The 58,780-nt window shown below is 47.4% G+C and overlaps 1 pseudogene; it reads right to left on the bottom strand.

Moving 5' to 3' along the window:
* Positions 1-35,699: 35,699 nt before the first annotated feature.
* On the bottom strand, positions 35,700-42,937 carry LOC121965706 (annotated as a pseudogene).
* Positions 42,938-58,780: the final 15,843 nt, after the last annotated feature.

Below are 58,780 nucleotides of genomic sequence, written 5' to 3'. Positions count from 1 at the left end.
GAAGCACCTTCAGCAAGTCATGACAGTCACAATAATGCAGCATCAATAAAGACTGACGCTGCGACATAGCTCACACGTACAACACGTACTGATACTGTCACGTCAACATCGTCGTCAACATTAATACCACAAAAACACGATAAAAACTACAGACAAACACAGAGCCCACAGCTGCAGCTGGCCGCTGCCTGAGCACGCACCCTCGGGTTTAACTTAAGTTAAAATGACAAAGAATCAAAAGCAGAGCTCTCCAGGTTGACCCCTGTCTCTGGCCAGCTTGGCGCATGGTGGGTTTTTTTTTACCTTCACGGTAACAGATATACGAGCAAGAAGGTCAAAGTTCAGAGTGCACTGTTATGAAGAAGTAGTATGTGTCCCGATTACTGCATGCAACAGTAAATACTTTGTAAGGGCAGCTGCAATACGTACTAAAAGCCAAACAAGAAGAAGTATGCAAATTATAATGCACCCTAAGTGTTTGGCTGAAAATTTCCTGGATGTTGACCCCCAACCCCCCCAAAAAAACACGTGCCCCCCCCCCCACTAAATGTTGAAACAAAACCCACAGCCTCGGGACGGGAGCTGAACTTGTGAGGGGTACAAAAGGAATCAGTGAAATCGAGCTTATCTGTGAGCGTTTAGGCAGAGGCAGAGACGTGAAAAAACATCTATCAGCAGCACACACACACCAGCACTCTGTGTGTGTGTGTGTGTGTGTGTGTGTGTGTGTATGTGTGTGTGTGTGTGTGTGTGTGAGGAGAGTGCTGGGGGAGACCACCTACACTTCCACCTGCTCTGCCTTTTAGAGGGGGCCTCTTCAATCACAAGGCTGGGGTCATTATGGATGCGAGCTTGTAGCGCCGGGCATTGTTTAGCTATTTCTGTCCTCGCGCTTTACAGTGAAACATCGAGCAAAAGCCCCCATTAAAACCTGCGCTTCAAAACGCGAGCAGCCACGACAGGAAACATCAGGTCCCTGTGCATCAGACTCTCCCGCTCTCTCATGTGGAGAGTAAAAATCCTGCTTTCTGAGGCAGCAGCTGAACTTCTTTTAAGGTTGTTCCAAATGTACCGCATTATTTTTAGTCAAAAACAGAGGAGCAAATATCTGCAGCTCTGCAGAAACGCAGCGGCGTAACAAACTTTTCTTGATTGTGGAGGTAGATGTGATAAGAAACGAGGGACACCTCTGACTCTGCCCGGACCGACACGGTGATGAGGGATGACAAAGCAGCGAACTGTTTGACAGGCGCTGTGAAGATGACTAAGTCCAAACTTTCAGAGTGAGATATGAAGGGGGAACATGTTGTTTGTTCCTCACTTCAGGGAAAACTAATTCTGAAGAAGTACTCTGTGTGTTTTGGTGGCTTTGTGAAGCTTTAAATTGGAAATGTTGCACTGACATGAGAGAGTTATGATTAAGCTGAAAGGTAAAATAAATGTAATGATTGTAAACCTTTAGACCTCCACAGATCTCCGTGTTAAAATGTTTGACTTTACAGCAGAAATAAACACGTATTTACAGCCGGGTGCAACATTCAGGACAAATGTGGAGGAATCAATTTGTACGTAAGTCACTGTTTAAATGTTATTAAGGGTTAAAGTTAGCAAGTTTAACGGTGTGGCTGCTTTAAGCGACAGTCGGCGGACAGCGTCCTCTGGTTCTTCACAGCTCCAATCTCTCGTTCAAAGGTTAAAATGCTGAACTCACAGCCCAAAAACCAACATGTGACGTCACAGTAATTCGTTATTTTCACAATCTATGTCAATTCCCAACACTTTCTCACGCCCACGGTGATACCAACAGCGAAGGCATCTCTATTCAAATCAAATCATCCCTATAACAAGGACAAAAATGGTAACTGAGGAGGGATCTCCCTCTCCCAGGACGGACAGCTGTGCAATAGATGTCGTTAAAAAACAATTAAATTACAGCAGATGTTAAAATAATATAGAGAAAGAGAGAGAGGAAGAGAGAGGGTTAATTGCACAGCAACAATAATTGGAACAATAATATATGAGAGTCATAATAGAAATACAAATAATAAATGCAATTTATGATAGCATCTAATGTTCCATGCAAATATTGCAGTGTATGTAGGTGGCGATAACAGTCGTGTGTATACGACGCACCGCCGTCTCTTTGGTGAAACTCTGCAGTAACACGTGGTCAGATTTGTCAGATTTGTCTCAGGTTTAGGAAAGAAAACTAATCGTCCCAAACAGGTCTCTCTTCAAAACCAGACCCCATGTCTCAGTAAGATTTCATTTCTTTATACGCATGACCACAATGACATGATATGGAGCACAAACATATAATAACAACGATGCAAAGCTATAGCGCATGGCATGGTCAAAATACGGCAAATATTACTTAAACTAGTGCAGGATGTACTTCAAAAAAGCACCTCATTTACAGACTGTGTAAATATAGATTAGATAAAATACATTTTAAAAAAAACAGCTTTTTTGGTAAAAAAGTACAGAACATGGTTCAAGTATGTGACGGATGGATGTAACTTATTACATAATATGTCAAAACACCAATCGATTTTTGGTTTCACACAGGACACAAACAGCAGTCTGCTGGATGAAAGTCCGTGTTTGTTTGACGTGTTTCCACCTCCCGCCTAACCCATCCCAATTTCTAGTTTTGTATTTTGAATTTCTCACTCTTTACTAAGTCAGATGCTCTTTGCTTAAAATATTACAGTAGATGGGTTTACGCTAGAATTAGCTGACAGCCACGTGCATCTCAAGAAAAGACGCCAAAGGGTGACTTTAGTGTCATTAAACACAGGCTGAGCGGCATGACAAAGGTATCTGACGAGCTGGGAATTAAAAACTGGCTTCATATTTACAGCAAAGACACAAGGGTGGTACCAATCCTCTCATTTTACATTTTGGCAAAGAAGCAAATATGTGTGTTTTCCAAACCGTCAAACTATTTCTTTAAATTGTGCAAATTCTCCAGGTTGTGACTCAAACCCAGAGAGATATCTCCTATTTGAAGCAGTAGTAAACAACTGCACCAAGCAAACCATTAAAGAGCGATATTGTGACCAAACAAGACTCTTAAACGGCCCATCGGGAGTCTATATTTGGAGGCGAGCTTCCTAAAATGCACTACTTAAGGTAAACTACATTAAATGTGAGGTAATTAGTGAGCCGCACAGCAGACCACAAACTGCTAATTGTGCTGCCTGTGGTTGTCTCTGCCTGCCTCCACCCAACAGGACCTGCAGACTGCTCCTAATGCCAACCTCTGGCACGAATCCTGCACGAGATCATCGTCCGAGCCCAGAGCGCGCAAACAATAATCAGCTGAGGCGAGAAACAAAAACATGTCAGGCCGAGCAGAGCCGAGGGTTCACTCTGAGCCGTGCATGAGCTGGTGCACCAGCAAAAGTGCATTTCCATATGTGAGTAAGAGTGTGAGTGTAGCAGAGTGTGTGTGTGTGTGTGTGTGTGTGTGAGGAGGGGCGAGTGGATTAAAATATGTGGGTGTTTGAGGGGGAGTCGGATGATTTTTACAGGCACTGATTCACTCGAGGGCGTCCGTGTCCAGGCTTGTTTAAGACGTGCCGGGCGCTGGGAATGGCGCTCACTCAGTTACAGGATCACGCAAAGGCTCCCGAGGCTTAACAGGAGTTGCCGCGACGCAGACAAGTCAGAGAATCTGTGGTCTTTTGTGTTGACAGGAAAACTTGCATGTGAGTGTTTGCCCCCAGAAACTGCTGGCGTTGCACCTTTTGTCCTCTGAGCTAACCTGAGACGATCCCGGCGGATTTCTGTCACAGACTAACAGCACATGCGTTGTATGACTGATTGTGTTTGTTTAGATATTACTTAATGGGGTTCAAGGGCGTGTGTGTGTGACTTAAACTTACTCACTACGCTGTCATCGACTCTAACCCCTGCACCTCCTTGCCTTCGCCGACCAGTGACGTCATCCCCGTCAAGGTCGTGACCTTCCCAATCACTAATGTCTCCCCTGAAGGGATTCCCTGGTCTGTCCCAGTGTCTCGTGCTGCAAAGTTTCCGCTTTATTTATCTGGACTCTGACTCGGAGGGAAACCAGGAAGTGGACCCAGACACTGAGGATGAGACTCAACACAGACAAGAAACAACTGCTGACAGGCGAGGAGGAATTGGGGAGTTTTGCAGCGGGAGTTTTGGTGCCGTTATTCTGGTTGGAAAAACAAATCTTGGTAAAAAAAAAAACCCCATCTATTTTTCATGCCACTATGTTGGCAAGAAACTGTATCTGTTAAAAAACAGATGCTTTCTGTGGCACTGTCCCGGCAGGAAATGCAGCAGTAATGTCTTGGTTTAAAAAAAAATAAATAAATGTTCAAAGCACTGTCGCACTGGAAACATTATGATGTCATGTTAAATACAACCGTTTTTCATGGTACGCTCCTGGCAGGAAACGCAGTGCTGTCTTGGTAAAAAAAAAAAACCCTTTTTGTGGCACTATTCTCAGCGGGAAGACACCAGAGTCTGTTAAAAAGACTGTGGCTCGGTCCTGGTTGTCAGCAATGTCTTGGTAAGAAACAACCACTTTTTTGTGGTTCTATCCTGGTTAAAAACATAGTGGTGTTTTGGGAAAAAAAAATGAACAAAATTTGATAAGAATTTTCATAAAAGTCATTTGCAAAAATCAAAAATTTTGCTTTTGGGCAACATATTGCATTTCATGCCACTATCCTGGCTGGAAAAACAGCAACGTTTTGTTAAAAAAAGCAACTGCTTTTGTGGCACTATTCTTGGTGGGAAGACTCCAGTGGCTGTAAAAAAAAAACAACCGTATTTCGTGGCAGCACACCAGCAGGAAATGCAGTGATGTCTCTGTAAAAACAACAACCACTTTTCGTGCCGCTATCTCTGCAGGAAATGCAGCTATGTTTCCATAAATATCAACTGCATTTTGTGGCACTATCCCAGCAGGAAACGTAGCATCAGTAATCGGTAATTAACAATCACATTTCGTGCCGCCATCCAGGCTGGAAACACAGCTATGTTTTGATAAAAAAAAAAAAAAAGCTTTTGTGGCACTGTTCCCGCTGGGAAGACTCCAGCGTCTCAGTAAAAAACAATCACTTTGGGAGCACTATCCTCACTAAAAGAACGACCTCATTTCGTGGCTCCATACCGACAGGAAACGCAGTGATTTCTTGGTAAAAAGAGCATATGTGATTGCTCCACACACACACTTCTGATAAAGAAGATTTTATTGTTATTATCAAATAAACGTGTGTTGCAGTAAGAGCAGCAGCTGCTTTCAAATCCGTCTGTGTTGGCAAAAACCTCCAAAGTGGGGAAATAACTGCTCCAGCTGATGATTTATATTATTCTAAAAATCCCGCTGATCGTCAGCCCCACGGAGGCTGACATGGCAATACTCTGGAGGCATTTTGTTTTAATAAAAGCCAAAGCCATGTTTGGACCATGTGGCAGATAAAGAAGTAAAAGGAAACACACACACATACACACACATAACAAAAGCGGCTGTGTCTGTGTGACGGAGCCAAACCATAACTGAGAAGACCCACTCAAAGGGAAATGTCAGAGCAGCTGAGCAGACGGGGATCAAAACTGTGTGCCGAGTTTGGTGCAGGAGAGAAACTCATGCAGCGTTTTATTTGCCACTTCAAGACTGTGCGGATAAAATGTCTGATATCTCATATCCCTGGCTTCTCTTTGCCCTCCTCCCCCGAGACACACACACACACACACACACACACACACACACACACACTGTACACAGAGGACAGATCTGGAGCCAATTGTCCTCTCATGCCACAACACCCTCACCCCGCAGTCCCCTCTGTTACGCTAAATGTCCTCTTGTGCTGAAGGCGCCCTGAGAGGACAATTGGCTCCAGATCTGTCCTCTGTGTACAGTGTGTGTGTGTGTGTGTGTGTGTGTGTGTGTGTGTGTGTGTCTCGGGGGAGGAGGGCAAAGAGAAGCAGGGATATGAGATATCAGACATTTTATCCGCACAGTCTTGAAGTGGCAAATAAAACGCTGCATGAGTTCCTCTCCTGCACCAAACTCGGCACACAGTTTGATCCCCGTCTGCTCAGCTGCTCTGACATTTCCCTTTGAGTGGGTCTTCTCAGTTATGGTTTGGCTCCGTCACACAGACACAGCCGCTCTGTTATGTGTGTGTATGTGTGTGTGTTTCCTTTTACTTCTTTATCTGCCACATGGTCCAAACATGGCTTTGGCTTTTATTAAAACAAAATGCCTCCAGAGTATTGCCATGTCAGCCTCCGTGGGGCTGACGATCAGCGGGATTTTTAGAATAATATAAATCATCAGCTGGAGCAGTTATTTCCCCACTTTGGAGGTTTTTGCCAACACAGACGGATTTGAAAGCAGCTGCTGCTCTTACTGCAACCCACGTTTCTTTGATAATAACAATAAAATCTTCTTTATCAGAAGTGTGTGTGTGGAGCAATCACATATGCTCTTTTTACCAAGAAATCACTGCGTTTCCTGTCGGTATGGAGCCACGAAATGAGGTCGTTCTTTTAGTGAGGATAGTGCTCCCAAAAGTGATTGTTTTTTACTGAGACGCTGGAGTCTTCCCAGCGGGAACAGTGCCACAAAAGCTTTTTTTTTTTATCAAAACATAGCTGTGTTTCCAGCCTGGATGGCGGCACGAAATGTGATTGTTAATTACCGATTACTGATGCTACGTTTCCTGCTGGGATAGTGCCACAAAATGCAGTTGATATTTATGGAAACATAGCTGCATTTCCTGCAGAGATAGCGGCATGAAAAGTGGTTGTTGTTTTTACAGAGACATCACTGCATTTCCTGCTGGTGTGCTGCCACGAAATACGGTTGTTTTTTTTTTTACAGCCACTGGAGTCTTCCCACCAAGAATAGTGCCACAAAAGCAGTTGCTTTTTTAACAAAACGTTGCTGTTTTTCCAGCCAGGATAGTGGCATGAAATGCAATATGTTGCCCCAAAAGCAAAATTTTTGATTTTTGCAAATGACTTTTATGAAATTCTTATCAAATTTCGTTCATTTTTTTTCCCAAAACACCACTATGTTTTTAACCAGGATAGAAACACAAAAAGTGGTTGTTTCTTACCAAGACATTGCTGACAACCAGGACCGAGCCACAGTCTTTTTAACAGACTCTGGTGTCTTCCCGCTGAGAATAGTGCCACAAAAAGGGTTTTTTTTTTTTTTACCAAGACAGCACTGCGTTTCCTGCCAGGAGCGTACCATGAAAAACGGTTGTATTTAACATGACATCATAATGTTTCCAGTGCGACAGTGCTTTGAACATTTATTTATTTTTTTTAAACCAAGACATTACTGCATTTCCTGCCGGGACAGTGCCACAGAAAGCATCTGTTTTTTAACAGATACAGTTTCTTGCCAACATAGTGGCATGAAAAATAGATGGGGTTTTTTTTTTTACCAAGATTTGTTTTTCCAACCAGAATAACGGCACCAAAACTCCCGCTGCAAAACTCCCCAATTCCTCCTCGCCTGTCAGCAGTTGTTTCTTGTCTGTGTTGAGTCTCATCCTCAGTGTCTGGTCCACTTCCTGGTTTCCCTCCGAGTCAGAGTCCAGATAAATAAAGCGGAAACTTTGCAGCACGAGACACTGGGACAGACCAGGGAATCCCTTCAGGGGAGACATTAGTGATTGGGAAGGTCACGACCTTGACGGGGATGACGTCACTGGTCGGCGAAGGCAAGGAGGTGCAGGGTTAGAGTCGATGACAGCGTAGTGAGTAAGTTTAAGTCACACACACACGCCCTTGAACCCCATTAAGTAATATCTAAACAAACACAATCAGTCATACAACGCATGTGCTGTTAGTCTGTGACAGAAATCCGCCGGGATCGTCTCAGGTTAGCTCAGAGGACAAAAGGTGCAACGCCAGCAGTTTCTGGGGGCAAACACTCACATGCAAGTTTTCCTGTCAACACAAAAGACCACAGATTCTCTGACTTTGTCTGCGTCGGCAACTCCTGTTAAGCCTCGGGGAGCCTTTGCGTGATCCTGTAACTGAGCGCCATTCCCAGCGCCCGGCACGTCTTAAACAAGCCTGGACACGGACGCCCTCGAGTGAATCAGTGCCTGTAAAAATCATCCGACTCCCCCTCAAACACCCACATATTTTAATCCACTCGCCCCTCCACACACACACACACACACACACACACACACACACACACACTCTGCTACACTCACACTCTTACTCACACATATGGAAATGCACTTTTGCTGGTGCACCAGCTCATGCACGGCTCAGAGTGAACCCTCGGCTCTGCTCGGCCTGACATGTTTTTGTTTCTCGCCTCAGCTGATTATTGTTTGCGCACTCTGGGCTCGGACGATGATCTCGTGCAGGATTCGTGCCAGAGGGTTGGCATTAGGAGCAGTCTGCAGGTCCTGTTGGGTGGAGGCAGGCAGAGACAACCACAGGCAGCACAATTAGCAGTTTGTGGTCTGCTGTGCGGCTCACTAATTACCTCACATTTAATGTAGTTTACCTTAAGTAGTGCATTTAGGAAGCTCGCCTCCAAATATAGACTCCCGATGGGCCGTTTAAGAGTCTTGTTTGGTCACAAATCGCTCTTTAATAATGGTTTGCTTGGTGCAGTTGTTTACTACTGCTTCAAATAGGAGATATCTCTCTGGGTTTGAGTCACAACCTGGAGAATTTGCACAATTTAAAGAAATAGTTTGATGGTTTGGAAAACACACATATTTGCTTCTTTGCCAAAATGTAAAATGAGAGGATTGGTACCACCCTCGTGTCTTTGCTGTAAATATGAAGCCAGTTTTAATTCCCAGCTCGTCAGATACCTTTGTCATGCCGCTCAGCCTGTGTTAATGACACTAAAGTCACCCTTTGGCGTCTTTCTGAGATGCACGTGGCTGTCAGCTAATTCTAGCGTAAACCCATCTCTACTGTAATATTTTAAGCAAAGAGCATCTGACTTAGTAAAGAGTGAGAAATTCAAAATACAAAACTAGAATTTGGGATGGGTTAGGCGGGAGGTGGAAACACGTCAAAACAAACACGGACTTTCATCCAGCAGACTGCTGTTTGTGTCCTGTGTGAAACCAAAAATCGATGGTGTTTTGACATATTATTTAATAAGTTACATCCATCCGTCACATACTTGAACCATGTTCTGTACTTTTTTACCAACAAGCTGTTTTTTTAAAATGTATTTTATCTAATCTATATATTTACACAGTCTGTAAATGAGGTGCTTTTTTGAAGTACATCCTGCACTAGTTTAAGTAATATTTGCCGTATTTTGACCATGCCATGCGCTATAGCTTTGCATCGTTGTTATTATATGTTTTGTGCTCCGTATCATGTCATTGTGGTCATGCGTATAAAGAAAAGAAATGCAAATCTTACTGAGACATGGGGTCTGGTTTTGAAGAGAGACCTGTTTGGGACGATTAGTTTTCTTTCCTAAACCTGAGACAAATCTGACAAATCTGACCACGTGTTACTGCGAGTTTCACCAAAGAGACGGCGGTGCGTCGTATACACACGACTGTTATCGCCACCTACATACACTGCAATATTTGCATGGAACATTAGATGCTATCATAAATTGCATTTATTATTTGTATTTCTATTATGACTCTCATATATTATTGTTCCAATTATTGTTGCTGTGCAATTAACCCTCTCTCTTCCTCTCTCTCTTTCTCTATATTATTTTAACATCTGCTGTAATTTAATTGTTTTTTAACGACATCTATTGCACAGCTGTCCGTCCTGGGAGAGGGATCCCTCCTCAGTTTAACATTTTTGTCCTTGTTATAGGGATGATTTGATTTGAATAGAGATACCTTCGCTGTTGGTATCACCGTGGGCGTGAGAAAGTGTTGGGAATTGACATAGATTGTGAAAATAACGAATTACTGTGACGTCACATGTTGGTTTTTGGGCTGTGAGTTCAGCATTTTAACCTTTGAACAAGAGATTGGAGCTGTGAAGAACCAGAGGACGCTGTCCGCCGACTGTCGCTTAAAGCAGCCACACCGTTAAACTTGCTAACTTTAACCCTTAATAACATTTAAACAGTGACTTACGTACAAATTGATTCCTCCACATTTGTCCTGAATGTTGCACCCGGCTGTAAACGTGTTTATTTCTGCTGTAAAGTCAAACATTTTAACACGGAGATCTGTGGAGGTCTAAAGGTTTACAATCATTACATTTATTTTACCTTTCAGCTTAATCATAAACTCTCTCATGTCAGTGCAACATTTCCAATTTAAAGCTTCACAAAGCCACCAAAACACAGAGTACTTCTTCAGAATTAGTTTTCCCTGAAGTGAGGAACAAACAACATGTTCCCCCTTCATATCTCACTCTGAAAGTTTGGACTTAGTCATCTTCACAGCGCCTGTCAAACAGTTCGCTGCTTTGTCATCCCTCATCACCGTGTCGGTCCGGGCAGAGTCAGAGGTGTCCTCGTTTCTTATCACATCTACCTCCACAATCAAGAAAAGTTTGTTACGCCGCTGCGTTTCTGCAGAGCTGCAGATATTTGCTCCTCTGTTTTTGACTAAAAATAATGCGGTACATTTGGAACAACCTTAAAAGAAGTTCAGCTGCTGCCTCAGAAAGCAGGATTTTTACTCTCCACATGAGAGAGCGGGAGAGTCTGATGCACAGGACCTGATGTTTCCTGTCGTGGCTGCTCGCGTTTTGAAGCGCAGGTTTTAATGGGGGCTTTTGCTCGATGTTTCACTGTAAAGCGCGAGGACAGAAATAGCTAAACAATGCCCGGCGGCTACAAGCTCTCGCATCCATAATGACCCCAGCCTTGTGATTGAAGAGGCCCCCTCTAAAAGGCAGAGCAGGTGGAAGTGTAGGTGTCTCCCCCCAGCACTCTCTCTCACACACACACACACACACACACACACACACACACACACACACACACACACACACACAGAGTGCTGGTGTGTGTGCTGCTGATAGATGTTTTTCACGTCTCTGCCTCTCTAACGCTCACAGATACTCGATTTCACTGATTCCTTTTGTACCCTCACAAGTTTCAGCTCCCGTCCCGAGGCTGTGGGTTTTGTTTCAACATTGTGGGGGGGGGGGCACGTGTTTTTTTTGGGGGGGTTGGGGGTCAACATCCAGGAAATTTTCAGCCAAACACTTAGGGTGCATTATAATTTGCATACTTCTTCTTGTTTGGCTTTTAGTACGTATTGCAGCTGCCCCTTACAAAGTATTTACTGTTGCATGCAGTAATCGGGACACATACTACTTCTTCATAACAGTGCACTCTGAACTTTGACCTTCTTGCTGTATATCTGTTACCGTGAAGGTAAAAAAAAACCCACCATGCGCCAAGCTGGCCAGAGACAGGGGTCAACCTGGAGAGCTCTGCTTTTGATTCTTTGTCATTTTAACTTAAGTTAAACCCGAGGGTGCGTGCTCAGGCAGCGGCCAGCTGCAGCTGTGGGCTCTGTGTTTGTCTGTAGTTTTTATCGTGTTTTTGTGGTATTAATGTTGACGACGATGTTGACGTGACAGTATCAGTACGTGTTGTACGTGTGAGCTATGTCGCAGCGTCAGTCTTTATTGATGCTGCATTATTGTGACTGTCATGACTTGCTGAAGGTGCTTCGTACTGCAAAAGAGATTTTTACCATCATTTTAACGCTCGCTGAATTATTACGGGGCATATGGAGTTATGGTGGATACTTATTAATCTGCTCCTGTGGAGAGTGAATGAGCAAAGGTGCAAAGTTACCTTGTGTACAGATTAATGTCGACTGTTGCCCCTGGGACAAATAATTAATTTAATTTAATTTAATTTAATTTAATTTAATTTAATTTAATTTAAATTTAATTTAAAACACTATAGGACATTACACAATATATTCACAAAAGTAAAATTAACTTACATTTGCATTTCTTTTATTATTGAATTGTTATATTTCCTGTTGTTGTTGGTTATCAAGAATACATCTGGATGTCTCTGTGGCCTTTATTGTGTTTAAAATCCCCGTGGTCTCTTCCTGAAAGGTTGATGCTAATCACCAGCTTTAACTGCCTTTTTATGCTGTGATTTTGGGCAGCTGGGGCTCAGGAGGTAGAGCAGGTCGTCTGCTGACGGCATCTCGTCACAGCTTTGAGGAGTTGAAAGGTGCAACAGAAGTCCGTTTACCGTTTTATTCGACATTTTACAAACTTTCTTACATCTCAGTGTGACGATTTCCCCTCAAGCAGAGCAGCTGTACTGAGCCGTCCACTTTCTCCTCTGCTGAGTAATAACGAAAGTTGTACTCTCATCCCCACTGACATTGTGAGACAACGATGCGGTGCAAGTGACTGTTTGAGTGTATCTCCGTTCATCTTTTTGAAACGCTGCAACGCCCCGTGACTCTGAAGAGGAAAACGACTTTCAGTGTCAGATGTAAAAGAAACTTTAAAGTGCAAAACTTTGCCAGCATGTGCGCATCTCTTTATCCCACCACAAGCACTCCGCAACCGACTTCTCAGCTCAGCCTCTGCAGTTACTCACATAGAGGACTGATCCATCTGTGTGTGTGTGTGTGTGTGTGTGTGTGTGTGTGTGTGTCCGACTTTCATTTGATGTTATCTGGCTGTAACCCCTGCCAAGCCCATGAGCATTCAAAAATGTGTGACTCACAAACACTCTTGACATCTGATCCTGAATATATGGACATGTGTACGGCGGCTCAGAACTGAAATGAAAAAGTCTTTTTTTGGGTGTTTAATTGTGGTTATCGGGTGAGAGGATTGGTTTTCCTTGTGTGCGCTGAGAGATAAGCGCGGATGTTGTGTGTAGATGATTGCATGCAGGTGGATCCACACGCAGATGTTTCTCTCTGCTGAGCGGGTCAGAAACACACATCTCCTCCTCTGTTTCTCTCGCTGCAAAAACATACGTACACTCACTGTGTGCTGCAGGAATGTGAACAGTTGTTTCATCGACTAATCCTGAGTAATACTGAAAAAGTTGGAAAAAGTTCTGCAGAGGAGTTACTGAATTTCCAGTGTCGCCATGAAGATGAATGCATTGAGAGAATATAAGGAGAAAGACATGTCGACTGACTGAAACAGAAACAGGAAGTAATGGGACTACTTTAATCATAGGCGAACACACGCACACACACACACACACACACACACACACACACACACACACACACACACACACACACACACACACACACACACTCTGAGGGTCAAAGGGCAGAATAAAGGAGTGACATCATCACTGTGTGCAAGGTTATTGTTATAATTTGGGTTCATTTTTGCGCTATAGTCACACCAGCCTGTTCTCATTCTGAAGTTTTCAAATACAGCCGCTTTTGCGTTGATTTTGGCGTAAGATCTCGTCGCCAAAAGCCACCTTTCGCAGCTTTATTATTCGCCGTTGGTCGACATCAGCTGAAAATGCACAGAGGCGTCTGCGTCCCCACAGCCCGATCTCACTCCGAATTCTTCAAATATGTCAGTGCTTTCAGCGTCCAAGCGCGCCATGAATAAAATATAAATTTTCAATTTGGTGTTATGATAACTATAAATCCAGTTTAACTTATTTTTTCAAATAATTCAATAATTCTAATGATTTATTTGAATTTTCATGACATTTCTTAGTTTCTTATTGCCTTTTTCCCCCATGTTTTTGAAAGAAATCAAACCTCTGTGCTCAGAGTCCAAAGGTTTAAATACTTGAAACGCATCTGAGCACAGCACAAGAAAAGTGATGTCAATCCAGGTTTGAAAGGGTTAACCAGGTGTCTTAGCTGGTGTGTAGAAAGAGAGAATTTTTAAAACGCTGGCCTCCGTCTCTGCCGTCCTTTCTTATGTTTACTGTACTTGTTTTTCCTCTCCTCAATCCTCATTTCACTCTTAACTATCCTCCTTTACAACCTGCACCTGTGCTTCAACGCCCCCAAAATAAAAATAAAAAAACCCAGCCCACCATCCCCGGGATAACACAAACCACCTTCCCAATCGCCTTGATCAGAGGCACCATGTGCTCACAACCACATTTGCTCACAGCAGGAGCAGCGCTTCAGACTGATGCATGCGTGAGTGCAGCCACTTAAACGGGGCCTTTCAGAGCCATGTGGACCCAGCAGGTGCCTCCTCTATTTTCTGTATTTACAAAACCGCCTCTTTCTTTCTTTTTTACTCCACTTCTTCATCTTCCTCCCTCGCCCCACGCTTTAGCCATCCACCCACATCCGTGTATCAATTAGGAAGGATCAGAGAGCGGAGCATTGTCCCGGGGCAAATCATCTGCAGCATCAAAACAAATCCCATTAGACTCTCTTTCACAGAGGTTGCTGCACCCGTCAGCTGACTGTCTCGTGTGGGGATGAACGCTTATTTAACGCCTGTCAGACGCTTTTTCAGCCTGCAGCGAGAAGGAAGTTGTATTGAACCTAAAACATACATTGATTGCAAAATTTTATTTTATGTATTTTTTATTGGTGAAATGACATGACAAGATGGTGACATGCACGACAAACGAAGAAAAAAACAAAAGAGAAGAACAGGAAGTTAACATGAGTTACAGACCAAACACAATGTTTGCTGCAGTGAATCATCGTGGGATCAGTTTTATTGTTGACTGTAGGCAGGTGGTGGCAATACAGAGGGGAGGAGAAATGAAAATATGCAAATAAATAACTTACTACAACAAGAAAAAGGGAATAATATCGATGATATGAGGCAGAATGAAGAAAAAACAAACACTTTTAGGGAAGCGTTGTACACCAGCATTTAGACAGATCCATGCATACTCGCAAACATACGCTAACACACACACACACACACACCTATATATGTCTCCATAACATGAAATGTATACGTGTCATTTTTAATTCACCTCAGATCACCGTGTTTGTCCACATCATGTCCCCACTAACCTCTGTGTCCTTCCGCGCAGACGTGACTTCCTGCTTTGCTGCGGTTGTCGGGTTTTCACACAGGATGCTGAGGGGGCAGAGAGGATGTTCGAATTCTGATCGCATCCTGTGGTCGTGTGTGTGTGTTTAGTAGTTTCTGTTATTAAATTCACTGGAAGATGATAAATGGCAAACGTAAAGTCTGATGTGAGAACTGATTGTGCCTGTGATAGTGCGTTCGCCATCAGAGGATACACAGCTGTAGGCTACAGAATAATAACGTCTGATTTTCCACAGGTCAGCCGTTCCAACTCCTACCAGTTTAACACAACAGAGGTGTTGTATTTTGGTGGGTGTATGTTATATCTGACTTTTTTTTTTTTTTTTTTTCTGATGCAACGATTTGGATGTTTTCAACACTTATTTCACATTTTCTCAGAAAATGAGCATATTAGCTTCAGAAGTCTGGTGCTACAGCTGTGTGACTGCAGAAATGCTGAAGCTTGGAGACAAAATTTAAGATTAACTGGAAACTACAGAAAGTGGACAAATTACACATAAAGTTTGTTTCCACCCATGGGCAGATTATGATACAATGGGCCCCTGGTCACAAATATGCAAAGGGCCCCTCCACCTCCCGTAAATAGGAGTAAGACACACAGACTCTGTGGTAGTTTTGTGTCCTTTTGTGGTTGTTTTACCCATTTTGTAGTTCCTTTGTGTCTGTTTGAGGTAATTTTGAGTATTTTAGTTGTTTTGTGTCCCTTTGTAATAATTTTGTGTCTCCTTGTCATTGTTTTGTGTCTTTTTGTGGTTGTTTTACCCATTTTCGTAGTTATTTGGGATCTATATGCAGTTTCTTTGCATCTCTTTTGGTAATTCATCCATGTTTCCACCATCTTGCACAGATTTTTTCGTCTTTGACATATAGAAGAAGCATAAATCTTTCAACTGAGTAAGTACACTAGATAGACTCAAGACAGCCGACGCTCTTGCTGCCAAACGCCACTTTTTGCGGCTGTACGATACGTTGCCAGTCATGATGTTGCCAAAATGTACTCAGCTGATAACGCTGATGATGAATGAATGATTCGCAGCCAGACAGCCAGGATGGCACCAGCCGCAGCAGCATCAAACACTGCGACGGTATCAGGTTGAAATGCTGTCGGTAGCGACGTAATCTAGGGAGCACGAAGTGAACGGGTCCAACACCAGACTTTCATTGACTCGGGTGTTCACTTCCCATCTGAGTGTGATGTTTGTTTTTCTAGACCTTACACGTGTCCTTGTTGCCTAATCCTGACTATCATGTGCGTTTGTTGACGTCCCGGCGTTGGTTGCCATGTGCTTTTGTTGTCTAAACATAACCAAGTGCAGCGTAATCCCAACATGTGCTTGTGTTGACATCATGGTAGCAGTATCCCAGAACCTAAATAGCAGAAACAGCGTAATACCCAGAAGTCCACTGCAAAGCTCATCAATGCTAGTAGTGCTGTGTAGTGTCTCTGTAGTCGGTTTTCCATTAACCCTCAAACTGCGCAAATTGAAATTGCGACTATAGAATACACCTAATGGAAACACGACTGTTTGAAAAAACGTACATTTATCGCAAAAATGTTTTTACGCTTGCATGAGGTGGTATTTCACACAATTCAAAGAAGCCATATTTCGCAAAACTGCAATAGAAACTCTTTTTTTGGCTTTTCGAGGTCAGATGATGTTATGTAGATGTGCTTGTCAGTAGGAACTGGCTCCAATGATGCAGCAGGAGCTACAAGAGCTGTTATTGCATCACATAACTCTGAATAAATTGGGTGGATTATCTGGATGTTTTGAATCCACAATTCCTCTTTAAAATCGTGGACTATATGCTGTGACTACTTTATATTATCGCTCAATAACACGCCTACGTGGCCTCCGTCTGGAAATAATGACGGCCAGTGCGGCGGCTGCAATAGAAATAAAGCTGCTAATGTTTTGAACATCCATTGTCATGCTTCAGAACACCTCTCAGTGGAAATACGGTCATCTCGCCTCTGTGCAAGTGAGTTTTGAGTTTTGTGCAAATCTGTAATAGAAATCCACCTGGAGTTGAGCTACCGACGACTTTATGCATCCGGTGGATATTGTCAGTAAATCCAAGTTAAAAACAGACTTCAGTTATGTTGAGTGGATGTGCTGCACGAAACACAGACATGGTGCAGTCATTTCTAAATTACATGAGGTCCCCTGGTAATCCTGGTCTAGTGCAAATAGGGCTATAGATAGGTAGAGAGACATCACCATGACCATAGACAGAGAGGAGGAAGAAACAAACACAAAACCAGACAGACGGGCAGGGACAGCGGCAGACAGGCAGAGACCCAACGAGAGGAGTCTGACAGGAAAGACTCCACAATACCTCTCTGCCAGGCTGCCAGAGTAACGGAGAAACAGGAGGAACGGCATGAAAAGAAAGGAAGAACAGGAGCCACGGGGTCAGACAGTCCACAAACCTCAGACTGGAAGACTTCACAGTTTCCATCTCTTTTTCCATCCGTGCCATTGTTACTGAACGCAGCCTGAAACGCCAGGTCCCCAGCTCCACAGCCGGTCAAAACAGGACAAAGGTCACGGTTTCTCCTGACAAAGGGCCTCAGAGTCGGAGGTGATTGTGTGATGATACCAGAGGGCTTTCAGGAATGTCGGCAATGTTTTAATGTATCGCTGCCTGTTTGTGTGTGTTCTGTGTGTGTGTGTTTGTGTGTTGTATTGCTTGTGTGTGCCATCGGGGAAACATGTGTGGGTGTACTCTAAGCCCTAGGAATAGCATTTGCGTCGTAAATGCTCTGTTTAAAACAATCAATATCCACTCCGGTTTGCACACTGTAAAAGAGCATGAAGTGTGTGTTTTGATGTGTGTGTGTTTGTGTGCGGCTGTGCGGCTGTGCACTTGCGTGATGGGAGCCCTGATGCGGCGGGGTGAGTATGCGTGAGCGTGTGTGTGGGCTGCGGGGCCACCCTCTGATCGTCTCCTTGGCAGCCGCTGTGCTGAAGTGCTCTCTGGGTGCTGAAGAGGCCTCCCAGAACGAGAAGAAACGCACACACACTCCAAACTCTTTATCCGAGCCGACAGCCTCTTTTTCGTCTCCGCGCTCGGGCTGGAGCGGCGTAGCCTAGATGCATCTTTGCAAGTTTTTGTGCCATGTTGTGATGCACGCACACTCATGCGCACACATGAACCCAGCCCCCCCCTCGTTCGCCTCCCCTTGTGTTTGATGTGGTCTTTGGAGAACCATGTTTAAAGAAATTCTTGTGCGGCTTTGAAGTCGCTCTGTTTCCCCACTCTCTTTCTGCTATGTTTCCTCTTTTATCTTCTGACAGTTTGCGAGTTGGGAGGGAAACAGGCTGGTGCAGAACAAGATACTCGCCCCACATACGCTGCTTACCATGTGTTGTACCTGTGAACTTGAGAAGTTTCTCGAGTTGCAGCTATTGTTTCCAGTGAGATACGGGTATACCCCCCACCCCCTTGCCAAAACACTGCGGTCGCTTTCCACAAAGAGCTCCTCTTTAAACAAATGCCTCGGGAGCAAAGTTTTGATGTCATTCTTGGCATTTATCAAACACCATTTTTGGAGGAAAGTGGTGCTCAGCCACGTCTGGTATGCTTAGAGAAATATGCCGGCTTCTCACTGCACAAAGACACAATTACTTCAAAGCGTTCATGAGTAGCTGAAGACTCAGTGATACTCAACTTACGTCCTACGGCCAAATCTGACCCCGGATAGGCTGCCAATTTCTAATTCATCACGAAAATGAAGTGAGTCACATGGTGAATTGTTTATGTACTTTTAGTATACATACAGTGCCAGAGAGTATAAGACAACATCAAAATAGAGCTTGTTTGTCAAAAAGTGCCAGTGGAGGATCCTCTGCACCCCCTGACAGAAGTCCGAGCTAAGCCCCTAATGCCCTAAAGTCCTTAAAATATCCTAAAATCTTACAAACTTGCTAAAAAAAAATCCTAGGAATGTACTGAAATCCTAGAAATTTCCGTAAGTCCTCAAAATGTCCTAAAATCCTGGAAATGTCTTAAAAATTCTAGAAACATCCTAAAGTCTTAAAAACGTTCTAAAGTCCTTGAAACCTCCTACGATCCTGGAAACATCCTAAAATCCTAGAATTATCCCAGAATCAGAGACGCAACCTAAAATCCTGGAAACGTCCCGAATTCCTAGAAGCATCCTGAAGTCCTAAAGACATCCTAAAATCCAAGAAATGTCCTAAAATCCTAGAAACATCCTGAAGTCCTAGAAACCCTCTAAAATCCTGGAAACATCCCAAAACCCTGGACATGTCCTAAAGGATTAGAAACATCCTAAAAATTTCCTAAAATCAGAGAAACAACCTCAATGATCTCTGATTTTAAAGCTTCGCACACTCACAAATATATGAAAGTCAGTGAGGATGAAAACAGAGTGGAAAACTTTCTCTTCCAAAGTGCAAGAACAAACGATCCGCTGATGCTGACGTGCCCTTTTTTGTTCACAGATGAAAATTACAACACATGCTTTGCTTGGAAAGGTAAATGAAAAATTAAGTACATGAAGTGATGCAGATGTTGCAACACTTTGATGACTGCTTCCATAGAATTAGGTTGTTGTGCAAAAGCACAGCTGGTAAAAAGCAACACAGCTGCAATAGTGGAGTAACAGTTGAAGCTGACTGCAGGTTGAGAAATATTTTTATTCTTTCTTAACGAAGCGGAAAGTTTGAGGAAAGGCAAATTCTCATGGAGGAGATTTGAGGTCCGTGTGTAATTGAATGTAATAGGTATGTTTTCTTAGAGAATCATCACCTGAAAATAACTATCATTGTGTTTTCATTGCCTTTGAAGGAGCTGTTTATACCGACATAGGGAGCAGGTCCTCATCTACAGAGATTAGCAGCCTCTCTGTGACAACACTCGCCACTGAGCTATGCGAGGTCTGAACGCGTGCGGCGCGCGAGCTAGTAGAAGTCACCAGTAGCGTTATTATCACTCTCGACCGAGCTGACTACAATTCTCCGACACTTGCGCGGGACATTCCCACAACCGGCATATGCATCTCGCATCCACTTAGCTTGGGACACATCCGCGCTTATGTGAGACCTCCACCTAGCGAGAGTGACACACACGACAACTGAGTCTATCCAGTCTGTCGCGCCTGATGGAGCGTGCGTGCAGAAAAAGAAGCGTGCTCGTATCGTCTATGCTACGGATACACACGCACATCTATGCACCTCACTAACAGAACGTCAACAGGTCACTCCCTGGACATTAGCGGAGCATAACAGTACACCACCCGAGAGAGTCATGGCTTACTAGAGATATATCCTAATCACTCACAGCGAACACAACGATCGGCACTCAGTCTCTACTATACCATTTGATATGACACATCAGGACACCACTACAGGACCACACTCACACACACAGACACACAACAAGGTAGTAGTACGTATTTTATATGGACAGCACAGTACATATGTACATAATCATGAGAGAGATATCTCGGCACAGATGGACAGTCAATGGACATCGTCGGTACTTGAGAGCGAATCGATATCAGGAGAATCATAAGACATATCACGCGTAGCGCACGTTGCTAACTGTGAGTGTCACATAACTAAGAGCAAGAATACAGGTGGATGGAGTAGACAGTAGATGCAGTCAACTCAGGTGAGGGGAAATCTCAGTGAGACAACAACATTGTGGTATCTTATTAAGGTTGTCATTTCTCGGTGGAGATAACGTGAGTCTGATTATAATATGTATTGACCAGGAAGGTGTCTACTATGAAGATTGAGTAATAACATTAGTCTCACATAGAGTTACTCAGCATCAAGCACTATAGGAAACACATTACCAAAAGTCAAAGGCAATTTCGTGAGTAGGTATCCATTGATACTTTGGGCTCTTTCTCTGACGTAGTAATGAGATTATAATATATCTGACTTGACAACTGTGTGTATTTGATAGAGTTACATGAGCTTATGACATACAGTGCTATAAAACAATACGTGATTAATCACGACAACACTCATTGATTGTATACAGACCAGGAACGGTGCAAGACATTTAGGAATCTATTGGAGTAGGAGTTATTGACATACAGCATTACAAGCAATAACATAAGTAACATAGTGGTTACAGGTGGTATCAATTAGAACAACTATTCAAATGAGGTAATTTAGAGAGCTTGCGTAGACAAGCGACTGCAACACATTCATGTTTCTCAGATATTCACATTGACAGAGAGCATCAGGAGGAGCAACTGCTCTGGTTACTAGGTCACTCTTACAACGTATTCTATCAATCTAGTGTTGATGGCACCACAGGGCTGGTGAGACAGAGTGTATGAGAACAGTAGCAACGAGGGAGGGATGGTGGAGAGTGTGTGACTCATAGTTTGCGGACATCGTAGTGTATAGGGGGGCAGTGTAAGTAGGTGATGATTAGATGTGCTGAATATTAGATTTTATGTGGGAGGTGAGTGGGAGAGGGGATGATCATTAGTACATGGCACGTATTGGAGGTGGTTGGTGTCGTTCATAGCATTTACATATGTATGTGTGTGGCGATGGGATCTGTGTGGGAGATGATTATCTAATCAGTGTATACTGAGTTGGGGAGAAGGACAAGAGGGACAGGCGTGATATATATAAGTTTGACTGACATGGAGGGGGTTGAGAGGATGGGGTGAGATATGTGGTTAGCGATTACGTTGGGATGCTGTATGTGATCATGTGGGTGTATATTGTGATGTGTGATTATTTATATACTTGGGTTTAAAATAATTTGAGAAGTTTATGGTAGGAGGAGGTTTTTAGTTCTCAGGTGAGGTAGTGGTTATGTGCAAACTCTGGTTATTTCTGTCGTGGTGTTTGTGATTTGTACAGATTCTGACAGGTAACTGCGAGACATAGGTACTATTATGGGTGTTGTATGCGTTGTGACAGTAATGGTAGGGGGGGGGGCACAACTGAGTACAGACACATCTGTAGCGGAGCGCTACGGGGTGATCACACACTGAGAGTGCAACGAGATAGTCGGGAGTATCTGACACAAGCGAGCCTGACACAAACACGAGAGACATTCAGGTGCTCGGCGACAATCTGATTAGAGAGCCAGCAGACGTAATGCACGATGCGGTCGGTGTGATACACAACTTCGGCAGAATTGCACAGGACTTATTATCGGTGACTATTGCAGATGATCACACAGACTGCACATGCCTAGAACAAGGATGATTTAATAGTATATGTCTCTAGGGGGATCATGATTGGTAATAGCAGGCTGGGAGGTGGAGTAAAAGTTATATACAGGATAATGGCGTCGTGGTGTACATGTTCACTATACAGAGCGAGAGTAGAGTAACAGACTGAGCTATTATCACTGCGTCTATACACACTCCTTATGGTTATAGATTGCACAAGACTGTAGTGACACACAACATAGGGGCACAACTGTCAAAGATTGGTTTGATAATTTATATAAACAGAAGGATCGTGGGTGACGGTGGGAGTAGTGGTAACATAGTATACAGGAAGGAGACATACGTACACGTGTATTATTATAATGGGTGATCTAGGTGGGATGGTTATTAGGGGTCGTGACACGTGTACATGAAGAATGGACAGGAGGTGTGGGTAGGACTGTATGAAATGTTTATGTTTATGAGTCCTATAGGCATAGAATAATACATGGGAAGGTTGCGTAGAACACAAATAGCAGAGCGACACGTCATCTTTAATTGACAAGATTCAATAACTCACACACATGTAATTGGACATATAGGACAAAGACAGGAATGGCTAAGATATGACTATACTTAGTATGATATGGGAAGTATATCTATTAAGTCAGAAGGTAGAGAATGTGTGGTGGACAGACATTGAGTGGACAGGGAGTGATAGAAATCTGACTATCAACGAGTACATACAAGGTATGAGGACGTATTTTTTGTGTGGGTGAAGCAACATGTCTTTCAAACTAGTATTATATATTTGTCAGTTTAGAGTAGAAAGGAGACGAGAGAGAAGTGATCTAGATTATACCAAGACAGAGAGAGTGTGTGAAGTGCACATAAACTCATATAAGAGACTATTTACCTGTAGCACAATAGAGTGTGAATTTGATCAAGACTGGTGCGAGTGATCATCAGCGGATGCTAAATATAGACTGAGTTACTGTACTTACTTTATATAGGGTATGGTGTCTTCTGGATGCACTTTAGAATTTGTTCATCATTTAGGATATCTTGCTGAGAGTCTTCTGGGAGTGAGTTGACGAGTGAGTCTGATCTACAGTGTGTGGATTACTACTACTACTACTTTGATGGTGCTTATGCACGTCTTGATACACTCAGGTCAGCATATAGGATTGATGAGATTGTGTGGTTTATTTTCAGAGTGGGGTATGATTTTGATCAGTGTAGCGCAGTGGGCAAGTGATCAGATCAACTAGGTTGTAGAAGCACATTGAGTGCATATTTATTTAGATTTATGATACACAGATCTCTCATGAGTTGTGCTAGGTGGTGAGCGCGTGGAGACGAGAACTGTATATACACAACGTGTCCGAGGTCTGATGTATGTGACGACCACAGTACCAAGTATTCACTCTCTCGGAGATATCGACTACAGGGAGAGTTGTGATTTTAGTGTACAGTAACAAGAGTTGACACATGGTTGAAATTGCTGTATAGATAGTTTATGCATTAAAGAATTGAGTCTAGTAGGGGTTATTATTGACATGACTCGCACAGATAACATATCAGATTGAGACAGGATAGCTTTGAGTATTATAAGCTCAAGTTGACAGAAATGAATGTAGAGTAATGAGGCTATTGTCAGAACAACACTGTGGGTTAGAACCTATGGTATAGTATATACTCACACTCTCTGGCGTGACTCAGACACACTACGAGAGTCATAATAGACACAATATGAACATTGGATGATGCATGCGACAGGTTATTGGTGATATCAGGGTGGTCTCGCTGGGATACTTTTACACATGGAGGATGTGAGAATAGGATGGTGGTATGGATTACTCAAGTCGTATGTACGTTTTATAGTCAACACTAGAGCAGATATGCATAAGTGTGTCACAACACTGATTTGCAGTAGATTGTGTCGTATTGACGCGGGAGTGGTTGATTTCTCGCATGGTGGTATCACATTAGATGTATACGTGTTCATCAAATTCTAGTGGATGAGTCTATGGGTGGACATGATGGAGGGTTAGAGATGGTTCTTGATGATGGGATATTGAGTAATAAATTGCTATACTCAGGATAGAATATAGTGGAGAGCGAGGGGTGGTGAGAGATAATCCAGTTAGGTATAATCAGAGACTGAATGTTAGAAAACTGGACCAGTGTATGAGTGATATGAGATGGTGTGCACAATACAACAGAGTGTGTTGGGTAGTGTGACTTTGTATTGTTCTAACTTTTGGTCATCTAGTTCGCACACAGATGTCTGTTAATCAGATGCATAATACACACTGGTAGGCGAGAGTGTGGTAGGTGGGATAGTCACACGACACAACCTGTTTGATTGGGTAGTAAGGTGATCTTCAGTCACTTTATGATTGTATGTCGAGTGAAACAGGAGAGCACAGTGGTTATGGGTGGAGAGAGGTCAGGGACGAGCGAGCAGACGGACAGAGACAACAGGAAGTATACACTAGTACAGTGTCTCTGATATGGTAACAGAGTGAGCTATGTGCAGAGTTAGACAGCACACTTTGATATCAATGCAACATACACACATATGCACATACTATGACAAGGAGGGTATACATAGGTGTGAGAGGCAGCATGCATCTATCTCATGTTTCTATGATATACATACATACGAATTTATCTCATAGATATACAGATATCAACATCATCTCTAGTCATACTCAAGATATTACTGTCATTACGTTGGTTCATACGGGATGGTGTGTGTGCAAGCAAGCAACACATGGGCACATTGTGTCTCTATAGGGTGTTGGAGGTTGTGGGATTAGCGGGGATGGATATTCGGAGGGGGAGTATAAGGAGCATGTGGACTACTAGGAGGGGATAGTTAATTCAATTCTGTTGAGTATCTGTAGTGAGGAGTGGCTGATGCAAGAGAGGGGACATAGTCTGGTTATGGGTATAGTAGGGAGGTAGGTCACTCACCACAATGTAGAGAAGTGGATATCAGTGATGGTGACAGTAATGGTGCAGTGAAGGGTGGAGATTAAGACACATAGGGAATCATTGGGAGGTAAAGTGGGTGTACAGACGGCACATGGCATGTACACACATGAGGAGAATTAAAAGACGAGTCAGTGTGTGATCACTACACATACTGGGAACAGATAGTCTACTGTAATGAAATAGTAGTAGATAAACACTACATTATCAAGACGCCAGTACTATCGTGTCTCTGAGTGGATGTAAGGACTGTAATTAGCTTGAAAATATTTACAGCTATATGCTAGAACACATCATCTACAGGGAATGTTCTTAATAACACAAGAACGGAGGTTTAGTGTCAAGACTCAGTTTAGAGTGTACTTTTATGAGTAACTAGTCAGATGTCATAGGGTGAGCGTAGTTCTGATTAGGTGAGTGGTCTAGTCATCACTCATTATGAGATATCCTTGGTGTATGGTAGACTATGTGCTATTCAGAGCGGATCGAGATCTGACTATGATTCTGAGAGATTAGACACAGGGAGTATAGACACTTGATATTGAGGTGTTTGTGTAAGTAGAAGAGAGTATTTGTTTTTCAATGAATTGAGAAGTCTCTATGGACACTTGTCGCTAGAAGCACTTCTAGGGTCTCTTGCTAAGATGTGGAGGATACACAGAGTAATCACATAGGGGTGCGTCAAAGTGTGTTCATTTCAAGGTTGGTCTGTACAATGGGGTTCGATGAGTTATTAAGCTAGAGGCATCTTATGTAACACAATTATTGCATTAGCTGTGTGACAGGGATCTCTGAGATCAGGGCGCAGATTGCAGAGGAGTAACACACATATTACATATGGAGAGGAGGTGACACTTAGCTGCTACGTGTTTGGATTCTGAGTATAAGCGGTGTTCTATACTCTCATGACAGACTATGTTAGGATCGTGGCATTCACTTGTTGGGTGGTGAGATTGTTCAGATTTGACTATTTGCAGAGACGAAGGAGTGTCATCACTGTCTGATGGGGCAGAGTAGGTGACACACACACAGTACTTATGTGGGTATTGTGCTATACTTGATGATTGGAGAACACTTATTGTCTGGTGCGGCATGTAAGGGAGGTTGTGAAGAGAGGATGAGTCTACTATGAGGTTACATCATGTCAGGATCATTGATGTACACTGGAGGTGCGAGCAAGTAGTTGACTATCTCAAGATCTTTCTGATATTCTTTACAGGTATGTTATTGTATGGTATTGTAAGAGTTGGTGTAGATCATAACACTTTTCAAGGAGTTAGTATTGTACAATATTACATTAGGGGGTGACTTGATATGAGACATCAATGTCGAATTGAATTAGCAACACAGGGATTCTGATGTATTTTTAGTTCTATTTATTGTTTGGAGGAACACGGGTAAAGAGATTAGATCTGACGAAGATGAGTTGGATTCTCAGCAGTGGTAGTTCTTTTTTCACACACACACACACACGTTGTGGTGAATAACGGTGTAGTACAGCAACTCGTAGGATAGTGGTAGTGGGACGTGAGGGGTGCGCGACAGGTGGTCACAGTATGTTAGGTGTATTTAGTGGAGAGGTACTGGGGGTGCAGAGGTATGAGGAGAGGTGTGGAGATGGGAAGGAATATAACATGGTTGTATCTGTGTGTTTGTCGTACATAGAATGCATTGTAAGGTACATATATGATGACTTAGTTTCGGATGAGAGTGATGTGACACTCAAATGTGACATTGTGTTTGAGTGTCCATGAAGTGATACACACGTTATGTGATTGTGATTATAGATTACGTGGAGGTTCTGTTATGGGATGGGATTAGTTTGTTGCGCAGGAGTGCAAGGTGTGCGAGTTCGTATATTACGTTTGAGTGTCGATTGGTTGATGCGATTAGGTAGATGACGAGTAGGTATAGAGGATACTGAGTGACAGGAGTCATTGCGAGATTGGGTTCAGAGTGTACACTGCATGAGACCTAGAATGAACACTGGGACAGATAGTGGTCTAGCATTATGGATAGTATATCGTGTATACTAAGTCACTATGGTAGACATAGTGTTAGCGGAGGCAAGTATCAGAAGGTACTCTTTGATAGGGTGAATACTGATATAGAGATACCCCAGATAGAGAAGTAAGTATTGTGATAGTGGACAAGGATGAGGGGCCGCTATACGCGAGTATGTGGTTAGAGAGTGTGAAGAGAGGAGGTCATTGGCATCTAAACTAACAAGCGAGTGCAACAACAGAAGAATCGCACTGGTGATTATCATATACAACAGGAATTTGCAATAGGTGGGTGGGACAATGGGTCTCTAGAGGGCGAATTGCGTGGACACATCACTAGTGGGTAGTATCGTCAGACTTTCAGATCACAACATGAGACTTGAGTGTAATAGATGGTGTAGGAGAGTGACTATATATATATAGATCGCAAGACAGCAGCACATCGTGATTTCGTTCACACAGCGTGACTTGAGAGTGTCTATATATATGGTATGAAGTGAACGGTTGTTATTTGAGTTATAGTGCGCGCGGGAGACAGAGATAGGAAGACATAGGTCAAAGAATGATAGCATACATGTAAAGTTCATACCGACGAGGACATAAAGGAGCACACGCTAAGCGGTGCTTGGGAAGCCCGACAGATATACACAGGTTAGACACAGGCACACCAAGCGCAGAGTACTGGGTCGAGTGACATGACAGAGATATAAAAGTTATCACACAGTCTATACGGCAGACATTGTAACACAAGTTCGGATGTCGCGGGGAGTTGTGAGACTGTATTAGTACTTATATATATTGCTCTCATTAGGTATAAACGAGAGTAGTTAGATGAGTCTTATAAGGATTTGTCACTATCATCAGTGAATTGCATGATTTTTATAGATGTAAGGGGACTTCTGCTAGACTTCATGATGCAGTGTCTGATGGACTAGATATGAGAGCGAGTCGTGTAGTGTCGTGTCCACTAAGGAGTGTGGTCTTGCGGAGTTGGAAGTGGACGGAATCTCTATCTACAGTGTGATCAAGTTACGGAGATGAGTGATGGGATATGTTGATAGTACAAAGGTCAGTCGAGATATTTCACATGATAGGTGGAGGAGTGACTACGACTTCAAGTAGAGGGTGAACAAAGGAGGTGTGTTATGGATGATGACAGAGAACACAGAGGTCTTTTCTGACGACTGACAATTGTCAGCAGTTGAACGAGGTATGAGGGGGCACACGTATGGACTCACACACACTCTGACCAGTGATATAGGATAGCGGTTATGAGAACACCGATTACACTCTAGGGCGGGACATTAAAGGTCTTGTTCTAAGACAACAGGTAGGCGTGGATAGCGTGTTAAGAACCAGAAGATCATAATAATAACACTTGGTAGACACTGTAACGAGTGAAATGGATCGAAGGACGGTGTTGCTCACTATGCGACACAGTGGAGGATTACTTTGAGTAAGTGTCTTAGCCAGTAGGCGTGTGTGAGCGTTGAATGGGAGATGTATTTACTGGGGTGTATCTACAAGTAGACAATGATAGAACACAGTCATTACTGTGACATCTAGAGTTCTGACAACGTTATGAGATTATACTGTGTTTTAAGACTCAATGCACTCTATCTCATATCATATGAGATGGTCAATCGCAGTGAATGTCAACATGGAGCGACACTTAGGTGTGTGTCTGTGTGTTCAACACAAAGATACAACTCTATAACGTGTCTTCTCTTACACATAATCTATACTGGTAGACAGAACAGATAGAGTAGTAGTAAATAATACTTGACGGTTAGGCGCGATCACAGCACATTCTTGTCTAGTATAGAGAATACGGTGTCTCAACTCAGATTTTACTGTTCTAGACGTTCCACTTACAGAGAATATGTTAGGACCTGTGACTCCACACACAGTGTGTGATGTCTCTAAGGGCAGGACACATAGTATGATGGGACATGTGATCATGTTCACGAGGTAGTTATACGGATGGGACAACAGATAGGACGAGAAGAAGATGCAGATAGAGATGGTGGTTGGTTATGCGATTTTAGTAGAGAGACACAACATGATTATGCTTTCGAGTGTATGGAAGACAAGGACGTTCTCATTATTAGATCTAGAGATGTTTTATAGTTAGGGAGGAGAAGATGTTTGTTAGAGAGTCTATGGTTGAGATATGACTAGAGAGTAACTATGTATTTAGTGTTGGCACACAGGTGTTAGTTAGGTTATGGGAGGAGATTAATTTTGTACATAGCGATGAACTTGGGAGTCACACAGAGATAGGAGCACTATGTTTTGCTGTGTGTAGTTGTGGAGAGATTAGATGATATGTACGAGGTTAGGTCTTTCATAGTATTTGTAGCGCTTAATAGTATGTCAGATAGGTACTCACAATTAGATGTTGAGTATAGCACTGGCGAGGACACTAGGATGTTATATGAGTACATGAGTGGATCAGTGGTGAGATAGTGGATGCGGTATGCAGGGTGAGGTGGACAGTGGCTATACAGTGTATTGTTATAGATATAACAGGAAATTTAGAAAGCACATGAAGTTAGCACTCGCATGTGAATCTAAGATGACTGACAGGGAATTGAGTTCACACACAAGGGTCAGTGTGATCTATTTTTATTTTAGAGCTGTAGACAATCAGAGGGATATTGAGACATGTATGACACAAGACAATTTTGTAAGACTGGGGGAATATTGACACATCACTGACAGTCACTGGCGATATCAGGCAAAGACATAGGTGGGGAACAGGTTATTTTTTTTGGAATTTCACACACACAGACACACAGTCTTTGGACTTTTGCAGACTACAGACTGGAGATACTATTTTAGACAGAAGACTGGGGGGGCGGAGAGTTGTGACATCACAACTCAGACGCGAGTTCTACGACAGCACGCTCGGCGGGAGATTAGTGATCAGTGGTGTTCGGATAGGTGTTTGGAGATATAGTCTCTTCATTATCTGGGTTTCGAGGGGTATTACATAACTTACATTTTGTACTAGTTATACTTTTGGTGAGGACTAGTAGACGGGTCTGTCTCTATGAATATGAATGGTACGCACCATTTATGAGGGTTGTGCAATCATTGTCTCTAACTTCAGTACTGACTTCATACGTTGTAGGTTAGATTAAGGTATGAAGCTCTGATGAGACTAGTTATCAGGGAGGGGAGGAGGGAGCAGACAGATCGAGAGAGTGGTTGTAGACAGCAATCATACATTACATACACTAACTCATATCTGATGGTCCAGAGAGCTCATAGACTACTGTGCATTTCAGTATCTTAGTCATTTAGACAATAGTCACTACAGATATACACTAGAGCGAGCGGAGTGAGTGGACTGTCTAGGAGAGTAGAGTAAGCAGTCTGATAGGTATGGTATAATTATCATTCAAACTAGTACACAGATGAGGATAACATAAGCATGTCTCTTGGCACATGTAGATGTGGGGATTCTACAGTCGTAGATGAATGCACTCTGCATTCTAAAACTGATTGAATGTTTGGGTGAGCGATACATACGATCTCTATAGAGGTTGGTAGGGTGGGGACTGAGATGACATATACACAACTTCAACAGAGTGAATTTATGCACATAAGGAGACGAGAGTTTTTCATATTATAAATGGTGGAGATCCTCACTATCCTGTGTGTATCTCTGGGTATGACTACGGTGGTGAGTAGGTGAGGGCAGTATTTGTATAGAAATTTGTTAGTGGTTTTTGTTAGGGGAGTACTATACAGGGATACTGATCTTTGGGCTTATATATATATTGGAGGTGTAGGATGTTAGCAGGACAGAAGCGGTAAACTCTCTGTGAACTACGTTCATTTCATAAATGAGGTTTTATTATGTAGATTACAGACACAGTGGTAACTAGCACAATATGACGATCTGGAGACACCCTGATGATTATTTACGTAGTAGAGATTATGCAGGGGCAGAAGTATACTATCGGCGAACAGTCATGGTAGTGGTAGTTAGAGGTTTACGTTAACTAATCACTTTGTCTATAGTTTGGGCACATTGGTGGTGGCTATAGAGTACTTGTTCACGTATACTACTCTATCTCATGTGTTTTTGAGCACTGCATTATATATAGATCAAGTAGTGTTGAGGGCGTATCTATAGTACATACATTTATTGAGATAGTACAGAGCAGAGATGATGTCACGGATTTGAAATTGATTATATCATTGTAGACAGGCGAAGTAAGCTACGAGCAGCAGCGATGGGGAGTGAGGTAGGGGGTCTAAGGTAGACAGATACAAGCACATGTAGTAGACACACAATATGAACACACATGTAGGGTGTTATACATACTACTACAGAGCACACACATAATCATTAGATATTCACTAATTACTGGTTATTATGAGATTCAAGGTGGTGATGTCATTATGCATGCTTATATTATAATGAGACATATATGAGAAATGGGATCGAGCAGAGGATGAGGTAGTGTTGTGTTAGGTCAATACAGACAATAGTATAGGTTCTGATAACACTTATACATACATAATGATAACTTGTAGTATACTGTAACTGTCATATCTGTTTTCTACACAGTTGAAGAGGAGAGATAGTGGATTACTATAGTAGGATACTGTAGATTTTTATGTAGTGATGTTCAGAGAGGACTATACTGATGGGGTCTGGACTGGCTATCATCTCAGATCGAGATAGTTGGCATTGGCTAGGAACACATCATCATCACACACACAGAACATGTCTGTTAGAGGGTCATGTTCACATGACTTCTATTATTTTGTGAGATATAAACTAAGAGCTGTACTATATTCATAGCGTGCTCAGATTTTATGTTATTTTGTGCATGCGATATTATGAGTAGAGTTACACAGTAAGATAATGACATGTCAGTGAATGGGAGATGCACGAGCGAGCTGTGGGTATGTACACATGAGGCAGATTAGAGATGTAGAGAGACATCAAAGGGGATTAGTGGCAAGGACGAGATCACAATATAATCTATAAAATAGAAGGTGTGCATCTCTATTATATGTGATACACCTTTAACAGTGTTTGTATCTTTTTGTGCAGCGAGCTTCGGAGTGAGGTGTAGCACATCAAGATAATGCGGAATACATTATAGTGTGGAGCTGCTAGATAGAGAGTGTTATTTGATTGAGTGAGAAAGGGTTTTTGATAGGAGGTATCTTCTGTTAGACGGGAACAGATGCAACTTACACATGTTTGGAGGCACACACGACAGGGGGTGAGACACTTGTCAGGGAGGACGTCTCTGAGAAGAGACACGATCAGTGGTGAGAATTAGTTATAGGCACGCGACACCACAGTTTGTCTACTGATCACAGCGGTATTAGAGTTAGGTGGAGGTAGGTGTGTGTTCTGACATGAGAAGACCTTGAGTTGGGTAACGGAGTAGGACAATATGCGTGTGATTGGGTTGGGTGAGTTTGGTGAGTGAGGCACGGGGTGAGATGGAGGGGGGGGGGGGGGGGGGGGGGGGGGGAGTGGGTGGGGGGGGGGGGTGGGGGGGGGTGGAGGTAGGGGGGAGTGGGTGGGGGGGGGGGGGGGGGGGGGGGGGAGGGGGGGTTGGGGGAGGTGGGGGGGTGGGATTGGAGGGGGGGTAGGTGGGGGGGGAGGGGGGGTGGGGGAGGGAGGGGGGTGGGTCTGGGGCGGGGGGGGTGGGGAGGGGGGGTGGGAAGGGGGGGGGGGAGGGGGGGGGGTAACGGTGGGGGAGGGGGTCGGCGGGGGGGGGGGGGGGGGGTGGGGGAGGGGGGGGGGTCGGGGGGTACACAGGGGGGGTGGGGGGGGGGGGGGGGTGGGGGGGGGGTGGGGTGGGGGGTGCTGGGGGGGGGAGGAGGTATGGGGGGGGGGGGGGGGTTACTGGGGGGGGGGGGTAGGTGGGGGGGGGGGGGGGGTTTGGGGGGTGGGGGGGTGGGGTTGGGTGGGGGGGGGTGGGTGGGGGGGGGGGACGGGGGGGGTGGATGGGGGGGGCGAGGGGGGGGGGGTAATGGGGGGTGAGGGGGGGGCGGGACTATTGTGTGAGGTACTCACTGGGGGGGGAATGGGAGGGGAGAGGAGAGGGGGGGAGGTTAGGGGGGTGGTGGTGACTGGGGGGAGGGATGGGAGGGAGGGTGGGGGGTTGTGGGGGGGGGGGTATGTGGGGAGGATGGGGAGGTGTGGGGGGGGGGTGTGGGTTACACAGGAAATCATGTCCTGGTTAGGGGGCGGGTGGGTGGGTAAGACAAGTGTTGGACTGGGACGTGGGGCGTACATTTTTGGGTGGGGGGGGTGGGGGGGGGGGGGGGCGGGGAGGGGGGGAGGGGGGGGTGGGGGGGGGTGGGGGGGGTGGGGGGGGTATGGGGGGTGGGATCAAACACAGGGGGGTGGGGGGTTCAACTGACTGTTCACATATTAGGGGGGGGGGGGGGGGGGGGTGGGGGGGGGATGGGGGGGGTCTGGGGGGGGGGGGGTTTATGGCACACAGAGGGGGGGGGGGGTGGGTTTTTTTGGGGGTGGGTGTCACGAATGTTGGGACAAGGGTGGGGTGGGGGGGGGGGGGGGGGGGGGGGGGGTGGGGGGGGTGTGGGGTGGGTACTGGGGGTGGGGGTGGGTTGGGGGGGGGGGGGGGGTTTGGGGGTGGGGGGGGGGGGGGGGGGGGTGCGTTTGGGAGGTGGGGGGGGGGGGGGGGGGGGGGGGTTAGGGGGGGGGGTTTCTCTGGGGGGGGGGTCTTATGGGGGGGGGGTTGGGCAGTGGGGTCACATGGTTGGGGGGGGGTATGGTTTTTTTGTTGGGGGTGGGGTGGGGGGGTGTGGGGGGGGGGGGGGGGGAGGGGGGGGGGGGGGAGGGGGGGGGACAGGTGGGGTGGTTCAAAATTGGTGGTATGGTGGGGGGGGGGGGGGGGGGGGGGGTGGGGGGGGGGTAGGGTCACCTGGGGGGGGGGGGGGGGGGGGGGGGGGGGGGGGGACTGGGGAAGGGGGGGGGGGGGGGGGGGGGGGGGGGGTTGGGGGGGGGGGGTGGGGGTTATAGTGGGGGGGTGGGGGGGGGGGGGGGTGGGGAGGGGGGGGGGGGACTGTGGGGGGGGTAGGGGGAGTCAGGGGTGGTGGTGGGTGGGGGGGGGGTACTTGGAGTTTGGGGGGGGGGGGGGGGTATGGGGTCACAGAGTTTCATGGGGTCGGGGGGGTGGGTGGGGGGTTAGGGGGGGGGGGAGGGGGGGTGGAGGTGGGGGGGGGGGGGGTGGGGGTGGTTTGGGGGGGGTCACATGGTGACACTTTTTTTTTTGAATGGGTGGGGGGGGTAGGGGGACGAGGGGGGATTATAGGGGGGTACGTGGTTGACAGGGGGGGGGGGGGGGGGGGTCTGGTTAGGGGGTGGGGGGGGAGGGGGGGGGTGGTGGCGGTGGGGGAGTGGGTGGTGGGGGGAAGGGGAGGGGGGGCGGTGATGTGTGGTGGGAGTGGTACACTGTACATCTTTGGGGTGTCTGGGTATGGGGGGGTGTGGTGGTTTTTGTTGGCGGGGGGGGGAGGGTGGTGGGGGCGCGGGGGGTGTGGGTGGGGAGGGGGGGGGGGGGGGGGGGGGGGAGGGGTGGGGGGGGGGGGGGGGGGGGGGGAGGGAGGGGGGGGTCTGGGTGGGTGTGGGCACGGGGGGGAGGGGGGGGGGAGGGTGGGGAGGTGGGTGGGGTGGGGGTAGGGGTTTGGTGGGTTTGAACTGGGGGGGGGGGTGGTGGGGGGGGGTGGGAAGATTTGGGGGGTGGTTTTAGCGGGGGGGGGTGGACGGCGCGGGGACCAATGGGGGGGGTAGGGAGGGGGGGTGGGGGGGGGGGGGGGAGTTGGGGGGAGTGGGGGGGGGTGCATGGGGAGTATGGGGTGGGGGGGTGGTGTTGGGACTGTGGGTCAGGGATACACTGGGGGGGGGGGGATTAGGGTGTGGGGGGGGGTGGGGGGAGGGGGGGGGGGTGGGGGGTGGGGGGGATATTGCTATGGTGGGGGGGTAGGGGGGGGTTGGTGGGGTGGGGAGGAGGGGGGGGATCTCTGGGGTATAGGGGGGGTGACATAGGGTGGGGGGGGGATAACTGGGGGTGGTCATGGGGGGAGTGGGGGGGTGGGCATGTGTTTAGTGGGGGGGTTGGTCTTTGGGGGGGTGGGGTGGGGGGGGGGGGGGGGGGAGTATCGGGTGGGTTGATTTGGGTTTTTTGGTTGGGGGGGGGGGGGGGATGGGACAGTCAGGGTGGGGTGGTGTGGGGGGGGTGGATTGGGAGGATGGTATAGGGGCTGAGGATGGTGGTGGGGGGGTTTAGGGGGGGGAGGGGTTGGGGTTTTGGATATGGGGTGGTGTTGGGTGGGGTATCCATATGTGGGGGGCGGTTTTTGGGGGGGGGTTGGTGGGGTAGTGGGTTTTGATGTTCACATGGGGTGGGGGAGGGGGGTGGGGGGTTGGGGGGGGTGGGTTTTTAGTGGGGTGGAGGGGGGCAGGGTGGGGGGTGGTAGTTGGGTGTACTTTCTTGAGGGGGGGGGTGGGGGTATTGTGTTGGATGGGTGGGGGGGGGGTGCTAGGTTTTTGGTGTGGGGGGGGGTGGGGGGGGGGGGTGGGGTGGGGGGGGGGGGGGTCGGTTGGGGTGGGGGGGGGTGTGTCGGGGAGGTTTGGGGGGGTGGGGGGGGGTTATGGGGGGGTGTCTGGTCATAGACTTGATATAAAGATGGGGTTGGGGGATTAATGGGTCTGGGGTTTTGCTTGTGGGTGATTAGGGTGTACGGGGGTTGATGATGGGGGGGGTCTCTTGGGTAGGGGGAGTGGGGGTGGGGGGGTAAGGTGGTGGGTGGTAGACGGGAGGGGTGGGGTTGGGGGGGGGGGGTGTTTTGGGGGTTGGGGGTGTGTGGGATGGTGGGGGGTAGGGGGGAGGGTGGGGTACATAGTGTTTGTCTGTGGTGTGGGTTGTTTTTTGGGTTTGATGGTATGTGGTTGGGGTGGGGCTAAGGTATGGGTGGTGTCATGGGTAGGTCTTTGCTTGTCTGGTGGGTTGGTGCTATGAGGGGGGGGGGGGTTGGAGGAGGTGGGGGAGGTTTTTGGGGTTAAGTTGGTGTGTGGGCATACATTGTATGGTCTCAAGTGGGTTGTGGGCGGGGGTGTAGATGGGGGTGGAGGGGTTTTTTGTTTTTGTTTTTTCTTTGGTTGGGGGTTATGTGGGGTATGTTGGTTTATCTTGGTTGAGGTGTGAGGGGGCGGGGGGTTAGGTGTAGGGGGAGTTGGTGGGACTGGGGGGTGGGGGGGGGGTGGGGTACATTATGGTGTGGGTGGGTGGGGGGTTGATGGGGGGGTGATAGGGGGGGGAGGGGAGGTGGTCGCTGGGGTGGGTGGGATGTGGTTGTTGGAGGGGGGAGGGGGGGGGGGGGGGGGAGGGGTGTGGGGGGGGTGGGTGTGAGGGGGGGGTGGGGGGGGGGGAGGGAGGGGTGCATGGGAAGGGGGGGGGGGGGGGTTAGTGGGGGGTTTGGGGGGTGTTATGGGGTCAGGTGGGGGAGTGTGGGGGTTTGGTGGGGCGATGGGGGGGAGGGGGGGGGGGTGTGGCGTCTGTGGGGGGATGGGGACATGGACAACTGGGAAAGTGGGGGGGAGCAGGGGCGGTGGTTGGCGGGGGGGGGTTGTTGAAGGGGGTGGGGTGGAGGGGGGGTAGGGGAGGTTGTGATGGGGGGGGGAGAGGGGGGGTAGGGTGGCGGGGAGGGGGTGGGTTTGTGTGGGGGGGCGTATGGGGGTGTGGGGTGGTCGGGGTGGGTGTGGGGTTGGTGGGGGGGTGAGGGGTATTGGTTGAGGTTGGGGGTGGGCATGTATGGCAAGTGGGTGGGTGGGGTGGGCGGGGAGAGGGTGGGGAGGGGTGGGGTTGAGGTGTGGGGATGGGCGGGTTGTGGTAAGAAGGGGGGTGGGGATGTTGGTTTTTGGGGGTTAGTGGGGGTTTGGAGTGATGTGGGGCTAAACATGTCAAGAGGGGGGGGGTGGTGTGTCAGGGGGTGGGGGTTGGTGGGGTGGGGCTAGTGGTAGCGGATAGGTTGTCACTTGGGTGATAAACATTGCGTGTGGTTTCTGGTTGGGGTTTTGGTGTGTGGGTTGGGGGTGGGTGGTGGGGGAGGGGGTGGGGTGGGGGGGGGTGAAGGGGAGGGTGGGGGGGTGGGGGAGTTTGAGGGATTAGGTAGTGGGGAGGCTTGTGGGGTTGGGGGTTAACTTTTGGATGAGGGGGGGGGGGTGGCGGGGGGGGGTATGGTGTTGGCTGGGGGGTGGTGTGTACACTGGTGGGCACACAAGAGTGGTGGGGGGGTAGGATTGTGGGGGGTCCACTTATCGTTGATTGGGTCACTTTGGTAAGGATGATACACAAGGTGGGTTGCTGGGTATACAGGTTTGGTGTGGGGGTGGGGTTGACTGGGAGGAGGGTGTGGGGGGGCTAGGTTGTGGTGGTTTTGACGGGGGGACTGGGGGGAGTTGGGTGGAGGTAGGAGGTGGTGGCGTGGGGTTTGGATGTGGAGGTGGGAGTGTTAAAAGATGTCATGGGGGGGGTGGGGATGGGAGGGGGTGGGGGAGGGGGGGGCGGTTGCGGGGGGGGGTGGGGGGGGGAGTGGGGGGGGGTGGTGGGGATGGGGTATTGTGGGGGGGGAGGGTACACTCGGCAAGTGGGGTCGGGGGAGGGGGGGGCGGGGGGGGGGGGGGGTGGTATGAGGGGGGGGGGGGATGATGGGGTTTGGTTGGTAGGGTGGGGGTGGGTGGGTCTGGGGGGTGGGGCGGGGGGGAGGGTGTAGGTCTCATGATACACACTGGTGTGTGGAATAACGATGGGGGGGGGGTGGGGGGGTGAGGTGGGGGGGAGTAGGGGATAGCAGATGGGGGGGGTGGACCTGGGGGGGGGGGGGGGCTAGGGTGGAGATGGGGGGGGGTGGGGGCAGAGGTGATCGACACAGGGGGGTTCACTTGGGGGGGGCGGAGGGCTGATGGGGGGTGGGGGGGGAGGTACAGGGGGGCGGAGTTGGGGGTGGGTGGGGGGGGGGGGGGTTGGGGGGGGGACGGGGGGGTGGGAGGGAGGGGGTGGGGGGGGGGGGGGGGAGGTATGGGGTGAGGGGGGTGACAATAGATGGGAGGTCTGGGGGGGCGGGGGGTGGGTGAGGGGAGGGGGGGGGGGTGGGGGGGGGGGGGGGGGGCGGTTTGGGGGGTTGCACAACACATGTTGGGGGAATGTGTGGGTTTGAGGGGGGGGGTGGGGGGGAGAGTGGGTGGGGCGGGGGGTACTCTGTGGGGGGGGGAGGGTGGGTGGGGGGAGGGGGGGAGGGGGGGGTTGAGGGTGTGGGGGGGATGTGTAGGGGAGGGTAGGAGGAGTGGATGGTTTGGGGGGTAGTGGGTGGTGGTGGTGTATTGGGGGTGTTGTGGGTGGGGGGTGATACGTGGGGGGGAGGGGGGGGTTTAGTAGTGGGAGGGGGTTGTGGATTGACTAGGGGATGGTGGGTGGTAGTGTAGGTGGGTGGGTCGGTTTGGGGTGGGTGGGGGGAGGGTTGGGGGGGTGGTGTGGGGAGGTGTGGGTGTGTAGGGGATGGGGGGGATTTGGGTTGGGTTACTAGGGGTGGGGTGGGGGTGGAGTCTTGGGGTGGGGATTGTGATGGGGTTTTTGGGTGGTGTGGTATGGGAGGGGTGTTGGTGGTAGGGGTTGTTGGCGTGGGTTGTGAGGGGTTTGGTTGGCGTTTAGTTGTGGTGATGTGGGTGACAGGATGTGGGGTAGGGGGGTCGGGGGGGTGGATGGGTGGTGGGGGAGGGGTCTGGGGTGGTGTGTAAGGGTGGGGGGTGGGGGGGGCGGGGGGGGATTTGAATGAGGGGGTATGTGTGGTGGAGCGGGGGGAGGTGGTGGGGTTTGGGGGCAGGTTTTTTTTTTTGGTATTGGGGGATGGATTTTTAGTTGGGGGTGGGGTGGGAGGTAGTGGGGGGTTTTTTACGTCTATTCGGGGGGTGGGGAGGGGGGGGGGGGGGGGTTTTGTGGTAGTGGGTGGTATGTTGGATTGGGGTTGTGTTTTATTATGGGGGTAGGTGAGGGTACGGGGTGGTGGGGGGGGGTGATGGGTGGAGGGGTGTGGGGGGGTGGTGGGGGGTTTGGGGGGTACTGTGTGGGGGGTGTGTGGTGGGGTAGGGGTGGGGTGGGGCGGGGGGGGTTCTGGGGCTTTTAGTCTGTGTTTTGGGGGGGGTATGGGTGGGGGGGTACTGGGGTTGCGAGGTCAGAGGGGGTGGGGGGGGTGGGGGGGGGTGATGGGGTGGAGTTATGTTGGGGGTGTGGGGGGGGGGGTGATAGTTTGAGGGGATGGGGGTAGGGTCTTTGGTTGTGTGGTCGTGATAAGGGTGGAAGTGTGGTGGGCAGTTAGGGGATAGCTAGGTTGGTGGTTGGGGAGTGGGGGTGGGTGTGGATGGGTGGGGAGGGTGTTCGGTGTGAGGTGGGGTGTATGTGGGAGGGTGGGGGGGGGGGGGTGGTGGTGGGGGGGTGGTGGGGCGGGAAGGGGGCGCGTGTGGGGGTGGGTATGTGGAGGGTTGGGGTGAGTTGTATGGCGGGTGGGGGGGGTGTGGAGGGTGGAGTCGGGGGTGAGAGGGAGGGGTGGTGAGGGCGATATGGAGTGGGGGGTGTGGGTGGGGAGGGGTGCGGGGGGTTGGTATAGGGGTGGTTTGGGGGGTGGTGGGGTGGGGTGTGTGGGAGGGTAGTTTGGGGGAGGGGGGAGGGTGTTGGGGGGTGATGAATGTAGGGGTCGGGTTAGTGGGTGGTGGGTTGGGGGAGTGGTGTTTTGGGGGGTTGGGAGGGTGAGTGGGTGGGACAGAGGGGGGGTGGGGGTGGTGGGAGGTGGGGATCAGTGGCTGGTAGTGGGGGTGGTTTGGGTGGGTGGAGGGGGGTGGGTTGTGTGGGTGCTGTGGGGTAGATGTGGGTTTGAGGGGTTGTAGGGGGAGGGGGGGTGTATGGTGCTGGGTGGGACTTTGGTGGTATGGTTGTGGGTGTGGGGGAGCAGGGGGGAGGGTCAGGGATTGGGGGGGGATTGAGTGGGGGCTGGTGGTAGAGGGTTAGTGTAGGGAGCGGCGTGTGATGGGGATGGGTGGGGGTGGGGTGGAGGGTAGGGTGGCGTGGGGGACAGGGGTGGTGGGGAGGGAGGGACGATGGTGCTGATGGGGGGGGGTGGGGTGGGTGGAGAGTGTTTGTGGGTGGGCTGGGGAGGGTTTGTTGTGGTGGAGGTGGGGTTTGCTGGGGGGGGGTGGGGTGGGGGGGGGCGGGGGTGGGGGATGGTGTGGAGGTTTCAGGGTTGGAGTGTTTGGAGGGTGGTGTGGGTGTGGTCTTGTAGGGTGGGGGTGGGTGAGACTAAGGGGGGGGTGAGGTGTGGGAGTGGGTTGGTGGGTGGGGGGGGGTGGGGGGCGGGTGTGGGGGGGGGTGGGTGGGGCTCAGGGTGGGGGTACATGGGGTGGGGATTGGGGGTGGTTGGGGGGGAGGTTTAGGGGTAGGTGTGTGGGGGGGGGGGGGGTAGGGGGGGGGCGGGGTGGGGGGTGATCGGTGGGGGGGGTTGGGGGATTCATGGGGGTGTGATAGTAGTGGGCAGGGAGGGGTGGTGGAGTAGGGGGGTGTTGATGGGGTAGTGTGGGTGGGGTTGGGCGGGGGTGGGTAGTGCGGAGATCGAGGGGGGTGGGGGAGTTGGGTTGGGGGGGTTGTTATTGGGGGGGGAAGGGATCAGGGTGGCGGGGGAGTGTTGGTGGGAGACAAGGTGGGTGGGGGTGGGGTTGGGAGGGTTGGATTGGTGGGGGTGGGGGGGGGAGGGGGGGGGGGGGGGGTGGGGTAATTCAGGGGAGGGGGAGGGGGGGGGGGGGGTGGTTGTTGTGGGGGGGGGGTGGGGGGTTGGGGGGAGGGGGGGGGGGGGGGTCTAGGTGGGATTGGGGGGGGGGGTTATGGGGGGGGGGTGGGGGTTGGGGGGGGTGTATGGGGGGGGGGGTGGGGGGGGGGGGGAGGGGGGGGGAGCGGGGGGGAGGGGGGGGGGGGGGGGTGGGGGGTGGATGGGGGGGTGAGGGTGGGGGGGGGGGGGGGGGGTGTTGGGTGGGTGGGAGGGGGCTGTGGGGGGCAGGGGATGGGAGGGGGAGGGCGTATTTTGGGGTGGGGTGGGGGGGGTTAGGGGGGGGGTGTGGGGGAGGTTTAAATTTGGGGGGAGTGGGGGTTGTAGCGGGGAAATCGGTGGTGGTGGGTGGGGGTTGGAGGGGGGGGGTTATTAGGGGATGGGATGTGGTGGTGGGTTGATGGTGGGTTGGGGGGGGATGTTTTGGTTATTTGGGGGTGGTTGGGGGGGGGGGGTAGGGGGGTGTGGTTTGGTTGGACAAGGGGGTTGTTGGTTGGTATGGGTTTGGTTTTGGGAGGGGGGTGAGATAAATGGGGGTGGGGGAGATATTTTGGGTGGTGGTTGGGGAGGAGATGGTGGCGGGGGGGGGTGAGTGTTGTGGGGGGTGGAGGGGTGTATTGTATGTGGTTTTGTATTGTGGGGTTTTGGGGGGGGGGTTGGGGGTCGGTGGGGGGGGGGGGGTGGGTGCGGGTTGTTTGTGGGTTCGTTGTTATTGGTGGGGTTGGTGTGTGGAATTTTAGGGTTTTGGTTGGTGGGGGGGGGTGGTAGTGAGGTGAGGGGTGGTGTGGGTGGGTGGTTTTAAGTGTGGGGGTGGGGGGGTTTAGTTGGGGGGGAGGAGTGAGTAATTGGGAAGGGGGGATGGGGGAGGGTGGGGGTGTGTAGGGGGGGTGGGGGGGGGGGGGGGGGGGGGATGGGTGGGGGGGGGGGGGGGTTGGGGGGGGGGGGGGTTGGGGGTTGGAGATAGGGGGGGTGGGGGGGGGGGGGGGGGGGTTGGGGGGTGTGGGGGGGGGGGGGGGGGGAGTTGGGGGGATGGGGTGGGGTTGGGGGGGTGGTTGGGAGTGGGTGGAGTAGGAGTAGATGGGTGGGAAAGGTGTGGGTGGGGGAGATTGGGAGGTTGTAGGCGAGGTTGGGGTGGGGTGTGGTTGTATGGGGGGGTTGGGGGGGTTTGAGGGGGGGGTGGGTGGGGGTGGGGGGGGGAGGGGGGGGGGGGAGTGGGGGGGGGGGGTTGGGGTGGTGGGGGGGGATGAAGTGATGGGGGGGGTTTTATTGTGGTATGGGGGGTGGTTGGTGGTGGATGTAGGTTGATGGGGGGGGGGATTGAGGGGGGTGGGGGGGGGGGGGGGGGGGGTTTGGGGGGGGGTGTTTTTGTTTTTTTAGGGGGTTTTGGTTGGGGGGGGGGTGGGTGGGTTGGTGGGGGGGGGGGGGATGTTATTTGTAGGGGTTTTGGGGGGGGGGGGGGGGGGGTTTGGGGGGGGGGGGTGGGGGGAGGGGGGGGGAGGGGGTTGGGGGGGGGGGGGGGGGTTTGGGGGGGGGGGGGGGTCTAAGGAGGGCTGGATGGGGTATTTGGGGGGGGATGGGGGGGGGGGGGGGGGGGTATGGTGGGGTGAATAATTTTGGGTGTTGGTGTTTTGGGATGGGGTAGTTGGTTGTATGGGTGGGATGGTTGGTAGATGGGGGGGTTGGTGTTGGGGGGGGGTGGGTGGGGGGGGGGGGGGTGGGTTATTTTAGGGGGGTGGGGGTAATTATGGTGGGGGAGGGGAGGGGGCGGGGTGGGGGGGGGGGGGGGGGGGGGGGGGGGGGTGGGGGGGGGGGGTGCAGGGGGGGGGGGAGAGGGGGGGGGGTGAGGGGGGTTAGTGGGGAAGGGAGGGGGGGGGGGGGGGTGTGGGTGGGGGGATGGGGTGGAGGGCGGTATATGGTTAATAAATCAAAGAAGGTTGAGGGTGGTATGGTTTATAGTGCGGATGAGAAAGTAAAATCTGTTTTTTTTATGTGAGTATATAGAGTCATTTATCGTATTGTCCTCTTTATGATGACACGTTTATAATAGGATTAGTATTTATATATTATAAATGTGAAATAGTTGTGTATACATGTTATGTAAAATTAAGAAACAGAGAATTATTGATGATGTGGGTATGATGGGGAATAGGAGTAATATGTAGATTGTAGTTTAATACAAGTTGTGATGAGGTTGGATGAGGTTCTTGTTTTACAAGTGAGATATGGAGGTGTTGTGTAGGGTAGAGATTGTATGAGTTTAGTTTGGTTGAATTTGTTAGGTTTTAGTAGGTTGGATGATTTGAGAAGTATGATTTAGATGGCTACAAAGGAGACTTTGAGGTGGTTTTTGTTGTTGTTTTGCATATTTTTATTTGTGCATCATTTTGTCATTTTGTTTCTTCTTGTGGTTGTGCATCTTTGTGGTCGCTTTGTGTCTTTGTGGTCATATTGTGAGTTTTTTGGGTCATTTGTGTCCCTTTGAGGTCAAATTGTTTCTCTTTGAGGTAATTTTGTGTCCCTGAGGTTTTGCCTACTGTTGTAGTTATTTCGTGCACCTTTGCCATTTATTTGCATCTTTTAGTATCCCTTGCTGGTCAGTATGTGCAGATTTAAGTGACATTTAGTAGTGAAGGCCAAGGGGGCCCTGACATCTTGAGCCCCTGGGCTGGGCTGCACAGTGCGGAGGTAGTGCCAGTCATCTCTGGATCACCAGGCGGTTTTTTTTATGCAGCAGTTTAACTATTTTGCCTTTATATGCCACTGAGCTACACTCACTGTATTGAGTGGAGCCCAGCATTTAATGCTGTATCCAGTTCTTATAATACATCCATGCTTGTAAGCAGGGGTGTTGCAGTGGTGGGAAAAGTGGGACATGAATAGCAGGGCCCCAGTAGAATGGAGGCCCTTGAAAAGCCTGCTGTGAAAAGTTTGTTTTGTTTGTGGGTTTTTTTTTTTTTATTTTTTTTTATTTTTGTTCATAATTGGTCTATAGCTAAATTAAACTTGGTTGAATACACCAGTTGATGTAACTTTAAAAAAAAAAAAAAAAAAAAATAGCGGAAGCTCTCTGAGGCCCGTCTCACCCCTTAAAGGTGCAAAATGGTTTAGTCCACCCCTGCACTTAGATCAGGCCCCAGGAAAACTGTTCAGCCTTTACGCAGATTTTTCCCACTACTTGCGGTATAGCAGTGAAAAAATCCCCCGTGGCCCACAAAGCATTTTCCCACTGACCGCCATTATAAAAGAGATGTCTGTAAAACTCTAGACAGGACACCTCAAGCTGCAAACAACGTAAACGTAAATTAAGACTCTTTGTTCTCAATTTTTTGTGCTATGGTGGCTTTACATTTATTACAATTTCCCGAGCCGAGAAAAGCCATTTAAAAATCCATGATGTCATCACAATGTAAAGTCTATAAGTCTCTGGTCAGCTGTCTAGGTATTATTAAAGTCAATGACTAGGATTCATCTCAAAACCCAGCTGCAGGCTGATTTTATAAATACTAATAATTATAATCATAATAATTGGAAGGTAAGTGAAAGAATGTGAATCAAAAGAGTAAGGGCCCAAAAAGAATGCTTATGCATAGGACCCAGAATTTGGTGCTGCACCCCTGCCTGCAGGAGAAATTATAGATTACATATCACTCATTGCTTTATTTTCAGGTCATCCATACAAAAATAACATGTCAACATTCACAGTTTTTGCATCTAGGATTAATGAGTCACAGTCTTGTTTAATGTGGTTTTCAGGTGTCAGCAGTCTCACAACCCTTCTGTCCCTCTTACAGTATTTTTACAGCTCCTCTTAAAACCACAAATTGAATCTTTTCATCAACTCTTTTTTAAATACAGCTGGGTTAAAGTAGTTAAAGCACATTACACCATATCAAACTTGTATGTGTAATGAACAAGTCCTACTAAGAAGTCCAGCACCGATGAATGTGTACAATAGAAAACCGTAAAATCTCAGTGACTTCGGAGGCGTTTGATTCGTTGCGGATGACATCAGCTGTGGAGTGAGTGTGCGAAAAAAAAAAAACAACCGGCGCCCTCTTCTCTCCCCGGTTACCGAATATGACACAGTGTCTGCTGGTATAAAAAGCTAGGGCCACTCCTATCAAGGCTGCACTTGTATGTCTGGAGACCACTCCGGTGCTCTGCAGCGAATAAAGGGAGGAGGCTGCTGCTGGGATCCTGCGCGCGTGTACGGGAGATAGATAGAGAGAGGGAGACAGAGGAGAGAGGATGGCCACCCTGGTACAATCTGCAGAAATGGAGACTTTAGGCGGCCAAAGAGAAAGCAATAAGTAACTCAAGAAATAACTCAGAAATTAGCAAAAAAAATAATTTGAAAAAAGTTAGGCAAAAAAATACCTGAAAAATCTGACAAAAAAATAAATAAACAGAAAAATATGATATAAGAACATTAATAAATATAAACTATATTTTGTGTAACACAGTTATAATGATACAATTCTTATAAAGATAAAACTAGTTTTTGTTTTCCCCTTTTCTTCTCACTCTCAGCTATATTTCACATGCTTTTTTTTACCTTTTAATACTTCTTGCCTTTATTCCCATGTTTTTGGAAGAAATCACACCAATTTGCACATTTCAAAGGTTTAAATGCTTGTGAAACGTGTCGGATCGCAGCACAAGAAAACGGACTTTCCAGGTTTTAAAGGATTAACAACAAAGAGTATTTGTTGCCCAAAAGTAGTGCCGCATTCACACTACATGCGACACAGCAACAGCTTACAAGTCATTTCAGCGGATGCCTCTGACATGAAACTGACGCCGGCCTCAACTTTCTTGAGCGCTCCAATGACAGTGAAGCTTCAGCCAATCATATGTTTCAGTTTCTAGCCGTGTTACCAGCCCGCTCTCAGTCTGAACTTGTCATATACCGTCACTTTGACAATGCTCTTGGCGTATGATCCCGACGCCAAAAGGCACTTTTTACATCAGTTGCGAATGCGGCCGGACAGAACCAGTTGTGTGTGCGTGAAACGTGGCAGAATGGCGTCAGGTTGAAACTCTACCAATAAGAAGTGTGAAGGCGGGTGATAGACGGGTCCAACAAACCCCGGACTTTTATTCTGGAGTCTGGTGTCGTCACATAGCAACCAACGTGCTTGTGTTGTCTAAACATAATGAAATGCAGCGTAATCCCACCACGTGCTTTTGATGTCATCACAGAAGCGGCATCGCGGGACGTCACCAGCCGACGCAGAAGGATACCTAGAGCGTAATATGTAGACGACGACAAAGCAGTAGTATGTGAATTGTGCTGCTCTGTCTCAGTGCTTTCAGCGTACGCCCATGACGCCGAAAGCCGTCTTCTGCGGCTGGATGGCGTTAGATGAGAACGCGCTGAGATAGAACTGGTGGCGTTGTTATTGCATGCTGGCGGACGACTGGAAGGCACCAGGTGTGTCCACATGAAACGTGCAATGACGGCGAAACATGAGAATGCAGCTGATTGGAACCCGTCGCGTGCACATAAATACTGAAGGGCAGCGTCAGGTAATAACGCTGCCGGTAACCACGTAATATAAGGAGCACGAGGGCGCTTTTGTGCCAGAGTTCAGAGGGCGACTCCCGTGTGGACGTGTCTGTTTTTCTACCTTACCATGTGCTGATTTTGTCTACCGAACTGTCCATGCTTTTTCATACTGTGAAACCACGGTAACAGACTGCATCATCCAACCATGACATCATCCAACCATGACATCATCCAACCATGACATCGTGCCACCATGACGTCATCCCACCATGTGCATTCGTTGATGTCATCGTAACAGCATCCCGGAGCGTATAAAGCTGACACAGATGGATATCTAAAACGTCGTAGGTAGACGTGGAAGGTGTTTGACAGAGCGGCGTCATGTGACGAGTTTGGAGTGAGAACGTGTTGTGCTGACGTGACGTAAATGGTTGCGTAACAACTGAAAAGCTCAATAGCTAAAGAGGCTAAAAACCAGATTACTTTTTCCCCCTCTTCTGCACAGCTGGCCAATCACGTCCTGACGTTGGTGTGAATTCAACGTTGGAAAAGTGTGTGTGAGTGGGGATTTTTGAAGCTGTCTGACTGTCTGACAAGCTGATGAGTGTATCAGCGTATTAAGGCTTGTCGCTGTAACTTGCTGGAATTGCATTATATTGTCATTTATTTTTCCCTTCCTGCTGTACATAATTTTTAACCTATTCTCACAAACCTCCTTCTGCCTCGGAGCGCACCGTAACTACCTCTGCTGAAGGCGCCGTGAGAGTATTGAACTCGGCATGCTGCCACAAGAGCTGCTGCGTACGGGCCTTTCTCGTAAATCCATTGTGAAAGCTTTGGGGCTGCTGACCAGGACAAGCAGAGCGAAAACGAGAGTACAGCTGGCTGCCTTTTGAGGGAAAGATGGAAAGTTACAAAGACAGGAAAAGGCTTTTTGAAAAAAAAAAAAAAAACAAGGGGAAAATCCAGGAGCCGTGTGCCGGTTTCTTTGGAGGTCCTGCATTGTGTTCTTGTAACCCAGAGGGAAAAAAAAAAAAAAGCAGATTGAAACACGACACAGTGAGATAAAGATGTTTTCGTTCTACGCTATCTGATTCCACACATCTACTGTTTCATCTCAGATGTGTGTGTGCACATGCTGATACTTAGTCATAAAAGGCTTTAACCATTTGAAACTGGATCGACATCTCTTTTCTTAGGCTGCATTTAACACCTTCTGCAGGTACCTAAGCCTTTGAACTCTGAGTGGAGTTCAGTTTCTCTAAAAAAACATGGCAATAGGCAACTCAGCAGAAATTTCAAGCACTTTTTCAGGTCATTTCTTTGTTTTTTAACTTTCAGGTGATGTTTTAGGTAACATGGGATAAAGGATGGGATAAATATTTTCTTGTTTTTTTTCTTTCTTTTATTCTCTGCTAAATTCAGGTCATTTCCTTGATTTTTTGTTTCTGTTGTTTCTTTTTTTAAATGATTTTTCAGGTCATTTCTTTGTTTATTCTTTACTTTTTCGCTTTTTTTTGCAAATTTTAAAATTATTTCTTGTACTTCTTTTAGTAATTTCTTGTTAGTTTCTTCCTAAGTTGCTCTTTGCCTCTTTTCCATGTTTTTGAATGAAATCAAGCCAATTTGCTCAAGTTTCAAAGGGTAAAAAGCGCTCTTGACACATTCCTGTTTGTTTTCTCGGCACAAGATCAAAGTCAGATGGCCTTAAAATTAGCTCGTAGGGGTTTTTGCGTTGTATGACGCTGCTGAGTAAAGGCCCAGAGGAGCGTGCGAGTTCTTTAATGTTGATCCAAAAACCAGACTATCCACTTCATAACACCATTTCACAGGTGAGCGCCGAGTCACGAAACTAAATCCCCACAGTGAGTGTTTGGTGAATACTGAGGTAATGATTCTGGGTCCAACCTGTTAATTTAAGTGATCCAAAGCTATTCTCAGTGACAGAATCGGATTATGTGACGATCCATATGCAGTCACTTTATATGCCAGGGGAGAGAAGACAGACGTGGATGGTGGAGAGGAGACAGAGGGATTAGAGATGAGGAGGAGGTGTGGGAGGAGGCTGGAGATGGAGGACGATGGGAGAGAGAGAAATAGCCGAGTTGCCAGGACTCCAAAGCTTGTCTGTCATTCTGTGCGTCAGTCAGCCTATTCGCAGGCTCAGACGCAGGTACAGTATCTGCGCAAATGAGAGTAGTATATATATACACACACACGCACGCACACAGAAAACACACATTTCCTCGCTCTTATCAACGCAGGCTGGAAATATCCCTTTTTATCCCCTGTCACAGCCTAATTAGATTCCACCACCACAGCGATAAATTTCCCTCCACATTTTCTCTCTTTTCTACTCTCACTCTCTGCCACACTGCAGCTCTGCAGACCTTCTGGCTGTTTCCCTGGCAACAGCTGCTTCCTGTTTGTCTGTCTGTGTTGCCATGGAGGAAGAGAAGGGGTGATGGTGGCGGCGGTGGCGGCGGCGGCTCTCTAATGATAACAAAGTGGCCCTGAGCGGACATCAGGTGTGTGTGTGTGTGTGTCACTGGTGGATTTTTATTTTTTTAACCTGATGCTAAAAAGCTAAAAAGCTAATGCTAATGAAAACTTTGTCTCAAGATGACTTTTGGATAATTTCTGCTGATTCATTTTAGAATTAAAATGATAAAAACAGGGAATAAAGCCATTTCATGTTAAAAAAATGTGCTTTCCAATGCTGTTCAGCTCATTCTGGACAAGCTGTTAAGCAAATGTGTGCTCACCGTACTTATGATCATGATGTTCAGGAGGTTTTTACCAGGAGCCGAATTATCTGAATAGGACTTTAAGTCTCCAAAATAAATGGACCTGGTGATTTATACCGATAAAAATAATAAAGAAAGCAGTTTCATGTTAAAAATCAGTGTTTTTCCAATGCTGTTTGGCTCTTTATGACAAGCTGCTAGCCCAGAACCTGCTACACACCTTTTTCCCCCCATAACTTCAGATCCAGATGTTCAAGAGGTTTTAAAAAAAAAAGGGGGGCCGAATTATCTACAGAGATAGCTTTATGTCCAAAAGAAATTGACCAGGTCAATAAAACTGCTAGTTCACTGTTTCATGTTACAAATTAGTGTTTCTTCAGTGCTGTTTGGCTCTTTGTGACAAGCTGCTAGCCCGGCACCTGCTAAACTGTGCACCACCTTTTTCCCCTTATAACTTAAGATCCAGATGTTCAAGAGGTTTTTACAAGATGCTGAATTATCTACAGAGGTAGCTTTATCTCCAAAAGAAATGGTTTTAGCTGTTCACCTTTAAGAGCCAGACGTTGGGAAGTTTTTACCGGGAGCTTAATTATCCAAAAAGGTCTCTTTCCTCTCTAAAACAAATGGACCCGGCGATTTAAACCAGATTTAAAACAGTGAATAAAGCAATTCTCCATTAGAAATCTGTGTTTTTCCAACGCTGCTTGTCACAGAGAGGCTGCTAATTATGATGGCCGATGTCCCGATCTAGAGCCGGTGTTTGGTCTGTCCGTTCTGGACTACTGCCAGTGCAATCTCTGTAGATGAGGACCTGCTCCCTATGTCGGTATAAACAGCTCCTTCAAAGGCAATGAAAACACAATGATAGTTATTTTCAGGTGATGATTCTCTAAGAAAACATACCTATTACATTCAATTACACACGGACCTCAAATCTCCTCCATGAGAATTTGCCTTTCCTCAAACTTTCCGCTTCGTTAAGAAAGAATAAAAATATTTCTCAACCTGCAGTCAGCTTCAACTGTTACTCCACTTTTGCAGCTGTGTTGCTTTTTACCAGCTGTGCTTTTGCACAACAACCTAATTCTATGGAAGCAGTCATCAAAGTGTTGCAACATCTGCATCACTTCATGTACTTAATTTTTCATTTACCTTTCCAAGCAAAGCATGTGTTGTAATTTTCATCTGTGAACAAAAAAGGGCACGTCAGCATCAGCGGATCGTTTGTTCTTGCACTTTGGAAGAGAAAGTTTTCCACTCTGTTTTCATCCTCACTGACTTTCATATATTTGTGAGTGTGCGAAGCTTTAAAATCAGAGATCATTGAGGTTGTTTCTCTGATTTTAGGAAATTTTTAGGATGTTTCTAATCCTTTAGGACATGTCCAGGGTTTTAGGATGTTTCCAGGATTTTAGAGGTTTCTAGGACTTCAAGATGTTTCTAGGATTTTAGGACATTTCTTGGATTTTAGGATGTCTTTAGGACTTCAGGATGCTTCTAGGAATTCGGGACGTTTCCAGGATTTTAGGTTGCGTCTCTGATTCTGGGATAATTCTAGGATTTTAGGATGTTTCCATGATCGTAGGAGGTTTCAAGGACTTTAGAACGTTTTTAAGACTTTAGGATGTTTCTAGAATTTTTAAGACATTTCCAGGATTTTAGGACATTTTGAGGACTTACGGAAATTTCTAGGATTTCAGTACATTCCTAGAATTTTTTTTAGCAAGTTTGTAAGATTTTAGGATATTTTAAGGACTTTAGGGCATTAGGGGCTTAGCTCGGACTTCTGTCAGGGGGTGCAGAGGATCCTCCACTGGCACTTTTTGACAAACAAGCTCTATTTTGATGTTGTCTTATACTCTCTGGCACTGTATGTATACTAAAAGTACATAAACAATTCACCATGTGACTCACTTCATTTTCATGATGAATTAGAAATTGGCAGCCTATCCGGGGTCAGATTTGGCCGTAGGACGTAAGTTGAGTATCACTGAGTCTTCAGCTACTCATGAACGCTTTGAAGTAATTGTGTCTTTGTGCAGTGAGAAGCCGGCATATTTCTCTAAGCATACCAGACGTGGCTGAGCACCACTTTCCTCAAAAATGGTGTTTGATAAATGCCAAGAATGACATCAAAACTTTGCTCCCGAGGCATTTGTTTAAAGAGGAGCTCTTTGTGGAAAGCGACCGCAGTGTTTTGGCAAGGGGGTGGGGGGTATACCCGTATCTCACTGGAAACAATAGCTGCAACTCGAGAAACTTCTCAAGTTCACAGGTACAACACATGGTAAGCAGCGTATGTGGGGCGAGTATCTTGTTCTGCACCAGCCTGTTTCCCTCCCAACTCGCAAACTGTCAGAAAGATAAAAGAGGAAACATAGCAGAAAGAGAGTGGGAAACAGAGCGACTTCAAAGCCGCACAAGAATTTCTTTAAACATGGTTCTCCAAAGACCACATCAAACACAAGGGGAGGCGAACGAGGGGGGGGCTGGGTTCATGTGTGTGCGCATGAGTGTGCGTGCATCACAACATGGCACAAAAACTTGCAAAGATGCATCTAGGCTACGCCGCTCCAGCCCGAGCGCGGAGACGAAAAAGAGGCTGTCGGCTCGGATAAAGAGTTTGGAGTGTGTGTGCGTTTCTTCTCGTTCTGGGAGGCCTCTTCAGCACCCAGAGAGCACTTCAGCACAGCGGCTGCCAAGGAGACGATCAGAGGGTGGCCCCGCAGCCCACACACACGCTCACGCATACTCACCCCGCCGCATCAGGGCTCCCATCACGCAAGTGCACAGCCGCACACAAACACACACACATCAAAACACACACTTCATGCTCTTTTACAGTGTGCAAACCGGAGTGGATATTGATTGTTTTAAACAGAGCATTTACGACGCAAATGCTATTCCTAGGGCTTAGAGTACACCCACACATGTTTCCCCGATGGCACACACAAGCAATACAACACACAAACACACACACACAGAAACACACAAACAGGCAGCGATACATTAAAACATTGCCGACATTCCTGAAAGCCCTCTGGTATCATCACACAATCACCTCCGACTCTGAGGCCCTTTGTCAGGAGAAACCGTGACCTTTGTCCTGTTTTGACCGGCTGTGGAGCTGGGGACCTGGCGTTTCAGGCTGCGTTCAGTAACAATGGCACGGATGGAAAAAGAGATGGAAACTGTGAAGTCTTCCAGTCTGAGGTTTGTGGACTGTCTGACCCCGTGGCTCCTGTTCTTCCTTTCTTTTCATGCCGTTCCTCCTGTTTCTCCGTTACTCTGGCAGCCTGGCAGACGAGGTATTGTGGAGTCTTCCTGTCAGACTCCTCTCGTTGGGTCTCTGCCTGTCTGCCGCTGTCCCTGCCCGTCTGTCTGGTTTTGTGTTTGTTTCTTCCTCCTCTCTGTCTATGGTCATGGTGATGTCTCTCTACCTATCTATAGCCCTATTTGCACTAGACCAGGATTACCAGGGGACCTCATGTAATTTAGAAATGACTGCACCATGTCTGTGTTTCGTGCAGCACATCCACTCAACATAACTGAAGTCTGTTTTTAACTTGGATTTACTGACAATATCCACCGGATGCATAAAGTCGTCGGTAGCTCAACTCCAGGTGGATTTCTATTACAGATTTGCACAAAACTCAAAACTCACTTGCACAGAGGCGAGATGACCGTATTTCCACTGAGAGGTGTTCTGAAGCATGACGATGGATGTTCAAAACATTAGCAGCTTTATTTCTATTGCAGCCGCCGCACTGGCCGTCATTATTTCCAGACGAGGCCACGTAGGCGTGTTATTGAGCGATAATATAAAGTAGTCACAGCATATAGTCCACGATTTTAAAGAGGAATTGTGGATTCAAAACATCCAGATAATCCGCCCAATTTATTCAGAGTTATGTGATGCAATAACAGCTCTTGTAGCTCCTGCTGCATCATTGGAGCCAGTTCCTACTGACAAGCACATCTACATAGCATCATCTGACCTAGAAAAGCCAAAAAAGAGTTTCTATTGCAGTTTTGCGAAATATGGCTTCTTTGAATTGTGTGAAATACCACCTCATGCAAGCGTAAAAACATTTTTGATAAATGTACGTTTTTTCAAACAGTCGTGTTTCCATTAGGTGTATTCTATAGTCGCAATTTCAATTTGCGCAGTTTGAGGGTTAATGGAAAAACCGACTACAGAGACACTACACAGCACTACTAGCATTGATGAGCTTTGCAGTGGACTTCTGGGTATTACGCTGTTTCTGCTATTTAGGTCTGGGATACTGCTACCATGATGTCAACACAAGCACATGTTGGGATTACGCTGCACTTGGTTATGTTTAGACAACAAAAGCACATGGCAACCAACGCCGGGACGTCAACAAACGCACATGATAGTCAGGATTAGGCAACAAGGACACGTGGTAAGGTCTAGAAAAACAAACATCACACTCAGATGGGAAGTGAACACCCGAGTCAATGAAAGTCTGGTGTTGGACCCGTTCACTTCGTGCTCCCTAGATTACGTCGCTACCGACAGCATTTCAACCTGATACTGTCGCAGTGTTTGATGCTGCTGCAGCTGGTGCCATCCTGGCTGTCTGGCTGCGAATCATTCATTCATCATCAGCGTTATCAGCTGAGTACATTTTGGCAACATCATGACTGGCAACGTATCGTACAGCCGCAAAAAGTGGCGTTTGGCAGCAAGAGCGTCGGCTGTCTTGAGTCTATCTAGTGTACTTACTCAGTTGAAAGATTTATGCTTCTTCTATATGTCAAAGACGAAAAAATCTGTGCAAGATGGTGGAAACATGGATGAATTACCAAAAGAGATGCAAAGAAACTGCATATAGATCCCAAATAACTACGAAAATGGTAAAACAACCACAAAAAGACACAAAACAATGACAAGGAGACACAAAATTATTACAAAGGGACACAAAACAACTAAAATACTCAAAATTACCTCAAACAGACACAAAGGAACTACAAAATGGGTAAAACAACCACAAAAGGACACAAAACTACCACAGAGAGTCTGTGTGTCTTACTCCTATTTACGGGAGGTGGAGGGGCCCTTTGCATATTTGTGACCAGGGGCCCATTGTATCATAATCTGCCCATGGGTGGAAACAAACTTTATGTGTAATTTGTCCACTTTCTGTAGTTTCCAGTTAATCTTAATTTTTGTCTCCAAGCTTCAGCATTTCTGCAGTCACACAGCTGTAGCACCAGACTTCTGAAGCTAATATGCTCATTTTCTGAGAAAATGTGAAATAAGTGTTGAAACATCCAAATCGTTGCATCAGAAAAAAAAAAAAAAAAAAAAAGTCAGATATAACATACACCCACCAAAATACAACACCTCTGTTGTGTTAAACTGGTAGGAGTTGGAACGGCTGACCTGTGGAAAATCAGACGTTATTATTCTGTAGCCTACAGCTGTGTATCCTCTGATGGCGAACGCACTATCACAGGCACAATCAGTTCTCACATCAGACTTTACGTTTGTCATTTATCATCTTCCAGTGAATTTAATAACAGAAACTACTAAACACACACACACGACCACAGGATGCGATCAGAATTCGAACATCCTCTCTGCCCCCTCAGCATCTGTGTGAAAACCCGACAACCGCAGCAAAGCAGGAAGTCACGTCTGCGCGGAAGGACACAGAGGTTAGCGGGGACATGATGTGGACAAACACGGTGATCTGAGGTGAATTAAAAATGACACATATACATTTCATGTTATGGAGACATATATAGGTGTGTGTGTGTGTGTGTGTGTTAGCGTATGTTTGCGAGTATGCATGGATCTGTCTAAATGCTGGTGTACAACGCTTCCCTAAAAGTGTTTGTTTTTTCTTCATTCTGCCTCATATCATCGATATTATTCCCTGTTTTTCTTGTTGTAGTAAGTTATTTATTTGCATATTTTCATTTCTCCTCCCCTCTGTATTGCCACCTGCCTACAGTCAACAATAAAACTGATCCCACGATGATTCACTGCAGCAAACATTGTGTTTGGTCTGTAACTCATGTTAACTTCCTGTTCTTCTCTTTTGTTTTTTTCTTCGTTTGTCGTGCATGTCACCATCTTGTCATGTCATTTCACCAATAAAAAATACATAAAATAAAATTTTGCAATCAATGTATGTTTTAGGTTCAATACAACTTCCTTCTCGCTGCAGGCTGAAAAGCGTCTGACAGGCGTTAAATAAAAAGCGTTCATCCCCACACGAGACAGTCAGCTGACGGGTGCAGCAACCTCTGTGAAAGAGTCTAATGGGATTTGTTTTGATGCTGCAGATGATTTGCCCCGGGACAATGCTCCGCTCTCTGATCCTTCCTAATTGATACACGGATGTGGGTGGATGGCTAAAGCGTGGGGCGAGGGAGGAAGATGAAGAAGTGGAGTAAAAAAGAAAGAAAGAGGCGGTTTTGTAAATACAGAAAATAGAGGAGGCACCTGCTGGGTCCACATGGCTCTGAAAGGCCCCGTTTAAGTGGCTGCACTCACGCATGCATCAGTCTGAAGCGCTGCTCCTGCTGTGAGCAAATGTGGTTGTGAGCACATGGTGCCTCTGATCAAGGCGATTGGGAAGGTGGTTTGTGTTATCCCGGGGATGGTGGGCTGGGTTTTTTTATTTTTATTTTGGGGGCGTTGAAGCACAGGTGCAGGTTGTAAAGGAGGATAGTTAAGAGTGAAATGAGGATTGAGGAGAGGAAAAACAAGTACAGTAAACATAAGAAAGGACGGCAGAGACGGAGGCCAGCGTTTTAAAAATTCTCTCTTTCTACACACCAGCTAAGACACCTGGTTAACCCTTTCAAACCTGGATTGACATCACTTTTTCTTGTGCTGTGCTCAGATGCGTTTCAAGTATTTAAACCTTTGGACTCTGAGCACAGAGGTTTGATTTCTTTCAAAAACATGGGGGAAAAAGGCAATAAGAAACTAAGAAATGTCATGAAAATTCAAATAAATCATTAGAATTATTGAATTATTTGAAAAAATAAGTTAAACTGGATTTATAGTTATCATAACACCAAATTGAAAATGTATATTTTATTCATGGCGCGCTTGGACGCTGAAAGCACTGACATATTTGAAGAATTCGGAGTGAGATCGGGCTGTGGGGACGCAGACGCCTCTGTGCATTTTCAGCTGATGTCGACCAACGGCGAATAATAAAGCTGCGAAAGGTGGCTTTTGGCGACGAGATCTTACGCCAAAATCAACGCAAAAGCGGCTGTATTTGAAAACTTCAGAATGAGAACAGGCTGGTGTGACTATAGCACAAAAATGAAACCCAAATTATAACAATAACCTTGCACACAGTGATGATGTCACTCCTTTATTCTGCCCTTTGACCCTCAGAGTGTGTGTGTGTGTGTGTGTGTGTGTGTGTGTGTGTGTGTGTGTGTGTGTGTGTGTGTGTGTGTGTGTGTGTGTGCGTGTGTTCGCCTATGATTAAAGTAGTCCCATTACTTCCTGTTTCTGTTTCAGTCGACATGTCTTTCTCCTTATATTCTCTCAATGCATTCATCTTCATGGCGACACTGGAAATTCAGTAACTCCTCTGCAGAACTTTTTCCAACTTTTTCAGTATTACTCAGGATTAGTCGATGAAACAACTGTTCACATTCCTGCAGCACACAGTGAGTGTACGTATGTTTTTGCAGCGAGAGAAACAGAGGAGGAGATGTGTGTTTCTGACCCGCTCAGCAGAGAGAAACATCTGCGTGTGGATCCACCTGCATGCAATCATCTACACACAACATCCGCGCTTATCTCTCAGCGCACACAAGGAAACCAATCCTCTCACCCGATAACCACAATTAAACACCCAAAAAAGACTTTTTCATTTCAGTTCTGAGCCGCCGTACACATGTCCATATATTCAGGATCAGATGTCAAGAGTGTTTGTGAGTCACACATTTTTGAATGCTCATGGGCTTGGCAGGGGTTACAGCCAGATAACATCAAATGAAAGTCGGACACACACACACACACACACACACACACACACACTCACAGATGGATCAGTCCTCTATGTGAGTAACTGCAGAGGCTGAGCTGAGAAGTCGGTTGCGGAGTGCTTGTGGTGGGATAAAGAGATGCGCACATGCTGGCAAAGTTTTGCACTTTAAAGTTTCTTTTACATCTGACACTGAAAGTTTTTTCCTCTTCAGAGTCACGGGGCGTTGCAGCGTTTCAAAAAGATGAACGGAGATACACTCAAACAGTCACTTGCACCGCATCGTTGTCTCACAATGTCAGTGGGGATGAGAGTACAACTTTCGTTATTACTCAGCAGAGGAGAAAGTGGACGGCTCACTACAGCTGCTCTGCTTGAGGGGAAATCGTCACACTGAGATGTAAGAAAGTTTGTAAAATGTCGAATAAAACGGTAAACGGACTTCTGTTGCACCTTTCAACTCCTCAAAGCTGTGACGAGATGCCGTCAGCAGACGACCTGCTCTACCTCCTGAGCCCCAGCTGCCCAAAATCACAGCATAAAAAGGCAGTTAAAGCTGGTGATTAGCATCAACCTTTCAGGAAGAGACCACGGGGATTTTAAACACAATAAAGGCCACAGAGACATCCAGATGTATTCTTGATAACCAACAACAACAGGAAATATAACAATTCAATAATAAAGAAATGCAAATGTAAGCTAATTTTACTTTTGTGAATATATTGTGTAATGTCCTATAGTGTTTTAAATTAAATTAAATTAAATTAAATTAAATTAAATTAAATTAAATTAAATTAAATTAATTAATTATTTGTCCCAGAGGGCAACAGTCGACATTAATCTGTACACAAGGTAACTTTGCACCTTTGCTCATTCACTCTCCACAGGAGCAGATTAATAAGTATCCACCATAACTCCATATGCCCCGTAATAATTCAGCGAGCGTTAAAATGATGGTAAAAATCTCTTTTGCAGTACGAAGCACCTTCAGCAAGTCATGACAGTCACAATAATGCAGCATCAATAAAGACTGACGCTGCGACATAGCTCACACGTACAACACGTACTGATACTGTCACGTCAACATCGTCGTCAACATTAATACCACAAAAACACGATAAAAACTACAGACAAACACAGAGCCCACAGCTGCAGCTGGCCGCTGCCTGAGCACGCACCCTCGGGTTTAACTTAAGTTAAAATGACAAAGAATCAAAAGCAGAGCTCTCCAGGTTGACCCCTGTCTCTGGCCAGCTTGGCGCATGGTGGGTTTTTTTTTACCTTCACGGTAACAGATATACGAGCAAGAAGGTCAAAGTTCAGAGTGCACTGTTATGAAGAAGTAGTATGTGTCCCGATTACTGCATGCAACAGTAAATACTTTGTAAGGGCAGCTGCAATACGTACTAAAAGCCAAACAAGAAGAAGTATGCAAATTATAATGCACCCTAAGTGTTTGGCTGAAAATTTCCTGGATGTTGACCCCCAACCCCCCCAAAAAAACACGT

Source organism: Plectropomus leopardus, unplaced genomic scaffold (assembly GCF_008729295.1).
Source record: "Plectropomus leopardus isolate mb unplaced genomic scaffold, YSFRI_Pleo_2.0 unplaced_scaffold2128, whole genome shotgun sequence".
NCBI lineage: Eukaryota > Metazoa > Chordata > Actinopteri > Perciformes > Serranidae > Plectropomus > Plectropomus leopardus.
The sequence above is the reverse complement of the archived record's forward strand: the minus strand, read 5'-3'. Positions and strand labels throughout refer to the sequence as shown.